At 44.7% G+C, this 72,089-nt stretch overlaps 4 long non-coding RNA genes across 4 annotated transcripts in view; 3 read left to right on the top strand and 1 right to left on the bottom strand.

The window, feature by feature from the left end:
- The window catches only part of LOC135816654 (uncharacterized), a 5,578-nt gene extending 4,587 nt beyond the window's left edge, over positions 1-991 (top strand). Inside the window, exon 2 of the long non-coding RNA XR_010553435.1 lies at positions 35-991. This is a non-coding gene — a long non-coding RNA (uncharacterized LOC135816654). The remainder of the gene's footprint in view (positions 1-34) is intronic.
- Positions 992-26,404: 25,413 nt separating this feature from the next.
- Positions 26,405-27,861, top strand: LOC135816653 (uncharacterized). Its single transcript, XR_010553434.1, has 3 exons — positions 26,405-26,711; positions 26,804-26,974; positions 27,515-27,861. It is a non-coding gene; the product is annotated as an uncharacterized LOC135816653 (long non-coding RNA).
- Positions 27,862-38,686: 10,825 nt separating this feature from the next.
- Positions 38,687-40,760, bottom strand: LOC135816652 (uncharacterized). Its single transcript, XR_010553433.1, has 3 exons — positions 40,404-40,760; positions 40,141-40,311; positions 38,687-39,374 (listed from the first exon to the last, which is right to left on the bottom strand). It is a non-coding gene; the product is annotated as an uncharacterized LOC135816652 (long non-coding RNA).
- A 3,749-nt stretch (positions 40,761-44,509) lies between these two features.
- LOC135817956 (uncharacterized) lies at positions 44,510-46,259 on the top strand. The gene is made up of 2 exons (XR_010553600.1): positions 44,510-45,014; positions 45,931-46,259. It is a non-coding gene; the product is annotated as an uncharacterized LOC135817956 (long non-coding RNA).
- Positions 46,260-72,089: the final 25,830 nt, after the last annotated feature.

The following is a 72,089-nucleotide window of genomic DNA, read 5'->3' as shown; positions in this document are numbered from 1 at the left end:
TCTACCTGCACTTGCTTTTATCTTTTTTGTGCAGGACTCTGAGAAGCTGGAGGGACCCCACAAACCTCAAGCATTGAGGATACAACTTTTAACCAAGAACCAGGCAACATGATGTGCATGTATCACGTTCGCTGTGATTGCATCGTTTCAGGGTACACTGACAACATACTAGTACTAGGAACTAGTCCTTGATTAGCAGCAGTGGTCTGAATTATTGCCTGGCCGCTATTCATATAATCCTTTGGTGCTTACTCATCGCCTTGTTCTGTCTCTAAAATGGCGTATGGGTGTTCTGAGGCTTGTAATATTTGCTCAAGCCGCGCATTGGCATTGGTGCATGTCGGTAAATGCCAGCCACTGCTGCCTAGCTCAACATGTTTTGTATGATGTAGAATGCGCTCTGTGTATCTACAATCGAGTGACCTGCTTGTGTGGGCTAACTGTAACTACACCAACAGTTGCACTAGTATGTGCACTGTGCTGGCACAGTGTATCATACTCAGTCTTGTCACTTCTTCTTCCACGTTTACTGTATTGTTTAATTCACTGTACACATCTTGCCCAGCTCCTCTAAGGCCACACAGAATTAGTTTGTTGTTTTGGGCCACTACACTCAGCTGGTGTAAGGTTGGTCTGCTTCTCTCTTCCTTCTCTTCGACGTGTCCAGCCAATCATTCATGTCAAGCTTTGCATAACTTAGATCACTGTATATACAGTCACCTGGCTGGAAACGTCCATGGCTGCAAAATCCCATCTTTCTTGAGGGACCCCATTTTATAGAGTGGACGACATTCACTTTCCTGATAGACTCACCTCAGATGTTGGTACACTGTATTGTACCCATCCCTGATTTGTACATGCACCACTTTTTTGGCAACTCCGAACAGTGAGAATGTCTGCTGTGGATAGTTCTCATGCTTTTAAACTCATTCGTAAACAAGTACGGTTTTATACCACCAAAATGTAGTTCATTACAAGTCGTCGATTATGATCCTTTGTTGAGACGAAAGCTTCGGGACCTGGGAGTACTTGTGACATACCCATATCATACTCTGTCAGGTTCTGAAGCTGTGTGCTGTGTGCCAGGGGTTATGGCGATCGAGTGCATGTATGTTCGGATAAGGGCGTGGGAAAACACTCATCTAAAGCATACTCATTTCCTCATGCATACTTTCATTTCTCATTCTTTTTGGCACACACTCCAGCTCCTCGAAATTATCATGGGATGCATGTTGATGACAGCCTGCTGCCATGCAGCCTGAGCAGTTCGGACAATCAATCATTCGGATAATCAGCATTCTATATTACTACAGTTGTAGCAGCTGTATTTCATGTACAGTACTACAGTAGAGTCAGGCGCCGAAGAACGTGTTGCCCAAGAATGTCCAGCCTGAAATGCTAAGAACACCACCGCCTTAAGTTTAAAAGAATGGCGGTGTTGGTTTTCCGGTAGCTTTCGGGATACATAATTATGATCCTAACATGATTGTTTCTAAGAACATGCTACAAGAACGCAGCCAGATGGCTGAAAAATAAGAACACCCCAGGCTAACCTCTTGGACACAACGTTCTTGGACGCTCGACTCTACTGTAGTATGGAAGAACGCTCTTCGGCAGGGATGTTACATGTTAGAAATCATGCGTACAAGATGCCTATTTAAGTCCGCTCTTCTTTTATGACAAGCTTTGGCATGCATGCAGCTCTTAATAAATCCCAAAGGTGGAGTGCAATGACATGCATTTGGAACCGTGATCACTAAAATCCTGCGCTTACCGGTAATTCTAAGATTTAGAACTATAAGTGATGTTGCACACCAAAGAACGTCGTTCCGAGGGCCTAGGTCGGGGGCGTTCTTGGAAGAACATCATGCTGGATTGTAGATAAACTATATAACCCGCATGTGTGTGATAACAAAAGCTGCGGTACAGTGCGGAGAAACTAGTATAACATACTAATATCACCAGGTTTTCTAAACTTCTTGTTCTATACTGGAGAATATTCCAGCGAGTGAATCCAGAGCAAGTGCTATGGAAATGGACTAGCGAGAGCTCACAATAGCCATTCAGACCCACGAGTCCTTTCTTGAACCGAACAATAATCATCTATGGCATTCAACATGCAGTTTGGGAAGCCATGCAGTCCTGGGACAAATATCCAAATGCATTCTTGTCTCCAGACCAAACAACGATGGTTATCATACTTGACAATTTCCAACTCTACGACCACCATGCCAGCTCAAGCAAAAAGAAGCAAAGGAAGACGGAGATTTCTACTTGTGCAGCCATTCAGGGAGGAGCACGAAGGCTGTTTTAACATTACATGATTCGACTGTGCACGCACTTTCCAAAAGTGTACTTATCACACACCGCGTGAACTCTTAGGCTGTTTGCAGTGCGATATACTTACATGTGCATGCCCTTGCCGCACATTCACACTCCAGTACAAAACATAATTATGCAAATATGTAATGCACATAATGTAACATTCTACGCTTGAAAGCAGATCAGCATTCGCACTTTTCCATTGCCTTCAGGCTGCAACAGCATATTGCAAGAGGGCACAATGGTCCAACCCAACATCTTCCAGTGAACACCATCGGCCATGGCAGTACAGACCATCTGACATTCACTCACACCACCCACATAGAAGAGAAGCAATGTTGATACTTCATAGTTAACACGTTACAAATACTACTGAGGGTGCATATAGGCAGTACACCAGGTTCAGGATGCATTGATCCATTCTTCTGATTCAACTACCTCAGCTGCTCATTTGATCTATGGCTATGCATGCTGTCGTCAGTGAGCCACATCATTGCGAAAGACTGATGACGGAGAGATCATTGCGCGTGTGTAGTCACAATACTATCAGAGAAATACGTTTGGCAAATATAGGAATACTGTGGACAAAATTGTACACAATAACCTGCCTTGAAGCAAATCTCAGAAAGAAAGCGCTGTGCAGATGCATGTCAGCCGCTTCAGATTCAGTCACTTCGTGAGATCCAATATTCTTCCAACTGTACTGTTCAGCCTTCGGTGATCCACAGAGACAGACAAACAATCTGTTCCGTCCTTCCACATGAGAAACAGAGAGTGAACATGTTCCAGTTCATTCCAGTATGAAGGTGGCGGATACAGGCAATGAAAGTCATCGTTGGGCCAACATGACCAGCCTTCAGACATGAGTTCTCAGAGACCTTCGCTCATGATAATGGTATTCACCCTTGGCTACAATCCTGCAAAACACGTGAAAAGATTGCAGCAAAACAAACTGGATGTTATAAAGAAGCAATTTAGGAAAACTAAGCCTATCGTATTTGTAGTACAGTGAAGCTAAGATACAACACCCAGCAGGCAGGCAAACTTGCTAATATCCGATGGATTAGCATGCCTGATCATGGCACACCAGGTACAAAATGTGCAACCAGCATAACGTTTCCACCAGTATTGATAATCTATCGTAACGTTATTATCAAACTACATAACTGCTAAGAATGTGCAACTACTAACATAAGGTGCGATCGGCTTCGAAATCCAATGATTATGAGCAAGCGCGCATATATTTCTACATGTGCCATGTAGATAGAGTGTTTCATCAGGTTCAGTAGGCATGGATCCACAGTTCATTGTTCTGCTTCAACTACCGTAGCTGTGATGTACAAGTTTTGATCTCTGGCTACGCATGATGGTATTAATGAGCCCAATGGCCCACAAAAACCGAAGTGATGAAACTTTCTGCCTTGGGCAGAGGGATCATCGAGTTGCCCACTCTTGGTTATGTACTCATGCCATTACCAACTATCAGTGCACAAGTACTGCTACGCCCTCACTATGATCCATTGCAACAATATCACCAGGCACATGCATGCTACTGCACCTATTAAACCAAGAGTCGCAAATAGGAAAATCTTTGCTGTGAACCACAGCTAGCTATAAGGTGCTTTGAGTCCAGTTTTGTGGGAAAGTTGCACTGCATGATGCACAATACCACATTGAGCGAAATTCTATTTTTCACATAGCGTGAAGTGTCTCTCGAGAAATGCAATGCACAATGCATAGCACATCGCAGAAAAATCTTGTATTGCACCTGCAGTCTAAAACTGCTTGCCAGCCAGAGCTCTTGAGTCACATGCACCAGCATGCAGGAAGTGATGCCCATCACGTGTCACCCAACCTAGAAGTGAAGCTGGACTCAATTTCCCGTGATACGACCTGTGATGGAGCTGCAACAACCAGCGATGCAAGTTTGCAGTCCAATTATTTGAAACTGGCCCGCTATGTTGCTGAGAACGTCGTACTCAAGGCAACATTTGAGAAATTACCTTTCGAAAAAATGTTCGGTACAAACATGGCCGGATATTGTTTAAACTTTACGGTACTGTGTGAAGAAAACAACTATTTTATTGCATAGACTAAAGGAGCCATCCAGCATTATCCATAATTTTCACGAAATGAAAGAAGGACCCTCCTCCACCCCCCCCCCCCCCCCCCCCCCCGATTGATGTCTGTAATATCAATATTTTTTCGAAACGAAACTCCCCTTGACCCACCCACAAACGAAACTTTTTCTCTTCGTGTAAAAGATCGACAATTATGGACCCGGCATTATCGATAATTTTCACGAAATGAAAAGTTTAGTTATGAGTAACTTGTGACCGTCCCCCACCCCCACCTACTCACCCCTCAACGAAAAATAGCTGGAATGGACTAGTGTTTCAGCTATCAATATTTTTCATTACGAAACCCATCTTGACCCACCCGCCCATGAACGATTTTTTTTCTCGTTTCAAAGATACTCAATCTGTTAAAGATAGATAATTATGGACGGCCCCTAACGTGCCAGGTTAAAAATGAATGAACCGTAGAAGATTGTTTGTGATATCACACGATCAGAACAGGTGACAACCAACACTACATGGCTGTATACTTGATGTGCTGCATTTACTGGGTGCAACGCAGGGAGTTGTAGCATCTAGGTAGACGGCACAGGCGACTGTAAAGCTAAATGACATGGGGTTCGACCCAGGGGTTCCTGTTTCAGCCACCCTTGGGGCACCATTGGGCAGATCTATACACGCTCGTACATGGTATTGCTAACCTGGGCCGCTCTCAGGGTCAGTAGGTCAAGGCCGTGATCGCGGGTTGCGCAGATCACGGAGAACCTCCAAATCCTGAACCAAAATTCTATAAAGTATTGTGTAGTCCTTCTACAGTGTAGGTGCTATGACTCCCTGGTGCGATGTACCTGCTGGTAAATAGACAAATTGCAACCAGGCCATAATTCGGATAGAGCAGACGATCCTGTCCTGGACCCTGTTCCACATTCAAAGTATCTAGACTCATATAGTGAGGGAGGAATATTGTGGTACTGACTCCGATTTTCATGCGCTAAGAAATTATCAAGTACATTGTATATGTAACTGTAAGTGATAATCACTCAAAGTACGAAGCTAACAGTAATATTCACTGGTTAGAGGGAAAGGCACAAACGGGAAAGGTCTGAAGAAAAAATTGACTGTCACCACCAGGATTCGAACCAGGGACCTTCGCTTGAGGCCAGCGATGCTCTAATCACTGAACTAAGGTGTAGCCGTCATCCCAGCCGAGATCGTTCAACATTTTCTTCAGACTTCGTAACGCACACTAACAACATCAGCTAATGGTATATGTACTCTTTTTCGATTGTACATGCAAGCTCTACCTTGTGATGTTGAGCTCTCTTCGTTTGGTGGGGGTACTCCGATCGTCTAATGTGAACCACAGTCCACCTACAATTCTACATTTGCAACGTTGTCCAATGTGCATCGGCACGCATTGTACATAACTGTTACAGCAGAGTTTAGATTATCCGCACCCCTCGGGCGCACGCTTTCTCCAGGGGGTTCGGATGGGGAAAAATTCGGATAACGGAGCAGTCACACATCCATCTAAGACTTGCACATTCCTTCACGTTTCCATCAGTTCTCACATTCTCTTCACAGGAACTAGACACACTCTAGCTCCTCAATATGAAAACTGGCATTTCGAATAAGTGATTGTTCGGAATATCGGCATTCTACTGTACCGTAAAGTCGCGGATAAAAGCCGGGCTTATAAGCACATAAGCCGCTTTCTCCATCAGGTTTTAATGCAAACCATGCTTATTATGCACCACTGATATTTTTGCCAGACTTGTATGCCAGGCTTCTACGTGCGACACGCGTAGATCTACCACTGACTACCGGTATGGCGGCAGTTTTACTATGCACCATACATAGCGCATGCACTCTTGACCCACCCGATCCGCGCTTGCATAGAGCAAGGCTTCTACGCGCGACGGGCTTATATGCATTCGACCCGTTTGATTTTCAGGCTTCTGTCTACGATGTGCTTGTATGCAAACCCGGCTTTTATCCGCGACTTTACGGTATTCATATTCACGCTCTGGAACAGGAGATCCTAGTTCGACTCAGACTGCCCTTTCCATAATACGTTTCCCATGTACTCGCAGTTCTTTTATCGGAACATCTTTTCTTCCCAACCTCAAATCCTGTGCAACACCGGTTGGCTTTCCTCAGTTTCCTGAATGGTGTTACCTCTCAATAGAAGCATGAGTGGCCATTCAATGTACCGGTATAGTAAAACATGTCCATAATTATCGGAGAAAGGATCGGATGTGGCTAAATAATTTGAAACTGTCCACCTCTCCTCACTGCGCTCTTGGCCCACATTTACCACACCATAGCAAGGAAGTTTGTTCTTGGATAGATGCTCTACATCCTCCAGACATCTATCCAAGAACAAACTTCCTCGCTATGGTGTGGTGAATGTGAGCCAAGAGTGCAGTGGTGGACAGTTGCAAATAATTTTACTACAATGTGCTAAGCAGAACAGAGGCACTAGCACCTGGGTGGAAACTATTCTGAATTTTGAATGCCACGGAAGGCTGAAGGATACCCATGAAACCACTGCCAAAGCAAACACAAATTTGAAAAGCAGTGCATGCATGATGGCGGTGGGAAAAAGGAGCCAAGGAAAGTGTGTACATATTTTTGTTGAAAGGATGAGAATTCAAAGAAAGCTGGCTGCTTCCTCTATTTCCATGATCGGCCAGTGCCTGCAGCACGAACAGTACATTGTATTACATGTATGTGCATAGACAGACAAATAAACACTAACCTGAGCATGGGTACCGCTTGTATTCGTGGTCAGGAAAGTGAAAGTACGAACGAAGGAGAAGAAGATTGTTGACCATGGCGAACAACTGCATATCCAGAGGGCACACGGCTTGCCAGAATGGGTCGGCTACATCTTCGCTAATTTTCTATCCTAACAACATTCAGCTTCGAGGTCAAGGACGACGGCATTTTTGGAAAGAAATTTCGAATTTTGGAGAAGAAGCTTGCTTTCGGAAAAATGTTCCTTTCACGCAAGGCAGCATGCCAGGTCAGGCGTGTGAACCAGGTGAACTGTGTCGGCAGATCCACGTTTACGTTCCAGGCCGACAGTTTTTTGACCAAGCCGTGAATCGCCCTCGCTCTGACTCCCCCGGCTACGAAGGAGTAATTTTACAACTCTTCAGGCCAGCTACAGGTCTCTGATGCAGAGCTGCAAGTGACGGATATCGGTCATTTGCAGCCACTACTTAGAGCCTCCTGGTCGTTGCAATCTGATACATAATATACCTCATGCGTCATGTAAACGCGCCATTCATTTTGTGCACATGGCGGGTTGAAATCTGACCCGGGTCGAACTCAACCCGGGTTGAAACCCTTCATGTAAACACAGCCTAACACACACAGAAGTCTCTGCTGTGAGCACGGTGGCTCGGCAATGGCTTTATTATTGTATCTCCTTCCTGATATTTTTTTCTTTTTTTTCTTCTTTTTGAATAATCCATGTTTCCCTCGTGCCAGGCCACGAGTTCCCAATTAACTGTGGGTCGCAGCACGGCTGGAAACATGGATGCAGTGAATGGGATTTCGGTCTTTGACCACTTTGTGGTGGGTCTGATCTACTCACCTCCCACCGCTTAGGAGCTGCATCTGCGCCTTGATCCAAGAGGGTGGTGGCGTTCCTGCGGATGCGGAAAACTGGGCCTTTGGCCGAGTCTCACGCGAACCGTGAAATTTTTTTTTTTTTTTTTTTTTTGAATAATTGTACGCATAGGGCCTGATATCATAAGAAAAATTAGCACAAGACACTGCTGCTACTATAGTCGCACAGCAAAACACACAGAAAACGACAAAATGTTACAATGAATGTAACAACACCCGTCCAAGCTAAAGGACCGACATCCCTGCCCCAGGACGGCATCTCGAACCCCCCACACACTCACCACACGGTCATCATCCAGCTTCAGTTCAATCACTGTATTCTTCCCCTGCAGACTCAACCCCCCTGTCACTAGCCATACAATCTGAAGCTGTATGTAACCATACAATGGCCCACGACGCACACACCACCCCTACGTTTTTTTTTAACTAAAAAAGAAAAGCAGTCGTAACTGCAACAGCCACATGGCCAATAAGAAAAACTTCAATACGATAATATATCGATAAACACACACCCAGAAGTCAGGGGTGGGAGGGTGGGATACAAACTGCACCAACGAAAAGCCACTGCGAAGTGACAGGAATGCGGTCCAGCACAACATTTTTGCGGACGCAAAAAGTTGTGGGTAAATCCCAAAATCGGTGCGATTTTGCATGAGCCCAAATGTTCAGGTTACCCACAAAGACACAAGCTTTCCAACTCTCTTTGGCCGTTGGAAAGCGTACCGTCAGTGCCGCGCGCGCGCGCGGGGCCACTTCAGCTGACCTGAAAGCTAGCTGGGCAGTGTACAATGATCATCGGTGAAGACTTCCTTCTCAACGAACTAATAACCATGTGTTTATCTAGATCAAGTTGATACTGAATCTTGGTTTTCCGATTGCACTTGATCGAGAACGCCATATGGATCCTTCAACTTAATTCTGTAGTCTGTCGCGTATGGCGGCTGTAGTACTAGCAGTGATAGCAGCACCTCTTTCGCCACATGTAGCCGAGCGGACAGTATGAAGGCTGGATTTGCCGATTCGAAGCCACACCTATTGTTTCTGGAATCGCTGGTATTTGCGTTACTGGGCTTTGGGATAGTATTCACAGCATGTCTTCTCCCGACCAAGAAACTTTCGGTCGGAGAGGAAGTAAAAGTGTATATCTATATGGCTCATTTCGAACGAGCTAGCAGCAACAATAGTGATAAACTAAGCAGTGCTGCTGTGAGGGTGTCAACGACCACTCCTAAGCCCAATACCAGTAAGAAACTAAGCATAGAAACACCCACCGCTGGTGACAATACGCAGGAACCCAGCTCAGCAAAGAAGCAGACCCGTGTGGCCATTGTGGTGCCGTTTCGAAATCGCCTTGAACAGCTGCAGCAGTTTGCTCCCCTAATTCACAAGTTTCTGTCCAGGCAGAATATTCAGTTCAAAGTGTTAGTAATTGAACAGCTTGGAAAGGCCAATTTTAACCGTGGAGCGTTGCTGAACATTGGCTTCATTGAAGCAAACTCTGGACGAGATCGGGAGGACAAGTTTGACTGCATGAGCATACATGACATTGACCTTATCCCACAGGAACTGAACAACACGTATGACTGCAAGGAACCGCCGGTGCGGAAGGCGTGGCAGCTGAGCTCCGCCATTGATGTGTACGACTGGGACTTGCCCGAAGCTGCAGACGGTGGTGTGAACCTGCTGCAGTCGGACGTATATCGCCAGGCCAATGGCTTCAACAACCGTTTCTATGGCTGGGGTGGTGAGGACAATGATCTAAAGCTGAGACTTGTAGCTATTGGGACGGATTTTGTGCGCCGCAACCGGACACTTGGTCGCTATGTGGCCATGAAGAAGGGAAATATCAAGTCCAAAGCGAAATCCACCAACCGCTTCGAATTACTATCCTTGTACAGAAAGTTTGTTTCCGAGGGACTGACAACAGTTAAGTACCGAGTGCTGAAGCGTAATGTGCAGCCAACTTATACATTAATTTCTGTTGACATGTGGCTCACTGAGGATCCAGATAGGTACTCTGATAGAAGGAGGAACGTACGTACGTCATAATAATCTTCTTTTCAGGACTACCCGTAGAGACACATTTTCTTTCCCTCTCTTATCATCATTATCTCTCTTGTATATACTATCTTGCTTCTCTTATGGTTTCTTCTTTCTTCTTTCTTCTTCTTTCTTCTTCTTTCTCCGTCTACATGTGCACCGTCTGATGCGAAAGCATCCGTCTATTTTCTTTTTCTTTTTTCCCATGCGTCCCCTTTTTCTGGTGCCCTTGTGGCATGCTGATTCTGAGACCAATGGTCAGTGGAGTTGCTGTGGTGTTGTTGTGCTTGCCATGATTCATTTTATACATACATTTCCAATTACTCTACGATACATTTTCATTTACTCTTCTGAATGCTCTTCATCATTTTGTCCGAACTAGGTCTCCGGACCTGGTGAGAAGGCAGAAATGCCTGTTCGCTTGGTGAAGTAAAATAGAATAAACAACAACAACAACCTTGGAGTGGCTCCAGACTCACCAACACAGCAACCCTGTAGCACCACCCACCTTCCCATTGTTTTCTATTGTACTTTTCATGTTCTCCCGTTTCACTTCCCAGGGGTTAGTGGGGCCGTGTTTTTGAAGTAACACTTTAGTTTGGGGGGGGGGGAGCTCCAGTCTAAGGGCTTCTTTTTTACGATGTCAAGAGTGCATGGTTTGCAATTTTTTTGCGTAGTGCTAAAAGCCAAGAGTGCATAAACACTGTTTATGGACTCTTGGTAATACGATACAATGAAATGACAGAAGTGACGTCAACAAAAGCCGTTAGCAACAACACCAATATGACTAATGGAAAACTTCATCCAAAGTATAAAATAAAATAGAATATGCATACAACATGTCTGGTCAGTCCTGTTAGGTGGGGCGGGCTCCATGCCATGCCTGTCGATCCGCTGCCATTGTGCGGACTGCGTCAACATCTAGCGGCTGGTGGAGGGTAAGTCCATGCCATGATAACAGTTCCGTCAGCAAGACCGTTACCAAAGTCGTCCGAGGTCGACCCCTAAAGCGTTCAGTGCCCTCGTCGTTGGCCAGGCGAAGATACATATCCACTGCCAACTGTGGAGGAGCAGTTGGGGCCAAACGAAAGATATGGCCAGCGAGACTGTAGCGCTGCCTTGTGATCATCTCGCTGATGGGGACAGCTCCGCAGCGCTTATACAGAGTGTCATTGCTAATTCGTTTAGGGTACCGCATGTCGATGATGCTCCTTAGCTGGGTCCTGTGGAACGAATCCATTCGCAGAAGTAATAATGATGTTAATCTTAAAAACAATAGTGCGGTCATTGTTGAGGGCGATTCCATTCTTCCCATGAAGTCGGTTTTTATTAGTTCGACAGACAAGTCAGTTCCCATTGTATTGTAGTTTGTAAGCATCAGCAGCGTTTAGCGGAATTGTTTTCTTCCACGGCCTTGAGAGATATCAATCATGGATCGAAATTCGTGAATTTGTAGTCAATGAGGTAAAATATCCCTCAATGGATGCTTGAAGGACGTCCAAGAGCCAGCGAGCATGTTCTATGGCAGGTGGAAACCCTAGGCTGGTCACCGATGCCCTGAGTATTGAGTCTGTCACACCGTCAAAGTAGCAGAGCTGAAGAAGAGATTAGCCAAAAAGGTGAAGGTCAGAAACTGCAATTTTGACAAAAGGTGTCGTTCACCTATCATGAAAGGTGATTCAAATCTAAGTCCGAAGCTGCTGATGCTTATGGCATACAGGTAAATAATTAGCTGTTCAGTAGACCTACGTATGAAACTCAGCTTGCTACCTCAGAAGTGCTGGTACTGTGGTAGAGATTCACGATGGCAAAGTGCAAATGCAGGAAATGCGGCATGAATGTATGTTGGCTGTTGACGGTGGAGCACCCATTGAGGGTGGTCTGCAGTCTTCTTCCAACACAGAAGTATATGAATCAGGTGAAGGAGTCACTGCACTTGTCTTATAGAGTATGGAAGCCCCGACATTGTCAGTATGTGCCGGTTAATTGCACTGTGGCCCAGATGCACGAAGGCACCCTGTCGTGGGACGGCTGGCGCGCATCATGGATGGTATCTTTGCTTAGTGTGGTTATTTCACGCATGAGGATGCACTGCAAGCTGAAAGAAATGGAGCTGCAAGATAAGGTCAGCGTGCTCATGCTCTACAATGCCGGCAGGCGGTCAAAGATACCCTATCATTTTGAACCGCAGTTGACGACGTACAGAAACCAATACGTTGGGCAACCTGCAAAACCAGTCTGCTTTCTCTGCATGTAACTTGCTTCAGATGTATCTTGATTTCCCATTGCAAGCTTATTGACATATTTAGGTCATATTTGTTTATATTAGACCCTATTTTACTGACTTGTAAAATTTTGTACACACTTTTTCTTGGTGAAAGAATGCATGCAAAGCAACCCCACACTGTGTCTCTCATGTTTGTGGTGTTCAATCAAGAAGTCCATTCGTGGATAAAGGACATACATAGTGACAGAATGAGACCATGTACACTTCAAAACTCGCCAGGGCAACGGAATGATAGCCTTTTTTTACTTTCATGTAAAATCATTACAAATCACCTCGTAATTAATTTTCAAGGATATTTTCCAGACCGTGCGCGCGCGCGCGCGAACAAGCCAACATCTGGAAGGCATTTACGGAATTACCCCGCCACGAGTATACCAAAGGTCAAGTACCCATGATATTATAGCAATAAAAACTGCTTTAATGGCAGTTTTCTAAAAAAAGTTATTGTGTTCTAGCCCATGGACCCCGTCTAAAAAGTAAGAAATTAACGAAATATGATAGCTGAAAATTAAAATTTCACACAAAACCTCACAATAATCACAACACTTGAAATGCTGCTTTCAACACGAAACTTGTACTGCACCAACAATTGGCAACGTGCATGCATAGGAAAGAGGATCACGACGGGAAAAGGTCTTCTACATGTAGCTTTTCATTCTGTGTGTGATTATTGTGAGGTTTTGTGTGAAATTTTAATTTTCAGCTATCATATTTCGTTAATTTCTTACTTTTTAGACGGGGTCCATGGGCTAGAACACAATAACTTTTTTTAGAAAACTGCCATTAAAGCAGTTTTTATTGCTATAATTTCTTTTGTTTTTTCTGTCACCAATCAATGGAATGCCCTATATCAGGGAGTCGTCAAATACTATTTGACGACTCCCTGCCCTATATCAATATGTAAATGTACTAAATGATGGCCTTCACATCATATCAATACCGTATTATACGCATTGATGTGCAAGCCTTTTCTTGCAGAAAGTGGCACTAGCATAATGCATGTTCTTCTGCGGGGAAACATGTGAGTAGTGGTGGTGATACTTTTTTTATACGGAGGTCATTCTGTGCATGTTGCTGTTGCAGAATTTCATGACTCTGTCATAAAATAGTCTTGCCTTTGAGAAATGTAGCCATGCGCCAGGTGCGTGTCGCAGATGTTTTTGTTGATTCTGTGTTTATAATGGTTTATTATCATGGGTTATCGTGATAAGGTCATCCGGCATCATATTGCACTGAAATCGTAATGCTGTTGATGTCGATACAACGTTTGGAAGTAGTTCAATGACTTCAAACTGTTAGTCCACGATTTTCTAAAACACAGCAAAGGAGGAACAATAAACATGTATTAAAATGTAAACAAATACATTGCTGAGTCCGACACCACGTTCCAACAACTACACTGATCCTGAGGATAAAAGGGGCAAGGCTATGGTTGGAGGTACTGAGAGATAAACAAGGCACTCCATGATAATAAAATCTTACACATCTTTTGGTGAGTATGAATGATATCCAGTCGAACCTCTTTAGGACGAACACCAAGGGACTGATGGTATTTATTCTGTGAGTTTGTCTTAACCTATTTTATAACCAGTGAATACAATTATTTCTCCAGTGACTGATTTGTTTCATACGAGACGAGTCAATGAGTCGGTGTGGCTTAGGCCTCGGTCACACTACGGCAAAAATGCTGCGTCAGCGTCAGAATCATGAGCTTTTCCATGGCAACTGACGCAACGCGGGAAGTTTGAGCGTCAGACGCTGCTGCGTCTGACGTGGGGAAATCGGCTGCGTTGCCGCTGATGGGAGTGACGCTTGGCGGAAAAACAGTGGCTTTCAAGTAAAATTAGTTTCAAGACACTTTGCTTGAGTTGAGCAGCTGTTCAAGGTTTGTTTTGTTCCCTCTTTTTGTTCGAGATGAGTCCGTGGACCTACGAGGCCGAGGCTGCTCTGCTCCGAACCTGGCGGAAGAGCGAGGCGTTTTCTGAGAAGAAAATGATGTCGAGAAAGGACCAGTTGTTTGAGTGGGTCATCGGCCAACTGGAGCCTGTTGACTTGTGAGTGTTGTGTTGTCGTCAAGAGCCCCAAAAAGGACAACCAGTATGACGAAGTCAGGAGAAACACAGCTGCGATGCGGACTTTTCTTGCCTGATCAATGACACTACAACTGAAAATGGCTTCAAATTCGGAAAGAAACAACAACGATCGTGCACGCGTGGACCTAGTACCTTTCGTCTTCTTGTAATCAAAAATCAATGAAAAATTCGAAAACTTTGTCCGACAATTTTTTGTATAATAAGCAAAAGGCCGGTTTCCGTGGGAATCCGTGTCGTCATTGAGTTTTCCTGGTGGTTTTGTGACGTAGACAAATGCGTCAAGCCGCGGCAGTCATGAGCTGCAAAAAAAAACAAAACACTGTGTGACCCCACGTCTCCGTCAAGTGCTGCGGCTTGACGCTGCGTCCAGCTTCAAACTGCCGTAGTGTGACCGAGGCCTTAGAATCTTTCGCTGTAGAAGAAATCTATTCGTATGTCTATTGGAGAAATAATTGTATTCACTGGTTATAAAATAGGACCTTTCTTTGGCAACATGACGGCAACTGGAACAGCAACAGAGAAAGTACGATACATGTACTGCACATTCTTGCAGGTACTACAAACAGATTGCAGATCGTAATTCTTGCTTTGGCGGCACGAAACTTTATTTGGGGAAGTGCAATCTCGGCGGTACTCACAAATCAAACAGCCCAGACTCGAGTAAACAAATCCAATCATACAAGTACGAGATTTTCACGAGACGAGACTGCACCAATTGGCTTGTTTCGTATGAAGAAAACAAGTTACTGAACCTCTCCACAATGGAGATTTTCCCTGATATGCGAATTTATTTGGCAAACTCAGTCAATGAGTCCTTGAACCTTTCCCTCCAGACTGGGAACTGCCAACGATAGTATGCCACTGACCAGTGCCTTACTTGTAACGTACTAATGTGCAATGAATAATAATTATTATTATGAGTATTTCGACAACACATCTAACATAAGTCTTACCGTCAAGAAGGTGAACTCGCGTTCTTCGCACACTGTAGACAAGGACAAAATAGATAAAAATGGATCTAAATCCGAATAAAATCAGCACACGTTTCCGTAAATGAAAGGGTGAGCATAAGCAAATGAATCGAAGGAAACCGGTCCACTCAGAGATCACCTGTCATCGAGTATTCCGTAAAAGGAGGCCTCGGCAGCTGAAAAGCTAAATTTACAACAGAGATCCTGTCAGCTTTTCCATTATTTATTGCATTCCGCCCAAATTCAACACAAGCAAATGAATCAAAGGAAACTGGTCAACTCACCTGTCATTGAGTAATATTCCGTGAAAGTAGGTCTCAACAGCGCCGAAACGAAATAAGCCAGGCCAGGAGATGAAATATCCGAAACAGCTCATGAGAGAAGCAGTTCCAAAGAAGGAAGTTCCTCGCGCATGCACATAACCGAACACGGATCCGGATCATCGCGGACTAGACTGCACTGCATGCATGCAACACAATGTCTGCCGTGCACGTGCACAGCACGCGGCTACCACGCTTTGGTAGATCTAATATACCGAGCACCTTACGTAGAGACTTACGTAGCCTAACTGAAATACCGAGCACCTTACGTAGAAACTTACGTAGCATAGCGGTGTCGTTTTTCTTGCCATGTGAACACAATAATAGAAAAGCTGACAGGATCGCTTTTCTAAATACTCACCATGAACTATGAACCGAGCAAAAATTAACGACATAAACAACACCGTGGCGTACACTTACATACAAGATAGGCATGTGCCGCGATCGAAGGAGCTCCTGGTGATGGTCTTCATTCTATTTGAGGATACTCCAGCCAAGGGCTAGCTATGGTGTCGATGAAAGGAAATCGAGTAAAAAAATTAAAATAAAAAACGAAGAAGAAGGTTGCTGTTGCTGTTCGCCAAGAAACATTTCTTCGAGGACGTCGTACTGTACTGTGCTAGTACAGCAGTAACAATAGTACAGTAGTAGTACCGGAAACCCAACAAAATTCTAAAACAACATTGTACAACATTTGTACCAACTACCATGCATACTGTCCGTCTCGGAAACTACAAGCCTTGAGCCTCTTGTCCGGGCAAAATAACACATTTTGTGAAGAATCAACACAATTACATAAAACGAATCATCAGATACAGTATTATACAGAGTCTGTCACTCAGTAGGATCACTGAAGGGTCACTGGATGCGCGCCTCCGCCGCCACTAGCACAGCAGGGGACTCAGGCACGGCAGGAGCAAACATGCTCCTTGAGCCACGCAGGCACATAGCACCACAACGCACCAGGGCAAACCCAAGGCGGCAGCGCAGCAAGGAGATAATCTGCCCGTATGGCTCCTTACTCTTCTCAGCCAGGAGAGAGGCGATCCGCGTGAAAAGAGCACTGGCATGCTTGCCATAGCCACCAGAGGCAGAAAGCACAACGGGCACGAAGGAGGCATGCTCAACTTCACGTACTCGCTCTTCGTACTTCCGGCGCTTTTCCTGTTCATGGCGTCTGTAGCTAGCAGCGAGGGAGGTGGCACGATACGAAGACGCAAAAGGGTTGAACACCCGTACATCAATAAAGATGCGCTCGAATCGGCCACCCCACACACCACCAGCCGCAACGTCCAGCCGAGCTTGCTCCTCCGTGACAGCTGTGCGATGGCGGAAGGCCTCTCCGGTGACGGGCTGGAGGTGGGGTTCCACTCACGTTGTGAGCGACCTGCCTTAGAGCTCTGGCGGTGATGTCCCTCACCTCGTTATGTCGCAGCGTCGGGAAGCCACCAAACGGACACGACAGGGCGTGACTCACATTCAGCGGCTTACTGCACACGCAGAGGCTTGGGAGCCGAGGAGGTGTCCAGCCGTACCGGAGGTACAGGCCATCCCGGAAATCTCCCTTGCTGAGTGTGAAACCATGGCGGCTGAGGGGGTGGCAGGTCAGCCAGCTGGATGCACCCTTTTCTGAGGCCAGGTCGAGAACTGGGGCCAGCTCCCGGTGATCCAAGCCAAGGGCGTCAGCCATAGACTTGAACGCGCTCCGCTTCTCGGCCCGAACCGTCGCCTTGACCGTCCGGAGCTGAGTCAGAGAGTCGCCAAGAGACGACTCCTGCTCCAGCAGGCGAGACACGAGGCTAGCCGTGATCCTTCGGGATGAGGTGTACTGTTCAGCCACTGAACAAGGGTCTGCCATACCCAGTCCCCCAAGCCGGCAAGGCAGAGAGAGTAGGGAGCGAACAGTTGTCCCAGGTGGAGCCTGACCCGTGATGGCCGGGATGAGCCGACCGCTGATTGCGTGTTCCAGCGGTTCAAGCAGGGACGCCGGGATACTGTACGAGTAGCCCAGTCCCGACCTTGAGAGGCCTAGCCCGGCTTATTCCGAGTCTGTGACCGGTCATCGAACAATCATGTACGCCTCACCAAATCCTGTCTAAAAAGCCATTTTTCAGGCTCTTTTCAGGCAAGTTGCCATGGCGATCACTTTGAGAAACGCGCGAAAGTGAAAAGTGCTTGTTGTCTACAAAGCAACACCAGCACCCTATTTCAAGGCAACTTTTTTTTACCTTTTCAGGACACTTTTCTGACTTTTCTTCCGCCTTTCGATTTTTTCCGAATTTGTTTCCTGTCGTACATGTATCTTTCAGTTGTGGTGAGTTGTGAGCTGTCAACAATGCCTAGGGTCATGTTTAGCCAGGAGCTTGAGGGCAAGCTGATCGAGCTTTGGAACGGACATTTGAGGCGACCTCCGGGCGGTACAGTTCGCAGGAGCTACACCGGAGGAGATCGCCATCAAGCTGAATTTGTTTGCTGAACACCTCCGGGACGGCGGGAGGAGGCAATCTATACTGCGTACAGTGGCAGTACCAGGCGTGGGCCATCCCCTGGATTATCAAAATGGGTGCCTTATCATCTATACTGCGTCGATCGTCCATTCCAAAATCGACAACATGAAAACGAAGGCGAAAGGAGTCCTGTACGAGACATACACAAAGAAAACTGCCACCGAAATGCCTGTTAGCGAGGTTGACAAATATTCGACCTATGATCTTGAATCCGCCTAATCAGCGTGGTCAAATTTCAAGATTTGGCACGCGAAAATGGGTGATATTCGAGGATTTGGACCAACAAAGAGCCTCTCCACTACCGCCGTTGCTAGATCAAGCACAGGAAAGCCTCACAGTCGTCAAAGCAGGGAGTACTACTCCCTGCTTCAAAGCAAAGTCCCGTGATCGACACTTGTACAGTCCATTTCAAAACTATAGACGCGTACCGGTACCTAGGAAAAAACCGTTATGCCAGCATCTATACCACATAAAATCTGTGATCACTTTGTGCATAAATATTTCCAAATTGGGCGTCTGTTGTCCAATCGTTTAGAAACTATATGAGAGAATTGTGGAGCGGTCCTGAGCAATATTCCGAAAACTATTCTCAAAAAGTTCCAGCCAAATTTGAAATATTTCAAAAACCCTACGCGTCTATAGTTTTGAAATGGACTGTAGGTGTGAATGCAGCTTCACTTTATAAGCCACGTTTAATATGCCTTGAAGCAAAGCCACTTTCGGCGTAGTGTGGAATCGGCCTTTGGCCCCTCTTTCGCGGCCTGCGGAGCATAATAATTATATACCTCGCCGCTTGGAGCAATGCAATCCGCTTGTAGAGCGCATCAGCGTGTTTACCCCAGGGAGTCTTAAAATACCGTATTTTACAACTCCCTGGTTTACCCAAACCACCAGGCGGGAACAAATGACGCGCTTGATACGCGCTGAGAATAGATGACTTGCACAAAGATTGTCTGGGTTCGAGACGGGGCAAGTGGACCTTCTGACTCTGACTTCCCCACCTTTTGAGTTCGTGACTTTCGAAGTTTCGCTTTTTGCCTGAGGAATTTTTTTGGCTAGAGAGTAGAGTTGTTTTGATTCCGCTTGTATCGTCATGCCGAAGCGCTGCTACGCTCCTGAATGCACTAGCAGACGAGAGATGGAACTGAGGCTCCCATTCCATACGTTCCTTTCCGAGCCGGCCGGCCGGGAGGCAGAAAAATGAGGGAATATTTTTAGTATCATTGATTTGGTGTAGGCTGCAACAAGCACGTCGTGGTCCTGAAGTGTGACTACTTTCCCGCAGTGGAAGCGAAGTCAAGCACAACGAAAGTTTGTGGACGTCTGAGAAAGAACTCGATTCCCTTCGATTCGGCTGCACTAGATCCAGAGCGACTCTCTCCTGAGGACAGACTGCGGAGAGGCCAGGAACCTGCCGAGTCACGAGTGGAAGCCCAAACCACGAAAATGAGGGGTGCAAGGACTGAGTGTGAGAGCCAGATGGCCTTTAGTAGTACTTCAAGTAGTATCTGATTTGAAGGAGAGAACAAGTGTGCTGGAGAAACGCTGCGAAGTCCTCAGGCCTAATGTGTACTAGCTACTGTTGAAGTCTCACTTGTTCCGATATGAACACTTCATCAGCCCTGACTCTGAGCAGCTGTATCTAGACTTGGACTTAGGCCAGAGACATAGCATTGTAAACCTTACTGAAGCCATATGTATCCAATGCCTGGCTCTAGTGAGAAAGCAGTTTGGTGCAGGCTCGCAAACTATGATTGAATCAGGGAGTGGTGTCACATTATACCTCCCCATGATCAGCTGGTAATGACGACGATGCGGCTCCGGCTGGGTCTCAGTCTCAGAAAGGATTTGTTGGAGCATCATCAAACAGTGCATTCGCCTTCATCATACACTGGCTCCGTTGCCTACAGTAATTCACATTTTGACGGGGCGCGCTGGGACGATACGGAAGGAGCGGAGGGAACCATTGGAGTGCTCATGATGCTGGTTAGCGGAGACGGATGTGAGTGTCAGGAACGGGAACGCAACCGCACTACTGTACAGATCAGGAAGCGATGGAAGAGTTGAATCTGTTCAGCCTTCCATGCCGTGTACAGGGACACAAGCGTAAAAATGGCTACATTTCGAATGTGAACTGGCGATGGCATTGTGTGGCGACGAACACAACTGCAACTGTTCAAATTTCAGCATTTCGAACATTATGCTTCTCATAATAACTCGCCGAATGGCTCACATGACGGAGTTGGACATTACCAGGCTAGGATTATCATTTGCTGTATTTATGGATAGTCCTTGAGTTTTCAGATGAAGTGATTTATCTTTTCCTGTCCTGTTGAATCTGTTCAGCCTTCCATGCCGTGTACAGGGACACAAGCGTAAAAATGGCTACATTTCGAATGTGAACTGGCGATGGCATTGTGTGGCGACGAACACAACTGCAACTGTTCAAATTTCAGCATTTCGAACATTATGCTTCTCATAATAACTCGCCGAATGGCTCACATGACGGAGTTGGACATTACCAGGCTAGGATTATCATTTGCTGTATTTATGGATAGTCCTTGAGTTTTCAGATGAAGTGATTTATCTTTTCCTGTCGTTCCTTTAGTATGGCACAATGTCCATGGCTGCTTCCTTGTCTTCATAACAGATTGGTATAATTAGCATGATTCTGCTCTTTTGAGAAGAAATAAAACTTTCCTTTCGGAAAGGAAGCCCAGAAACGTCAACCCCCATGGACTTGATGACTCTCGTCCATCGACGTTAACTGTCGCAATAACTGCTGCATGTATGTTGTGCAGTGCGAACCGTACAAGATTTTACAGCTCACCCACGCCTTCCCAACAGGCTCATATATCCCGTACCGTTAGCGTTACATTGAATATGAACTAGGCTAGCACAGTTATCCTTCGTTCTTTTGATGGCGGCGGGTAGCATGGAACTTGACGTGTTCTTGGGATCCTCGTGCCACACTTGCTGTTCCCGGATGCCATATTATTGGGTGCATCGAGGTTGCTTCTATGCTCACTGTTGTTTAGTAAGACAATTTTTTTATCTATTTCATGGACTTGATGACTCTCGTCCATCGACGTTAACTGTCGCAATAACTGCTGCATGTATGTTGTGCAGTGCGAACCGTACAAGATTTTACAGCTCACCCACGCCTTCCCAACAGGCTCATATATCCCGTACCGTTAGCGTTACATTGAATATGAACTAGGCTAGCACAGTTATCCTTCGTTCTTTTGATGGCGGCGGGTAGCATGGAACTTGACGTGTTCTTGGGATCCTCGTGCCACACTTGCTGTTCCCGGATGCCATATTATTGGGTGCATCGAGGTTGCTTCTATGCTCACTGTTGTTTAGTAAGACAATTTTTTTTATCTATTTCACCGAAGAATAAGGCAAGAGTATTTTGGGTTGATTTGGACGCCTGGCTTCTCTTCACATAATAATACAGTCATGTACTTCCACTCAGGGAGTAGTACAATACCTGCTTCCACTAACCCTACAACAAGTGCACATGCATGACTCATGAGCTACTGAAGACAGTGACGGTACTGATCATGTACATGTACATGCCGTGCACCGTTCATTCATGCTGACAAAAATCTACAGAATCTACAGACGGTGGACACTGGTGTAGGGTGCCCGCAGTGTAGCCTGGGTGGGTGCACTTGCCCCGTCTCACTCGCGGCTCGGATCTTTGTGCAAGTCATCTATTACAACATGTTCGAATTTCCATTTCGACGCGCATGGCGCCCCAAAAGCCAGCAAAAAGGCGCGTGGTTTCACGCGTACAAGCGCCAGTTGTGAACATTGAAATTGCCAGAGGGCCGAGGCGTATTCAACCACAGTGTGCAAGCGGCTTTTTTTCCATTTCCTGTACCGGTGTCTGTGCAATGTGCATACATGTATATAGCGCATAAGGCTTATTTCCAGTACAAATTGTAGTGGTATAGAGGCGATTTGCTGCGTTGTTTTTGACTGAGAACTTGAGAAGGAATTTAGCTCTGCTACTGAAGCAAATTTTTCAATCTACCTAGCCGTTACTGGTTTCTTGTTCTGGACCTTTTCTGTCTATCTCCCAGCATGGTTAACTGGGAAAGTTCCTGCACAGGAAAAATATACCTGGCGGTTTGCGTCCTGGTAGCATCAACGATAATGTTCCTCGCTGCATACTTGCTGCTCGATGTGAAACACGGTTACCCTTTGTCATTTTCTGGGGCGAAGAAGCTCATGCCTTTCTTACCAGTCCATGGGAATCAGTATGCTGTCCAGAACGCATCTTCCTACAGTGTTTGGGGCTCCGATGGGGCCGATTGGCTATGGCCAGTTTCGGTGTCTGAGCCTCTCAAGTGTCGCCATCCAGGGATTGTCAAAATCTGCGGCAAACCCAGGAAGCGGTTCCTGATCCTGTTCTATCAAAACGAACCTGACCCCATGCTGCGTAACCGACCATCGGATGGGTTGTCGCATTTCGGATGCTGTGATGGAGTGGACATGGTTTACACGAGCAACAGGTCACTATTTGCCATGGCTGACGCTGTGGAATTCCCCGCCAAATACCTTCCAACGATGCCGACCAGGGCCAAGAAATATCAGCTTTTCATGGCAACTAGCAATGAAGCACCCTATACGGTAAGCCACCCAGAGAGGATGGCAGACATCAACTTGCTGAGGACGTTTTCCAGTCATACTGATATCCCACATTCGTTCATGCAGCCTGGCGAGTGCTTCTGTCAACGATTCCTGAAGCCCCTGGCGGTGAGGTTTGCACAGCGAAAGTCCGTACCTGTGTCGGCTCTTGTCAGCAATTGTGCATCGTACGGAAAGCGCCAGGCAGTGTTGAAATATCTCATGGCCATTATAGAGCTGCATAGCATGGGGTCGTGTCTACATAATTTCAAAGCAAATGAGAGAGATCTGCCGCAGTATCTGCAGTAGTATCTGTTCAACTTTGCTGCGGAGAACGCCATATGTCTGGATTATATCACAGAGAAGTTTCAACGCGCACTAATTCAAGGAACTGTTCCACTCGTCATCTCCCAATCCGGTCTACCCGACTATGACCGAGTGGCTCCCAACAGAGAATCGTACATTAACCTTGCTGCCTTTCCCAGCTTGCTGGATGCAGTCAGTTACATCAAGAAAGCTACTAAGTCTGAGTCATCGTACTTGCTGCACCACACGTACCGTGGTCAGCCAATGAACAGTGAGAAACTGACGGAGACATTTCGACTGAACGTGTGCTCAAAGCATGAGGATGATCTAGGGAAATGGTGTACGCTGGTCAGACACTGGGAAACCCCACAAGGAAAGGAAGAACTCATGCAGAAATCCTACTACAACTATGCTGCTACAATACAGAGACAATGCGCAAAGCCTGGCTCCATGGCCACGCTTGTTCCTGACAATCATCCGTGACTCTCTTAGTATTGACTCACATTGATTTTCGCTATACCTAAGCAGTCAATTCCTGCATATTTCACTCCTTAGGGCTATATTGACTGCACATTTCAGCATAATTGTATTTCGCTAGCTAGGCTGTTCATTACGAATCATTAGCCCTCCACTGTCTGCGATCTCAACCCTACAGCCTCCCATTATAATGGAACTCCCTTCAATTTAGACTACGTCTTTGGGAAATCCTCAAATATATAATAATAATAACCAGTTAATAATAACAAACTTAGAAGTTGCGACTTCGGCGGTAATAGTCATGAACAATCAACTTCAGTTAATAATAATAATAATAAATAATAAAATATTTGACTGCTTCGGGGTTGCGCAGTTGAACGGTGCCTAGTGCAGCTTTGTCACTGCATGAGAAGGTGGTGGTGCAACGGTTGTGCAATCATAAAACCGGGATTCATGAGGTTATCGTTCTGGAATTTGAAATACGGACTGTTTGTCGTAATAAATCTAATGACTTCGTACTTGGTCAGCATAGGAAATAAAAACCTCGTAAAAGATCTCGGCTTCGTCTCGGTCTTTTACTCGGCTTTTATTCCCGTAGCTATGCAGTAACGTCTGGCGCTAGCCAGGGTCCACACAGCTTTAATTTGGTGTTTGTTTGTTTGTTTGTGTGTTTGTGTCACGCCTGGCGCTATCCCGTGTCTGTCCCGTACCGTCTTGTCGCCTGGCCGAGTCGCCTGCTTTGTTTCGCCCTCACACAAAGTCTCATTTAGGGTTCCCAGTAAAAAGGCAACATTGCCTGTTGGGAAATCCCTAACAAGATAATAAATAATAAATAATAATAATAATAATACCGTACCAGCAAAGACAGCTGGGAACAATACTTTTATTTGTTTGTGCCATCGACATGCCTGGCGCTATCCCACTAGCAGAGGTATATTATGTATCAGATTGCGACGACCAGGAGTAGGCACCGGCGGATAATGCTAGTTAAATGTGGAAATTGTGCTACTAGCACTGCTAGTTATTTGGAGCGATTGAGCTAGTTATGATGCTAGCAGTGCTGATAGTGCTACAAAATGGCTATACTTGCGGTGGGAAATAATGACTTCCCTGTGCAGTCACTCGGAGTATGGCAGTATCGCAGGGCGAACACAGTGAAAGAAAGCTTACTTTTTCATTACATTGGTACAGAGCCCAGAGGGCTGCCAGCGTCCCAGGGAGCACCAGTGTGTCTCTCTGCGCTCTAAAAATAGTGCTACTTTTCACTGTGCACTGTGGTGCCAACAGATTGGACGTAGTGCTACTTTCACACATCGATTGTGCTAGACAAGGTCACATTTGGAGACTTTATGCTAGGGCTTCCCACATGGGTCATTATGCTATTTATTCTGCTAGCATTATCCGCCGGTGCCTACCAGGAGGCTCTAAGGCTGCGTTTACACGACAACGCTGGGGGCGAAAACGCAACGAAATCCTTTCGGATCCACGGTTCATTTACACGGTACGGGGAGCAAAACGTAAAAGTTGTACACCAAAACGGAAGAAAACCAAAACGCTGGCCAAGGACTAGGTGGAAGAATTTGAAAACGGAAATGTTGTGCCGGATAAATTTGGGTGTGTAAACAGTCGAAACGGTGTGCTGGCCTTGTTTTCCGTCACGTTTGTTTCGTTAACGTTTTCGGCCGTTTACACGGATCCGACAATCCAAAAAAATGTTTTTACAATTTTCGTCATGTGACGTGTGTTGTCGTGACTCGTGTGCCTGTTTTCAAACATTACTTGAGTGTGATTGGTGCTTCCACGGCAACACTTGGCACTTGACAAACTTTGGCGGATTCTTTGCTCTCGTATAGACGCTTGAAAACGATACAAACGGAGACCACTTCGGATCGGCTTTGATCGTGTAAACGTACGAAAACGAAAGAAGAAATGCGGGACTGAAAACGGAAAACTGGCCGTGCGTTGTCGTGTAAACGCAGCCTAAGTAGTGGCTGCAAATCAGGGAGTAGTACAATATTATATATACCGTATTGTACTACTCCCTGCTGCAAATGACCGATATCAAGAGTACATAATATAACCCCCCGTTATGTACTCTTGCCGATATCCGTCACTTGCAGCTCTGCATCAGAGACCTGTAGCTGGCCTGAAGAGTTGTAAAATTACTCCTTCGTAGCCGGGCGAGTCAGAGCGAGGGCGATTCACGGCTTGGTCAAAAAACTGTCGGCCTGGAGGTATATTTATCAAGAGTACATAACTACACAGACTACACACTGTGTAGTTATGTACTCTTGCTATTATGTATCAGATTGCAACGACCAGGAGGGCCTAGGGCGCGTTCAGACTACCGATAAAAAGTGACGGAATGGAAAAGTTGCCAAGGTGATTTGATCACGTGACGTTACTGGCACGTTACCGGCGGAAAAGTAATAATTATTAGTTTTACTGCCGCGGCTGCTGCGGCAGTAAAGTTTTCCCGGCAGTAAAAAAGTGCTCAGGCTGCATGCGCGCTGTGAAAAAGGGAAAATCCCTTCTCAGCGCCGCGGTGAGAGGTGGAAACGTACGTACCGGTAACGTTACTTTGTTTAGAAAAGCGATCCTGTCAGCTTTTTCCATAGGGGCTGTTAAGTGATGACGTCACAGTTCCTTCGATACGCATAGCAACGATCCCACTGGGGACAAACAAAAGTAGCGTCGTCTCCACCGAACCAGTTGTCAGTGGCAACATATTGGAATCGAGTACATTTCTTCGTTTCTTCTTTGCTGTTTTCAGTGAGTGTTTTGTTTTCTCTTTGTCCTTGATCTCGACGGTGTTGTCGTGCTCATTACCTTACTGAGACGTCTCTTGTGACTGTAGCCAGTGTCACGGAGGATTTTATTGGCGTGACGAGGTAGATCGCCGAGATCGAGCGTGAAAAACGCTCTGCATTAGTAGCTCCTGTAGAATGTCTTCTGGGATGGCGTATCCATGGTCAACAAAGCCACGGTGCAAGACAGCATAAGCGATCGTGTAAACGATGTGAACTCCAAAAGGTAAGCTCCTGAACAAGTGGAAAGATATGTGTATTTACAAACTCTCTCTTCATCCATCGATTGCCGCTATGCATTGCATTTTGTCTTCACAGATAATCTGGGCAAATAAATTATATTGTGACTGGAGAGTGCAATCGTGCTTGGGACCCATCCCAATGTCATCACATGGCTGTGGTGACTAGTGTATACCTGTACCTGGGAGAGTTTTCCTCAACTGAGACGGAGTGTAGGTGGATGGATTATGAGAAATGCGAAGATGTGGAGTAAGTTGTGTCGAAGAAATGTGTAATAAATAAAATTTACAATTTACACTCAAACATACACTGTACATGTACATGTAACATCATGATAATGATTCCATCTTCATATCTCCGCAACAGGTACGCCATACGCGCCGAATACATTGTGTGTGTGTGCACGCGCGCGCTTGTGTGCGCGCGTACATGCACACACTCTCATGCGTGGCTGAGTTGGCCGGATGAACAGACCACGCATTTGGACGAGGTGTCCGTCATGTCATTGGAATGTTGTACTTTATCACTTTATTCCAAAATAGTATGTCTTGCCCCTGTCAAATGGAGTTTGTGTCTATGCTCAACGGGTATCGGGCCACGGCGCCACACTGCAATCAGCGCTGGAATTAAAATAGCACTTCATGGATCATTAATTTGTAACTAATTTCCTTTGCGTTTACATGTACTTTGTTGAGCCCGTGGTTTCATTTCTGTGTTCTGTTATGATTGGCCTCTGGAAATAACTGGAGTGGATGTCATTTTTGTCATATGTGATGGCTTGTGCAACAGGTTCAAGGCTAGATGCACTTCACATTCGGCGTGCGATCTTGGCGTCTGGGACCTGATAACGTCTTGGTTGGATGGGTAATCAAGGATGATACTACTCGGCACACCAATGTACATGTCAATGTAATTTTTACTTTTTCAGAGCTGCACTATTTACGACGAATGTGTCTGTTAGAGAGGAAATAAATAGTATTCACATTCACAAACAAGTCCCACTTATTGTTTCTGTCCGTAAAAGGAAATTGCAATTTTTTGGTCATATTGTTCGTTCCGGCTGTTTGTCATTGACTGTTCTTCAGGGTTGTGTTGCTGGAGGTCGTGGCCGAGGCAGGCCCAGAATGTCTTGGCTTGATAATGGACTGCACTTGACGTGCAGTCCCTGCTCGCTGCTGCACACGATCGATTTTTATGGCGATCGCTTGTTCATACTTGCTCTGTGACGCCCCGACGGCCATGGGCTTGTGATGATGACTATTTACGTCTTGATGCTTACTTCGGTGCTAGCGTGTTTCCCCCGGATTATTTCTATCATCATGCATGTTCTTGGGCTGAGCGAGCACATGCACGAGTGTGCAGCTATAACCCCGTGTACCTTTGGTTACACTTTGTTCTGCAATACATGTACCTTGTAACAGTATGTGCTTGCACTGCTTTGTGTGGCCTGTGTATTTCAGGACTGTTCTGTGCATTAGACCCAGGTTAGTTTGGTTGCCGGATGATCTCTTGTTGCATCGCTTGCGTTTTGTATTCATCAATTTTTGGGCTTGAGAATTGAGCTGTTCCCAATATCAAAACATCATGCTGGTGCTCTGTGTTTCGAATATCGACTGTCCGAGCAGTCACGATTCATTACCAGAACGGTCAATGCTGTATTCTCTTGACGTGTTTGTCTTTTTGTGTTTTCGCCGGGGGAATTAGCGGTGACGTTGCACATAGAACGGCAGTGTTGCATCACTTGACGACTCTGCCTCTGCATCTGACTTAATGTCCCCAGGATCTGGTGCACACCAGACAGTCACTTCCTGTAAACACGCAAACAGCAAAAGAAGAGATCCCGCAAATCAGGAAAAACCATTGTGGAAAATATCGAGTAGATCATACACCATTCAATAATCTGGAGTAATTATTACAGTGAGACAAACGCTTCAGTGCTCTCTCTCCATCCTTCCAAAATACCCTGTAACAATTCCCTAGAATTATTTTATTTTATATTCTCAGGACATCATTCTGAACATAACTTCTTCCATGGGTCTTCAATCACCACGGAGGGCGAGAATATATCTAAGTCATGCAGTTTACGGGAGGTGCGAGCTGTCATGGATATAGAAGCTGATATTATTGTGCCAGCGTGAGGGCAGAGACAGAAAGAAGACACTGATTTCTTGAACAACTCACCTACATAATTATAATCGAATCCACAGGGAGCGCTCGTACTTTGATCCATCAAGACGCGAAGAATCTTCAAAGCACTCTCAAACACGGAGTTTTACAGTGGGCAGCCAATTTCACAACCATCATGAAGGCCCTCGACGACTACAGGAGATTTGTAGAGGAAAGGACAAGGAGTAAAGAGCGACAACAATCGCTTGAAGAAAAAGCAAACAAAAACTGCTCTCTCTCCAGTCATTTAGATGCTGTTGCCTTTGACAACTGGTTCCATCCAGAGGACGCGACTTTTGTTTGTCCCCAGTGCTCTCCGTTGCTATGCGTATCGAAGGGGCCGTGACGTCACACTTAACAGCCCCATTGTGTTCACATGGCAGAAAAAACGACACCGCTATGCTACGTAAGTTTCTACGTAAGGTGCTCGATACTTCACTTAGGCTACGTAAGTTTCTACGTAAGGTGCTCGGTATTAGATCTACCAACGCGTGGTAGCCGCATGCTGTGCACGTGCACGGCAGACATTGTGTTGCATGCAGTGCAGTCCGTTTTCGGATGTGCATGCGCGAGGAACTTCCTTCTTTGGAACTGCTTCTTGCATGAGCTGTTTCGGATATTTCGTGTCCTGGCTTATTTCGCTTCGGCTCTGCTGAGACCTCTTTTCACGGAATATTACTCAATGACAGGTGAGTTGACCAGTTCCCTTTGATTCTTTTGCTTGTGTTGACTCTTTCATTTACGAAAAGTGTGCTGATTTTAGGTGGAATACAATAAAATTAATAAATGGAAAAGCTGACAGGATCTCTTTTCTATATTATTAACTTTTCTGCTGTCGAGGCCTCCTTTTACGGGATACTCAATGACAGGTGATCTCTGAATTGACCAGCTTCCTTCGATTCATTTGCTTATGCTCACCCTTTCATTTACGGAAACGTGTGCTGATGTTATTCGGATTTAGATCCATTCGTATCTCTTTGCCCTTGCCAACAGTGTGCGAAGAACGCGAGTTCACCTTCTTGACGGTAAGGCTTATGTTGCTGCTGAGGCTTAGATGTGTTGTCGAAATACTCATGTTCATTGTACATTGGTACGTTACAAGTAAGGCACTGGTCATGATTACTTCCGGCATTCCGTGCTCCGATCATAGGGTAGAATCTGAATCAGTGGCATAGCATCGTTGGCAGTTCCCAATCTGGAGGGAAAAGTTCAAGGACGCATTGGCCGAGTACTAGTATGCAAACTAAATTCGCATATCAGGGAAAATCTCCATTATGGAGAGGTTCATGCATTCAGTGACTTGTTTGCTTCATACGAAACAAGCCAATGGGTGCAGTCTCGTCTCGTGAAAATCTCGTACGATCGGATTTGTTTACTCGAGCCTGGGCTGTTTGATTTGTGAGTAGCGCCGAGATTGCACTGCCCCAAATAAAGTTGCGTGCCGGTAGAGCATGAATTACGATCTGCAATCTGTTTGTAGTACCTGCAAGAATGTGCTGTACCGTAAAGTACCGCCAGAGCGCCCCACCATCTCATCCTTTCGTGGTCGTATTGTGGAGGTGGTCTGCTGTCTGTAGGTCATACGACATGAACCTTGTACACATATTGCACGTTTTGCAGTCAATCTGTACCTTCAAGATCAAGAGGACACAAGCTCCACACAAAAACCTGCCAAGTGTGACCTTAGTACACTAAGATTCTCACATCGTACACACTTCGTTGCACTCTGCCATACGATTTTCCTTTCTCTGGCTGTAAAATCAAGGTGGGGCGCTCTCGCGAGACGGGGCGCTCTGGCGGTACTTTACGGTACATGTATCGTATTTTCTCTGTTGTTGTTTCAGTTGCCGTCATGTTGCTAAAGAAAGGTTCAGTGACTCATTTCTTTCATAAAAGACGAGTCAATGGTTTGGTCTGGCTTCGAATCTTTCGCTGTAGAAGAAATCTATTCGTGTCTCTATTGGAGAAATAATTATTGTATTCACTCGTTATAAAATAGGGTTAAGACAAACTCACAGAGCAAATGCCATCGGTCCCTTGATGTTCGTCCTAAAGAGGTTTGACTGAATATCATTCATACTCCCCCAAAGTCGTGTAACATGTTCTTATTATGGAGTGCCTTGTTTATCTCTCAGTACCTCCAACCATATATCCTTGCCCCCTATATCCTCAGGATCAGTGTAGTTGTTGGAACGACGTGTTGGACTCAGCAATGTATTTGTTTACATTTTAATACATGTTTATTGTTCCTACTTTGCTGTGTTGTTTTAGACAATCGTGGACTTGTAACACTTTGAAGTCATTGAACTGCTTCCAAAGGTTTTATAGACATCAACAGGATTACGATTTCACTACAATATGATGCCGGATGACCTTATCACGACAACCCATGATTACAATTATAAACACAGAATCAACAAAAACATCTGCGGCACGCACCTTGTTACAATTCTCAAGTAAATGTGATTTAGGGTGTGGACACCTGGATTTTCTGAAAGACAAGACAATTTTATGACAGAGTCATGAAATTCTGCAACATCCACAGAATGACCTGCGTATAAAAAAAGTATCACCGCCACTACCCATATGATTCCCCTGCAGAAGAACATGAATACATGTATGCAAGACTAGTTCCATTTTCTGCAAGAAAAGGCTTGCACATCAATGCGTATATTTAGAAAAGCGATCCTGTCAGCTTTTCTATTATTGTGTTCACATGGCAAGAAAAACGACACCGCTATGCTACGTAAGTTTCTACGTAAGGTGCTCGGTAATTCACTTAGGCTACGTAAGTCTCTACGTAAGGTGCTCGGTATTAGATCTACCAACGGGTGGTAGCCGCGTGCGGTGCACGTGCACGGCAGACATTGTGTTGCAGTGCAGTACTGCAGTCCGTGTTCGAACGTTCGGATGTGCATGCGCGAGGAACTTCCTTCTGGAACTGCTTCTTGTATGAGCTGTTTCGGATATTTCGTCTCCTGGCCTGGCTTATTTCGTTTCGGCGCTGCTGAGACCTCCTTTCGGGGAATATTACTCAATGACAGGTGAGTTGACCAGTTCCCTTGGATTATTTGCTTGTGTTGACTCTTTCATTTACGAAAAGTGTGCTGAATTTGGGCGGAATGCAATAAAATTAATAATGGAAAAGCTGACAGGATCTCTTTGTTTCCTTCGATTCATTTGCTTATACTCACCCTTTCATTTACGGAAACGTGTGCTGATTTTATTCGGATTTAGATCCATTTTTATCTCTTTGCCCTTGGCTACAGTGTGCGAAGAGCGCGAGTTCACCTTCTTGACGGTAAGGCTTATGTTAGATGTGTTGTCGAAATACTCGTATTCGTTGTACATTGGTACGTTACAAGTAAGGCACTGGTCAGTGACATACTATCGTTGGCAGTTCCCAATCTGGAGGGAAAGGTTCAAGGACCCATTGACCGAGTTTGCAAAATATATTCGCATATCAGGGAAAATCTCCATTGTGGAGAGGATCAGTAACTTGTTTGCTTCCTACGAAACAAGCCAATGGGTGCAGTCTCGTATCGTGAAGATCTTGTACTTGTAAGTTGTATGATTGGATTTGTTTACTGGAGTCTGGGCTGTTTGATTTATTATTTGTGAGTACCGCCGAGATTGCACTGCCCCAAATAAAGTTTCGTGCCGCCAAAGCAAGAATTACGATCTGCAAACTGTTTGAAGTACATGTACCTGCAAGAATGTGCTGTACATGTATCGTACTTTCTCTGTTGCTGTTTCAGTTGCCGTCATGTTTCTAAAGAAAGGTTCAGTAGAGAGGTTCTGCAAAACGAAAATTCGAACGAAGTTTCGCGACAGTCCTTGCGAAAGTGTGTACGATTTTTGCGTTCTGCACATTTTCGTAGTTTGTGCGGGCCAAGTGCACGTACGCCATGACCCGATCTCACGAATTTTCCTACGACACTTCATTTCGCGTTCCCTGCAAGTTTCGCGTCCAAAGTTGCGAAAGTTCGTGCGAAGTTTCGCACTTCATGACGTAGAACGAAAGTTTGTACGCGTTTTCGTTTTGCAGAAACTCTCTAGTGACTCATTTGTTTCATATGAGACGAGTCAATGAGTTGGTGTGGCTTAGAATCATCTTTCGCTGTAGAAGAAATCTATTCGTATGTCTATTGGAGAAATAATTGTATTCACTGGTTATAAATAGGTTAAGACAAACTCACAGAATAAAATACCATCGGTCCCTTGGTGTTCGTCCTAAAGAGGTTCGACTGGATATCATTCATACTCACCAAAAGATGTGTAAGATTTTATTATTATGGAGTGCCTTGTTTATCTCTCAGTACCTCCAACCATAGCCTTGCCCCTTTTATCCTCAAGATCAGTGTAGTTGTTGGAAGGAGGTGTCGGACTCAGCAATGTATTTGTTTACATTTTAATACACTTTTATTGTTCCTCTTTTGCTGTGTTGTTTTAGAAAATCGTGGACTAACAGTTTGAAGTCATTGAACTACTTCCAAAAGTTGTATCGACATCAACAGGATTACGATTTCAGTGCAATATAATGCAGGATGACCTTATCACGAAAACCCATGATTATAAACCATTATAAACACAGAATCAACAAAAACATCTGCGACACGCACCTGGTTACATTTCTCAAATAAATCTGATCGAGGGTGGGGAGATCTGAAATATCTGAAAGGCAAGACAATTTTATGACAGGGTCATGAAATCCTGCTACAGCAACATGCACAGAATGACCTCCGTATAAAAAAAGTATCACCACGGTCCACCACTACGTACTCACATGTTTCCCCGCAGAAGAACATGCATTTTGCCATTTTCTGCAAGAAAAGGCTTGCACATCAATGCGTATTAATACGGTATTGATCTCTTGATATGATGTGAAGGTCATCATTTAGGCTGTGTTTACATGAGAAATTTCAACCCGGGTCGAGTTCAGCCCGGGTTGAAAGTCTGTACGATAGACAAAAGAGGTGAGCGTTTACATGAAGACAGTTGACCCGGGTCAAATACTGATATGCCGCCAAAAGTCCACTTCTACACGAATCTACAGTTCCGTATAGTCACGTGAATCTGTTCGCGCGAAATTTGCATGTGCAGTGCCGTTCAAACCTGGCGCGAGATACGCACGGAAGTACGTTTGTACGATTTTCTTGACCCGGGTTGATTTCAACCCTCCCCTTGGGGGGAGGGTTGAAATCAACCCGGGGCGAAATTTCAACCCGGGTCAAGCGCAATGCGTCATGTAAACGCGCCATTCATTTTGTGCACATGGCGGGTTGAAATCTGACCCGGGTCGAACTCAACCCGGGTTGAAACGCTTCATGTAAACACAGCCTTAGTTTAAATTTACATATTGAGATAGGGCATTCCATTGATTGGTGACAGAAAAAACAAAAGAAATTATAGCAATAAAAACTGCTTTATGGCAGTTTTATAAAAAAAGTTATTGTGTTCTAGTCCATGGACCCCGTCTAAAAAGTAAGAAATTAACGAAATGTGATAGCCGAAAATTAAAATTTCACACAAAACCTCACAATAATCACACACAGGTGTACATATACAATGTATCATTTTATCAGTCATTACGTATGAGATTAAAAAAAAAAAAAAAAACAATAATCACACACAGAATGAAAAGCTACATGTAGAAGACCTTTTCCCCCGTGATCCTCTTTCCTATGCATGCATGACATGCATGTTGCCAATTGTTTGTGCAGTACAAGTTTAGGGTTGAAAGCAGCATTTCAAGTGCTGTGATTGTTGTGAGGTTTTGTGTGAAATTTTAATTTTCGGCTATCACATTTCGTTAATTTCTTACTTTTTAGACGGGGTCCATGGACTAGAACACAATAACTTTTTTTATAAAACTGCCATAAAGCAGTTTTTATTGCTATAATATACTACGGTATTGAATTTTATATGATACACGTACATAGGGGCTCCCGTAAGAAGACCATAGGTCTGTGGGAAACACCCTAGTAAAATAAAATAATAATAATAATAGCATGTAGAGGCGCTACATGTAGGCCATCATTTATTTGGGCATTCCATTGGTGACACAATTATATCCTTTAGCCAAAAAAACAAAAGAAATTATAGCAATAAAAACTGCTTTATGGCAGTTTTCTAAAAAAAGTTATTGTGTTCTAGTCCATGGACCCCGTCTAAAAAGTAAGAAATTAACGAAATGTGATAGCCGAAAATTAAAATTTCACACAAAACCTCACAATAATCACACACAGAATGCGAGACGACCTTTTCCCCTCGTGGTCCTCTTTCATATGCATGTACTTGTACAAGTACAAGTGTCGGAATAAACAAGTGTTGAAAGTGTCGTGATTATTGTGAGGTTTTGTGTGAAATTTTAATTTTCGGCTATCACATTTCGTTAATTTCTTACTTTTTAGATGGGGTCCATGGACTAGAACACAATAACTTTTTTTAGAAAACTGCCATAAAGCAGTTTTTATTGCTATAATCTGTAGTGTGAATGTCCTTCACGGTTTATCGGCATTCACGGTTTGACGGGGTTCACGGTAGTCTGAACGCGCCCTTATAGTGGCTGCAAATGACCGATATCCGTCACTTGCAGCTCTGCATCAGAGACCTGTAGCTGGCCTGAAGAGTTGTAAAATTACTCCTTCGTAGCCCGGGGGAGTCAGAGCGAGGGCGATTCACGGCTTGGTCAAAAAACTGTCGGCCTGGAACGTAAACCAGTCGGGGAGATGTCCTATCTAGGACATCGCACTCTGAATGAGTCTGATTGGTTACCTGTCCCAGAGTTGTCATGGAAGCGTCGGTCGCGCACACGCGATGAAAAGAAGTGTTGCGTGAGCATTTCTGAATGTATGTGGAGGATGCACGATCGTAATGGCGATGGATTTCTTTCCGAATTGGTCAAGTTTGAGGGAATAGGCGGAGAATATCAGACATCGGCGGGGATTGAGGTAGTGTATATTCGATTCGCCATCGAATACCCGACCGAATGGCCGTTTTCGTTTGGGGATTTCATGTGGGGTTTCTCGTAGCCACGCGGCGCTTCTTTGGAAACGATTGGTTCTAATTATTTTGAATGTTTTGCCTATGGAATGTTTCTTCACGCCCGTGCGTTCATTTCGCCCCAAACCTGGCCATGCAGAGGAGGAAGACGAGGTAATCATGCAGTTTAGGGTCCCAAATTATTTCGCACTTTCCCAGTGTTCAGTGTACTGTCACACGCGTTTTCAGTGTACTTTCACATCATGAACTATTATTTTCATGAAAACCGAGGACAGATCAGACTGGGTACTGCTGCAGGTGAACACTGCGGAGCAGGGAGCCGAACGTGTTGTCTTCCGCGCGAACTCTCTGTCTCCACACGAACTCGCAGAGGTACGTCGGGAACAACTCTCGCGAGGTGCCGAAGTTGCGCTTCAGCTGGCGCTTGGCCCGCATCCACATGTTTTCCACGTTGTTGGTGTGGATCGTTCGGTCGTCCGGATCAACAAAGTTGTCGTTGTGGACGACGACATCGTGCTGGTATACGCCACCGTCGATGTTCCTGATCTGCGCGTATGCGGCCCAGCCGTCAGAGATGATGCGTGAACCAGGCAGAATCCACAGGAAACAAAACTTTGACAAAGGAAACAAAACTTTCACACGAGAAAAGAAGAAGCATAGTGAAAGTACACTGAAAACGCGTGTGACAGTACACTGAACACTGGGAAAGTGCGAAATAATTTGGGACCCTAAACTGCATGATTACCGAAGAGGAGGCAGCAAGCGCTAGGCCCGTAAATTACTGCTTGGAAGATATTATTTGGCCAAAGCTTGCTGTTGGCGTTTTTGATTTCTTGGATACGACAGCTCTTGGCTAAAACTGGACCTTGGACGGTCTTTCTTGGATATCAACCCAGGACGTGGTGGTCATGGACGTATCGCCATCGCTTTCAGCCAGATCCTTCTGCTGCCTGAAACCAATGGCGAAAGTAAAAACTTTATCGCAGCAGCAGCTACTGCTCTGGTGAAAGTGCGAACACAAATAATTGCTTCGCCAATCCTCTTGTGCACTTGCAATTTTCAATGCGAGCAAACGATTCGCTTGCCAGTTCCTTTGTCCAGGCGTACTCCACAACGAGGAAAATAAAATTCGTGAAGGCAAGAGGCAAGATACGAATCTCGACTCGCTTGAGGCAAGCCGCCAGGAGAACGACAACTTTTGAGACGAAAGGCCTTCGTTGCGTTTGTTTTGAGTGCGACATGTTCATCTTCCTCGGACGCGACACAAAGTTTTGAGTCACGTGTCACGATTACTATGGGAACAGCATAGTATGTATCAGGGAGTAGTACAATACCGGTATTGTACTACTCCTTGTATGTATGCTGGGGCATGCTGGGTTCCGTGATGTCCTATCTTAGGCCAAGTAAAAAAAAACCCCGGTTTATCGTCCCCGCCCGCCCCATTTTTCGAGGCCGCCCGGAATTTATTTTTATTTTTTAAATCTAGAATTTTGCCAAAAAGCTTGATTTTTTACGTCGGCTAAGGCTTGAAAACACAGCTTCGTCAACATGTTCCCTTTATGACTGACTATTGGTTACTGTCCTGACTGGTTCTTTCCCTTCTGCAGCTTTCTATCATTTATCTGGTGGTCTGTGTGAACCAAACAGTATTGGGGTTTGTGTCTTATGAGTGGAGTGACAATCTGTCGATCCAAAGATTTTGCATGTAATTGTTTATGTACATATAACTAGTTAACTGTCACAGTATAGCATTGTGTATTCCATACACTACCACTACTGTATTCTGTTGCAGATTGTTGCACATGATGTGTCATTGTTTACCAAGAACAGGGGCTGTTAAGTGTGACGTCACGGCCCCTTCGATACGCATAGCAACGAAGAGCACTGGGGACAAACAAAAGTCGCGTCCTCTGGATGGAACCAGATGTCAAGGGTAACAGCATCTAAATGACTGGAGAGAAAGCTTTTCTTTGCTTTTTCTTCAAGCGATTGTTGTCGCTCTTTACTCCTTGTTATTTCCTCTACAAATCTCCTGTAGTCGTCGAGGGCCTTCATAATGGCTGTGTAATTGGCTGCCCACTGTAAAACTCCGTGTTTGAGAGTGCTTTGAAGATTCTTCGCGTCCTGATGGATCAAAGTACGAGCGCTCCCTGTGGATTCGATTATATGTAGGTGAGTTGTTCAAGAAATCAGTGTCTTCTTTCTGTTTCTGCCCTCACGCTGGCACAATATCAGCCTCTATATCCATGACAGCTCACGCCTCCCGTAAACTGCATGGCTTAGATATATTCTCGCCCGTGATTGAAGACCCATGGAAGAAGTTATTATGTTCAGAATGATGTCCTGAGAATATAAAATAAAATAATTCTAGGGAATTGTTACTGGGTACAGTCAGACCTCGCATAACCGTACACATCCGTTTTCGACAAAAATATCCGGTTAGGCGAGGGAACCGGATAATCGAACACACATACTGTATGTATGCATGGCATATGCTGTAAATCGGTGACCAACGATTTTCTTCCGGATGGCGAGGGATCCGGATAAATGAGGACCGGATAAGCGAGATCTGACTGTACTAGTATTTTGGAAGGATGGAGAGAGAGAGAGAGAGAGAGAGAGAGAGAGAGAGAGGGCACTGTTTGAAGTGTTTGTCTCACTGTAATTACTCCAGATTATTGAATGGTGTATGATCTACTCGATATTTTCCACAATGGGTTTTCCTGATTTGCGGGATCTCTTCTTTTGCTGTTTGCGTGTTTACAGGAAGTGACTGTCTGGTGTGTATCCGCACCAGATCCTGGGGAAATGAAGTCAGATGCAGAGGCAGGGTCGTCCAGTGATGCAACACTGCCGTTCTATGTGCAACGTCACCGCTAATTCCCCCGGCGAAAACACAAAAAGACAAACACGTGAAGAGACTACAGTATTGACCGTTCTGGTAATGAATCGTGACTGCTCGGACAGTCGATAATCGAAACACAGAGCACCAGCATTATGTTTACATATTGGGAACCACACGCCAGCTCAATTCTCAAGCCCAAAAATTGATGAATACAAAACACAGAGCGACGCAACAAGAGATCATCCGGCAACCAAACCAACCTGGGTCTAATGCACTGAATAGTCCTGAAATACGCAGGCCACACAAAGCAGTGCAAGCACATACTGTTACAAGGTACATGTATTGCAGAACAAAGTGTAACCAAAGATACACAGGGTTATAGCTGCACACTCGTGCATGTGCTCGCTCAGCCCAAGAACACGCATGATGATAGAAATAATCCGGGGGAAACACGCTAGTACCGAAGTAAGCATCAAGACGTAAATAGTATAGCTCTGAAAAATTAAAAATTACATTGACATGTACATTGATGTGCCGAGTAGTATCATCCTTGATTACCCATCCAACCAAGACGTTATCAGGTCCCAGACGCCGAGATCACATGCCGAATGTGAAGTGCATCTAGCCTTGAACCTGTTGCACAAGGCACACACATAAAAATGACATCCACTCCGATTATTTCCAGAAGCCAATCATAACAGAACACAGAAATGAAACCACGGGCTCAACAAAGTAAACGCAAAGGAAATTAGTTAAAATAATTAGTGGTGTGCACGGGTAGTCGGGTACCCGTGCTACCCGTGAGGACCTCGGGTAGACGGGTACCGAATCGTACCCGAAAACCCGAAGTCGCAGATGACATCATGTAGAAAGAGTAGAGAGAGGTCTACAGTGCACGTGTACAAATAATTCACGCATGTCTACCCAGTGTGTAAGGGGAGGGGCCGGTGTGCATTGTGGTCTTACCATGGAAACATTACCCGATCGGGTACCCGTGCTACCCGACTCAGCCCTAAAAATAATCCATGAAGTGCTATTTTAATTCCAGCGCTGAATGCAGTTTGGCGTCATGGCCCGATACCCGCTGAGCATAGACACAAACTCCATTTGACAGGGGCAAGACATACTATTTTGGAATAAGAAAGTACAGCATTCCAATGACATGACGGACACCTCGTGCAAATGCGTGGTCTGTTCATCCGGCCAACTCGGCCACGCATGAGAGTGTGTGCATGTACGCGCGCACGTGCACACACACCATGTATTCGGTGCGTATGGCGTACCTGTTGCGGAGATATGAAGATGGAATCATTATCATGATGTTACATGTACATGTACAGTGTATGTTTGAGTGTAAAATAAATTTTATTTTATTACACATTTCTTCGACACAACTTACTCCACATCTTCGCATTTCTCATAATCCATCCACCTACACTCCGTCTCAGTTGAGGAAAACTCTCCCAGGTATACACTAGTCATCACAGCCATGTGATGGCATTGCCATTGGGATGGGTCCCAAGCACGATTGCACTCTCCAGTTACAATATAATTTATTTGTCCAGATTATCTGTGAAGACAAAATGCAATGCATAGCGGCAATCGATGGATGAAGAGAGAGTTTGTAAATACACATATCTTTCCACTTGTCCAGGAGCTTACCTTTTGGAGTTCACATCGTTTACACGATCTCTTATGCTGTCTTGCACCTTGGCTTTGTTGACCATGGATACGCCATCCTAGAAGACATTCTACAGGAGCTACTAATGCAGAGCATTTTTCACACTCGATCTCGGCGATCTACCTCGTCACGCCAATAAAATCCTCCGTGACACTGGCTACAGTCACAAGAGACGTCTCAGTAAGGTAATGAGCACGACAACACCGTCGAGATCAAGGACAAAGAGAAAACAAAACACTCACTGAAAACAGCAAAGAAGAAACGAAGAAATGTACACGATTCCTATATGTTGCCACTGACAACTGGTTCGATGGAGACGACGCTACTTTTGTTTGTCCCCAGTGGGATCGTTGCTATGCGTATCGAAGGAACTGTGACGTCATCACTTAACAGCCCCATATATTATACCAAGAGTAGATAAGGCCAAGTAAAAAAAAAAGCTAGATGATCGTCCCCGTCCGCCCCAGTTTTTGTCAGCGCCCCAAGAAATATTTTATTTTTTAAATCGTGAGTTTTACTATATGGACCACATACTACTAGTATATCACAACGTCAGTATCGATCTGCTGAAGAAAGAAAAAGAAAAAAAGAAAAAAAAAGAAAAAAAGAGAAAAAAAACCTTGATGTTGTTGTGTACACCAGGGAGTCGTCAAATACGGTATTTGACGACTCCCTGGTGTACACTGTGTGCATGAGAGGGTAAAAAGTAAAAAAATAAAAATAAAATCCTCCCGCCCTCCCCGATTTTTCCAAAAAAAAGGACGATGTAGAAGAGAAAAGGACATATGGATACGAGTTAAGAGTAACTCTCCATCACTGTAACATGATACTTTATACAGTCAGAAAGTGCGATCATCTAGTAATTTTTTTTACTCGGCCTAAACATTTTTATCTACTCTTGATTATACTAGTCTGTAGCATGCATCAAAAAATAAAAAATAAAAATAAAATCCGCCCTCCCCGATTTTTGTGAAAAAAAGGACGATAAACTGGGATTTTATTTTACTTGGCCTTAAAGGGGAACTCCACGAAAAAATGAAACTTTGATAGCCTGTAGAGTTTCGGGCGCTGAGTCGAATGGTCTTGGTCCGAAGTCTCTACGACGAAGCGTTCTTGAGATATTTCACTTTGAAATTGCAAAAACGGGGGCCGCGCCCTGACGTCATGCGGCCATTTGGTTACATCATCACGGGCTGCCTACGTCATTGTGGCAAAGTCGTTTCTCTTCGCCAGTCTACAACAGTACAAGCACTAATTTAGAAAAGCGATCCTGTCAGCTTTTCTATTATTGTGTTCACATGGCAGAAAAAACGACACCGCTATGCTACGTAAGTTTCTACGTAAGGTGCTCGGTACTTCACTTAGGCTACGTAAGTTTCTACGTAAGGTGCTCGGTATTAGATCTACCAACGGGTGGTAGCCGCGTGCTGTGCACGTGCACGGCAGACATTGTGTTGCATGCAGTGCATGCAGTCCGTTTTCGGATGTGCATGCGCGAGGAACTTCCTTCTTTGGAACTGCTTCTTGCATGAGCTGTTTCGGATATTTCGTGTCCTGGCTTATTTCGCTTCGGCTCTGCTGAGACCTCTTTTCACGGAATATTACTCAATGACAGGTGAGTTGACCAGTTCCCTTTGATTCATTTGCTTGTGTTGACTCTTTCATTTACGAAAAGTGTGCTGATTTTAGGTGGAATACAATAAATAATGGAAAAGCTGACAGGATATCTTTTCTAAATTTAGCTTTTCTGCTGTCGAGGCCTCCTTTTACGGAATACTCAATGACAGGTGATCTCTGAGTTGACCAGTTTCCTTCGATTCATTTGCTTATGCTCACCCTTTCATTTACGGAAACGCGTGCTGATTTTATTCGGATTTAGATCCATTCGTATCTCTTTGCCCTTGCCAACAGTGTGCGAAGAACGCGAGTTCACCTTCTTGACGGTAAGGCTCACATTGTATGTTGCTGCTGAGGCTTAGATAAAGATATTATTATTATTATTATTATGTGTTGTCGAAATACTCAAGTTCATTGTACATTGGTACGTTACAAGTAAGGCACTGGCCATGATTGCTTCCGGCATTCCGTGCCCCGATCATAGGGTAGAATCTGAATTTTGCAGTGGCATAGCATCGTTGGCAGTTCCCAATCTGTAGGGGAAGGTTCAAGGACGCATTGGCCGAGTACTAGTATGCAAAATAAATTCGCATATCAGGGAAAATCTCCATTATGGAGAGGTTCATGCATTCAGTGACTTGTTTGCTTCATACGAAACAAGCCAATGGGTGCAGTCTCGTCTCGTGAAAATCTCGTACCATTGGATTTGTTTACTCGAGCCTGGGCTGTTTGATTTGTGAGTAGCGCCGAGATTGCACTGCCCCAAATAAAGTTGCGTGCCGGTAGAGCAAGAATTACGATCTGCAATCTGTTTGTTGTACCTGCAAGAATGTGCTGTACATGTATCGTATTTTCTCTGTTGTTGTTTCAGTTGCCGTCATGTTGCTAAAGAAAGGTTCAGTGACTCATTTGTTTCATAAAAGACGAGTCAATGGTTTGGTCTGGCTTAGAATCTTTCGCTGTAGAAGAAATCTATTCGTGTCTCTATTGGAGAAATAATTGTATTCACTCGTTATAAAATAGGGTTAAGACAAACTCACAGAGCAAATGCCATCGGTCCCTTGATGTTCGTCCTAAAGAGGTTTGACTGGATATCATTCATACTCCCCCAAAGTCGTGTAACATGTTATTATTATGGAGTGCCTTGTTTATCTCTCAGTACCTCCAACCATATATCCTTGCCCCTTATATCCTCAGGATCAGTGTAGTTGTTGGAACGAGGTGTCTGGCTCAGCAATGTATTTGTTTACATTTTAATACATGTTTATTGTTCCTACTTTGCTGTGTTGTTTTAGACAATCGTGGACTTGTAACACTTTGAAGTCATTGAACTGCTTCCAAAAGTTTTATCGACATCAACAGGATTACGATTTCACTACAATATGATGCCGGATGACCTTATCACGACAACCCATGACTACAATTATAAACACAGAATCAACAAAAACATCTGCGGCGCGCACCTGGTTACAATTCTCATGTAAATGTGATTTAGGGTGTGGACATCTGAATTTTCTGAAAGACAAGACAATTTTATGACAGTCATGAAATTCTGCAACATCCACGGAATGACCTGCGTATAAAAAAGGTATCACCGCCACTGCACTACCCATTATTGATTCCCATGCAGAAGAACCTGAATACAGTGTACATGTACGCAAGACTAGTTCCATTTTCTGCAAGAAAAGGCTTGCACATCAATGCGTATAAATACGGTATTGAATTTGATAATGATACACGTACATGTACATAGGGGCTCCCGTAAGAAGACCATAGGTCTGTGCGAAACACCCTAGTAAAATAAAATAATAATAACATGCAGAGGCGCTACATTTTGGCCATCATTAATTTTAGGGCATTCCATTGGTGACACAATTATAGGTTCTGATCGGTGGAATATGCTGCCTTCCACTGTTCGCGCTTATCGCCCATTTGTTCGTTCATGCTTAACCTTTCTAGGGGCTCCGTAAGAAGACCATAGGTCTGTGGGAAACACCCTAGTAAAATAAATAAAATAATAATATCCTTTAGCCAAAAAAACAAAAGAAATTATAGCAATAAAAACTGCTTTATGGCAGTTTTCTAAAAAAACGTTATTGTGTTCTAGTCCATGGACCCCGTCTAAAAAGTAAGAAATTAACGAAATGTGATAGCCGAAAATTAAAATTTCACACAAAACCTCACAATAATCACACACAGGATGCGAGACGACCTTTTCCCCTCGTGGACCGTGGTCCTCTTTCATATGCAAGCATGTTGGCGCAGTACATGTACGTGTACAAGTACAAGTGTCGGAATAAACAAGTGTTGAAAGCCGTACTATTAGATCTTCAACTTCAAGTGTCGTGATTATTGTGAGGTTTTGTGTGAAATTTTAATTTTCGGCTATCACATTTCGTTAATTTCTTACTTTTTAGACGGGGTCCATGGACTAGAACACAATAACGTTTTTTTAGAAAACTGCCATAAAGCAGTTTTTATTGCTATAATTTTAGTTGGTATTTCAAGGGAAGATGGGCGATTCCGAACAATCCTCTGTCCCCAGCAATGAAGGCAGCGATGCTGAGGCCAGTGAGGACGACCAACAGCCCACCGCCGCGTATGGTTGGGGCAGGGAGCCCAGATACTCTGCTGAGGAGCTGCCATCGCGTGTAACAAATGTGGAGGAAGAAGATGCGTCAGCAGCTGCGTCCGACAGAAGACGAGTAGCTTGGCCACCAGAATCTCGATTCGTTTGGGACTCCGACTGGTGCGAGCGTGGACAAAAGTGTATAGCCATGCCCAGCCCGCGGGAATGATTTTGCTGGTAGGATGCTGCCGTCGCTGTCGACAAGACGGCCCAAGGTTTCTTGCGCAGCGGACCTCGCAGATTACGAGATCGTATCCTTGCATTAGGCTGTGCTCATCACTGCTCTTCGAGGTTATCTCGACATGCAGAAGCCGCCAATGCCAGTGACAGAAGAGTCTGACATTAGGTAAGCCTCAATTAGTTTGCCTTGACTTGTCTTGTGAGGATCGCGTATCAGCATGATACACTTATTCTTATTTTTTGGGGGAAATTTATTGTTGTCAGGCGCACTACAGTAGGCGTCGCACCAGAAAGACATTGTACTGGTAGTTATCACAAGTTTCATGCATGACACAAACAAATTTCTCTTTGCTCCGAGTATGTCTTGACTTATCTTGTGAGGATCGATGCGCGTAATGTTTTGTGTGTAACTAATTATTGTTGTCAGGCATAGCACGAACAACGTTGTTCTGTACTATAGACCGTGCTATCACAAGTTTTCATGCATGACTCACAATAATTTTGTCTTTGTCATTTTCCCTTGGATTGGTACAAGATCTACAAAGTATGGTAGGTAGTGTTCTGTTGGTGAAGAGAGCACTGCACACAGTTTATGAGCACCATGGGTGCATTTGATCACACCCGAACCCATTCTTTATCGTTTCAAGCGATAGACTTTGTCAATAAACTCGTTTTCTAGTATACCATGGCATGCAACGTACAAGCGTGGGGTCAAGAAAGCGTACACCAAAATAATGCACAAATTCTGGCAGGAGAGTAAGAAATCTGTACTTTCTGACCAAGACATCTCTGTACTAGTAGGTAATCGAACGCGTCCTAATCAGTATTCATCCCAATGGCATTGGAATTCAATTTGAAATCAGCAATTATGGTAAATTCTACAAGACCCTCCATCTTTGTACCAGTGGACACTAAATTAGTATGGCGCGCACTGAAAGAGCAGGTAGGTACCGGTAGGTGCAATACAGCGCATATGTAGAGTAAATGAGTATTTGACTATAATAATTATTACGGTACAGCAATGTGGTATGTGTACAAGCACTCATCATACACATTCCATATGACATTCTGTGTTTGTGTAGATCTCTACGCTATGCGGCACACAGGCAGTACACACTATGTACACGGCAAATTGGGCAAGCACGTTCGTTGTCGTCTTCCAGCCTGCGTTGTGAATACCATCAGGCAAAGATATCCAAATCCTGCACCACCTCAGCCTTCTCAGGAGGCTTCCACCTGGAATTTGGCAGAGAAACACGCTTCTCCAAGGCAGGAACATGGAGGTTGCCATTTGCAACCGCTACCACCTCACACATGAGCTTGTCAACATACTCATAGCTCTTTCTGTCGTATAATTTTCTATTTGGCCACAGTCTTCTTTATGCTTTGAGAACTGGACTTTATACCTTCCTATCGCGGTCTTTTTGGTTGTGCTGTGGCGACGGTTGACATTGACGTCGTCAAGAGCTGCGAGATGTGCGTGTCCAATCATCTCCAGAAATGAGAAACGAATGCGTTTGAGAATGTAGTTTGGCATGACACTGTGATATACCTGCATGGCAAAAAGAATGTGGAGAAAACACACTTGCTTAGACAATATACTGCTGTATGAGAAAATGGAAACTTCACCGTACAGGACGACTCTTGTTCTCAATTGCATTGTTCGTTTCATTCCCTGTGTTGCCCATAAGAGACGGGAGCAAAAATGTTGCAGCAGATGTTTGTTGTCTTCTGGCGTGGAGTGGCGGCGTCATTAGATGTACACAGGTCATAGTCATTTCACTAAGTATACCACTACTACAGCATTATGTACTATCCTTAGGCTAGCGTGCGTGCGAGTGAGTTTGAGTATGTGGGTGCGTATGTGTGTGTGTTGTTGTGTTTGTGTGTGTGCACGCACACGCACGCGCGCGCATGTGGGTGATGGTGTGAGTGCATGTGTATAATATGTGTAGTTCCCACTGTATTCCTTGCACAATAGGTCTTCACTTACTTTTCTTTCGCATACAACCAGAACCCATTCCTTGTTCGAAATTAGATTTTTTTTGGCCTGGTGATCCCGCAAGCGTGGAACTCGGAGTGTAATATATTTTTGTTTCACTTTACTTGCACTATTCCAAGGCTGTCCAGACTTCTAACAACTGCTCTGAGTGATATGGTATTCATGCAACCATGCCTAGAAGTAGGGTAGCTGTTATAAATAGAGACATATCCACGCAATCAACTTACACTGGTTCAGTTTGGCAGGATTGGTGAGACAGTTCGTCGTGCATGCTGCCTGCACATCGCAAGCAAACAGTTCTGTAACCTTCGTACTTGCTGGGGGTCTGTCTGTTTGCGTCCCAGTTGATGACAGATGTGCACAGTTTGAGTACTGGTATGCGCAAAGTTACTGGGGTAATATCGTTCATCAGCTAGCTGCAGTCGGAGTTGATGGGGTGATGTACTCTTCTGATCCTGATGGGACGTATCTCGCCCTGCTTTCTCAGTTGCAGCTTGTTGAGTTCGCTTTGCTGGAGGCTCACGGCTCGGAGGGCACTGGTACACTGATGAGGGCTTTCCTGGACGGCGTACTCGTCAAAACTCAGCTCTCAAGTCCCTCTGGATCATAAATGCAGCGAGCAAACATAGCTCGTGCTGCGAAAATAGGCTTGAAATTTTCACGACGCATTGCAACATCTCGGCGCTTTGCCAGGTCTCCATCCTTTGGGAATTTGAGAAAACTAACCCCAGGAGGATGATGTGATACTGGCACAATCAACAACACAACAATTTGGCATTGCAGCGGCTCAGGCGACTTGGCAAACTACTTTCTGAAGTGACTTTCGTCCTGAAGAAAGTGAGATTCAAAATCCAAGTATTTTCGCACATTGCCACAATGACGTCACACATACATTGGTATGGGGCGTGGCTAAAATTGAAATATCTCAAGAACGCTTTCTCGTAGAGACTTCGGACCAAGACCATTCGACTCAGCGCCCGAAACTCTACAGGCTATCAAATTTTCATTTTTTCGTGGAGTTCCCCTTTAAAGGGGAAGTTAAGGCAAAAATCAAAATTTCACCAGTTGTAGTCTTCGGGGTGCGGAGTCGAATGGTCTTGGTCCGAGAAAGCTGAGACGCTCCCTTCCTACTTGAATCCCAATCGAACTCGCGCACTTCCACCGAAACTGGGTGACTGCGCCCTACGAGATGGGGATTTGTATGCAAAATGTCACTAAAAGCGCCATTTCGTTCTTATAAAAGCACGGATGACCGCGATTGGCCCATATGTTGTAGTCCTTTGGACGCTGAGTCGACTGGTTTCGGTCCGAAAAGGCTGCGATGCAGCGTTCGCCCCTAATTCCCAATCGAACATGGTTGAACAAGCGGTCACGTGCTCCTGCGTACACCAGTCACCTGGTCACCGTGCCTGCAGGGTACAACCAAGAGTAGATAAACAAGAGTGTGCAACTCCGGATCTCTCCTGCACAATCTGCAGATACCCCGCGCCCACGGCGGAATTTTTTGTTTACGTCACCTTTTTTCAGAGAAACGCGGCTTTGCCGCAGAGCAGTGTGAGAGCACGTGCTGGGCACCGACCTTGTAGTGTAAAGCCCAGCCAAGTGCACGAGGGAAAACTCTCCAAAAGGCTCGCAGCGCGTGCGTCGTCGAAAAGATTACGTCAACAAAAAATTCCGCCGTGGGCCAATCCATCCGGAGTTGCACACTCTTGTTTATCTACTCTTGGTACAACTTACAGCCTGTTTTGACCTTTTTTGGGTGCAGTCCTGTCACTCGAGTTGAACCTTGGTGTGAAAGTTGTCGCCTGCTGGCGTGGTGACCAGGTGATTTTGGCACCCAGGAGCACGTGACCGCTTGTTCAACCATGTTCGATTGGGAATAAAGGAGGAACGCTGCATCGCAGCCTTTTCGGACCAAAACCAGTCGACTCAGCGTCCAAAAGACTACAACATATGGGCCAATCGCGGTCATCCGTGCTTTTATAAGAACGAAATGGCGCTTTTAGTGACATTTTGCATACAAATCCCCATCTCGTAGGGCGCAGTCACCCAGTTTCGGTGGAAGTGCGCGAGTTCGATTGGGATTCAGGTAGGAAGGGAGCGTCTCAGCTTTCTCGGACCAAGACCATTCGACTCAGCACCCCGAAGACTACAACTGGTGAAATTTTGATTTTTGCCTTAACTTCCCCTTTAAGTAGGACATCACCAGGACTGGTAAACGTGGGAGGATCTGCCGACACAGTTCACCTGGTTCACACGCCTGACCTGGCATGCTGCCTTGCGTGAAAGGAACATTTTTCCGAAAGCAAGCTTCTTCTCCAAAATTCGAAATTTCTTTCCAAAAAATGCCGTCGTCCTTGACCTCGAAGCTGAATGTTGTTAGGATAGAAAATTAGCGAAGATGTAGCCAACCCATTCTGGCAAGCCGTGTGCCCTCTGGATATGCAGTTGTTCGCCATGGTCAACAATCTTCTTCTCCTTCCACGGTTCGTACTTTCACTTTCCTGACCACGAATACGAGCGGTACCCATGCTCAGGTTAGTGTTTATTTGTCTGTCTATGCACATACATGTAATACAATGTACTGTTCGTGCTGCAGGCACTGGCTGATCAAGGAAATAGAGGAAGCAGCCAGCTTTCTTTGAATTCTCGTGCTTTCAACAAAAATATGTACACACTTTCCTTGGCTCCTCTTTCCCACCGCCACCATGCATGCACAATCGAGCTTGCTTTAATGCCCTGCAGTGCAGAATGCTCCCACCACCGCAACTACCACCGCCGCCACCACTACCAGCAGCAGCAGCACCACCACCGCCACCACCACCTCCACCACCACCACCACACCACCACTGTGACCACCACCACACCGCCACCACTACCATCACCGTGACCACCACTATAGAAGCATTGCCGTGCACGGCACGTCTGCAAGAGAAAATAATGGTATGCCAGTGCTGTCCTGCAGTGCAGAATGCTCCCACCACCGCAACTACCACCGCCGCCACCACTACCAGCAGCAGCACCACCACCACCACCACCGCCACCACCACCGCCACCACCACCTCCACCACCACCACCACACCACCACCACCACCACACCACCACTGTGACCACCACCACCACCACACCGCCACCACTGCCATCACCGTGACCACCACTATAGAAGCATTGCCGTGCACGGCACGTCTGCAAGAGAAAATAATAGTATGCCAGTGCTGTAATGCCCTGCAGTGCAGTATGCTCCCGCCACCACCACCACCACTAACGTTATGGAAGCATTGTCACGCACTGTACATCGATCCACAAGAGAAAATAATGCCAGTGACTTACTAGCACCTCCATGCTGCATGCGGACCTGGACACAGCACTGTTCCCTCTGCAGGAAAGGGGCGGGGGGGGGGGGGGTGTATTTCAGTGTCCCTGCCTGAAGTAATAATGACTACATGACATGATATCCAGCTAACTTTGCCAGTAACGAACGACCCTTGATCGGGCATGAGAAAAGTGTTGGTATTTGGGAGTTGTCGTCATTCACGGGGTTGAAAATATACGGCTATATTGTTACTAGGTCTGAAGATAGTGTCACTATCCGTGCGTTGTTATACCCGTGGTTGACTGCAGATACGTTTGGATTATTCTATGAGTATATGAAGGGTATACGTTAAATATTTTCCTGAGGACATAGCACGAGGAAATTATGGGGAATGCAGTACATGTATAGAATGGTGCAATCCATTTCTCCCAGGGCACTTTCCCAAGACTCCTTCCAATATTCACTCTTGGCGCGACCCTTGTGAACTGAGCGGGGTGTATCGTTGAATATACCCCTCTCAGAACGTCTACTGATTGGCTGAAATCGCCCAATTCATACCGTTCCATGGATGTCAGGGAGTCGTAGCACCCAAGGAAACAACACGAGATCATGATACCCAAAATGATGTACTGTAAAAGCGGAAATTTTCAGTGGTGTTTTATTTTCGGTAACTTTGGTGCCGACAATTTTTACCGAAAAAATGCACCGAACTTTTTCGGTACTACTTAGTGGTACTAGCACCCTTACCTGGAAAGCGGGTATTACCGAAAATTTCCCTCCACCGAATCGCTGATTTTGGAGAATTCCGAAAATATTACACCACCGAAAATTTCTGCTTTTACAGTACACAGATTGGATCCATAGAGATTCTACATGATCTGTGGTTTATGCAACTCGTGATTGCGGACTTGACTCACTGGCCCCAAGCATGGGTCAGTCAAGCGATGCTATATGCGAGCATGTATGTATCGCACTTGCCCCTAAGGCAGTTAGGGCAACTGTCACTGGCAGCCCAGGGTTGAACCCACATTATTAATTTTTGAAATTTTCTAGGGTGACACGAAAAGCTTCATGCACTGGGTGGTCACTCTCTATTCATGTATACCACTCTGCTAATAGTGCATAGTGCTCTCTTTTGAGCTGCCCAGCTGGCCCTCGTTATGATTTAGGCTGAAAGTCTACCGTGCCGTCTCCCTTATGCTATGACTCCATAATACATATGTACAGAAGAAAAAATCCCGGGACTCCGTTGATGAAATTCTGTTTTGTCAAATGGGCATTTTTGATTTTCGTGAATGGCGTGTAGTGCCATAGTACAGTTCCTTTTGCTACATAACGTTTGCACAAGTCACCTTTCAGCAATTGAACTAGGAAGATCTATGTCTCTGATCTTGTCATTTGGCCCGGCTGGTGCTGTGCACTAACAACCATTGTCAGGCACCCTCGAAAGACCAACAGCGATGAGTTCATGACCCAAGCATTATTTGGGCCGTTAAGTTGACTAAATGGGAGTGTAGCAAGCTTTGATCGGCGTGCTTGTGAAATGTTGTCCGAGCTGAATAGAGTCTATCTCCTGCGGTTTAGTACAACAGTTTCACACCTAATACTGTAGATTCGACGTCTCCAAGAAAAACCTCCATGGAGACTGGAAACTATAGCAGATCATAAATGATGCAGCAGCTCAGCTGATTCCTCAGCTCGTGTCTAGGTTCATGTACTTTGGTAAATGTGTTGTGGCAGACTCCATGTGCAAAGCTGCATACTCTTGGGGTTATTGATTCTTGCTGATAATTCCATTAACGTTATTGCATAGATATGAACATCATAATAATTGAATGTTGGCAAGACCCAACAAGGTGTCCCTAATGACTTACATCAGATCTTCACAAAATGCACATACTGTAAGACATGATTTTATAATATACAATCATGTCTTACAGTATATATTATATAACGAGGAAGCAAATCTAACGTTTTAACGGATGACATTTCTTCGTTATAATAGATCCGTTGAGGCCGTACTGCTTCATATATGCTGTGTGTGGATATGGCAGAATACTGCAAGATTGTTAACATATCTTCTCGTTAACCTATAAATTTTGGACAATCGTTAAATTTGCGACTCGTTATAACAGCATGTCTTACAGTACATCTTGAAAAGCCATATTTTGGTTTCACATACACGTCTCATTTCTATCACAGAGATCAGTAGCCATGGGCCATTGGTGGCAATACTGGCAGGAGTCACCCGAGGCTTAGCCAATAATTTCCGTTCTATACCCAATATGCATACCCGAACTGGGCACAAATCTATCCCATTCCTTGGTGCTGACCCCTTTGATGCGCCCCCGAATCCCTTAGCATTATTAGTACCTCCAATTCATTTCATCATCAGCTCACCGCATGCTCAGTACTGTGTTGTAAAGTATGCAAATTTTCGACGCTTTTAAATTGCAGCCTCCCCAGGGCAAAAACACATCTCGGCCACATTGAAATTTCAGCCTGTACTGCTGATGCCTGTATACACTGTCACATTGAACCTTGCGAAACAAATTTTAGGCTACAAATGCCCAGTACATAAAAGGGGAGAAGGCACTGAACGAAGTGTCAACCTACGAATACAACCTACGAATACAACCTCAGTGCAACAACATGCTCTTTCTCTTTCTGCTTGTGTAAGCAGAAAGAGCACGTTGTTGCACTGAGGTTGTATTCGTAGGTTGACAGTTCGTTCAGTGCCTTCTCACCTTTGGTTACGTAATCTTGTTACCTTTAGCGTTTCCTCTAGTAAATAAATGACAACCGCTCTATTCAGTTGCTATTCACTCCTGGCGCATGCGCTGGACGCAAAATTCTTTTATTAGTGATGTCGAAAAAGTATGCGGTTGTCAGTTGACAAACCTCCTTTTATTTACAATTCAGTTGCGTGATGTCCACCACTTTCCGAATTAAAAATGCACAGGCCGATATTAGCCGAAAATAAAATATGCGCCGAATATGCAGTACCTTGCGCACTCTGTTAGAAGACATTAGGGCTACTGGGAATGAATGCTCAAGTAAAATGATGAAGTACAGTAATACAATACTATAGGGAGTTCATTTGGCATGAATGCACCAAGCCAACTCTCCTATACAAACAGTATAGTGTTGCTGCCAAAAATATGATTAGCTAAAGTTGCCTTTTTGCATTATTATGGTTGAACTTTTTTCCTGTAGCTTCGTTCCCATGCTGTGGATTTAATCACGAAATTTGTTAGCAAGACGAAGAGGTTTTATGTGAGCTTACTATTATTCTACCTGCACTTGCTTTTATCTTTTTTGTGCAGGACTCTGAGAAGCTGGAGGGACATCACAAACCTCAAGCATTGAGGATACAACTTTTAACCAAGAACCAGGCAACATGATGTGCATGTATCACGTTCGCTGTGATTGCATCGTTTCAGGGTACACTGACAACATACTAGTACTAGGAACTAGTCCTTGATTAGCAGCAGTGGTCTGAATTATTGCCTGGCCGCTATTCATATAATCCTTTGGTGCTTACTCATCGCCTTGTTCTGTCTCTAAAATGGCGTATGGGTGTTCTGAGGCTTGTAATATTTGCTCAAGCCGCGCATTGGCATTGGTGCATGTCGGTAAATGCCAGCCACTGCTGCCTAGCTCAACATGTTTTGTATGATGTAGAATGCGCTCTGTGTATCTACAATCGAGCGACCTGCTTGTGTGGGCTAACTGTAACTACACCAACAGTTGCACTAGTATGTGCACTGTGCTGGCACAGTGTATCATACTCAGTCTTGTCACTTCTTCTCCCACGTTTACTGTATTGTTTAATTCACTGTACACATCTTGCCCAGCTCCTCTAAGGCCACACAGAATTAGTTTGTTGTTTTGGGCCACTACACTCAGCTGGTGTAAGGTTGGTCTGCTTCTCTCTTCCTTCTCTTCGACGTGTCCAGCCAATCATTCATGTCAAGCTTTGCATAACTTAGATCACTGTATATACAGTCACCTGGCTGGAAACGTCCATGGCTGCAAAATCCCATCTTTCTTGAGGGACCCCATTTTATAGAGTGGACGACATTCACTTTCCTGATAGACTCACCTCAGATGTTGGTACACTGTATTGTACCCATCCCTGATTTGTACATGCACCACTTTTTTGGCAACTCCGAACAGTGAGAATGTCTGCTGTGGATAGTTCTCATGCTTTAAACTCATTCGTAAACAAGTACGGTTTTATACCACCAAAATGTAGTTCATTACAAGTCGTCGATTATGATCCTTTGTTGAGACGAAAGCTTCGGGACCTGGGAGTACTTGTGGCATACCCATATCATACTCTGTCAGGTTCTGAAGCTGTGTGCTGTGTGCCAGGGGTTATGGCGATCGAGGGCATGTATGTTCGGATAAGGGCGTGGGAAAACACTCATCTAAAACATACTCATTTCCTCGTGCATACTTTCATTTCTCATTCTTTTTGGCACACACTCCAGCTCCTCGAAATTATCATGGGATGCATGTTGATGACAGCCTGCTGCCATGCAGCCTGAGCAGTTCGGACAATCAATCATTCGGATAATCAGCATTCTATATTACTACAGTTGTAGCAGCTGTATTTCATGTACAGTACTACAGTAGAGTCAGGCGCCGAAGAACGTGTTGCCCAAGAATGTCCAGCCTGAAATGCTAAGAACACCACCGCCTTAAGTTTAAAAGAATGGCGGTGTTGGTTTTCCGGTAGCTTTCGGGATACATAATTATGATCCTAACATGATTGTTTCTAAGAACATGCTACAAGAGCGCAGCCGGATGGCTGAAAAATAAGAACACCCCAGGCTAACCTCTTGGACACAACGTTCTTGGACGCTCGACTCTACTGTAGTATGGAAGAACACTCTTCGGCAGGGATGTTACATGTTAGAAATCATGCGTACAAGATGCCTATTTAAGTCTGCTCTTCTTCTATGACAAGCTTTGGCATGCATGCAGCTCTAAATCCCAAAGGTGGAGTGCAATGACATGTTTAATAAGTCCCAAAGGTGGAGTGCAATGACATGCATTTGGAACCGTGATCACTAAAATCCTGCGCTTACCGGTAATTCTAAGATTTAGAACTATAAGTGATGTTGCACACCAAAGAACGTCGTTCCGAGGGCCTAGGTCGGGGGCGTTCTTGGAAGAACATCATGCTGGATTGTAGATAAACTATATAACCCGCATGTGTGTGATAACAAAAGCTGCGGGACAGTGCGGAGAAACTAGTATAACATACTAATATCACCAGTAGGTTTTCTAAACTTCTTGTTCTATACTGGAGAATATTCCAGCGAGTGAATCCAGAGCAAGTGCTATGGAAATGGACTAGCGAGAGCTCACAATAGCCAGACAGACCCACGAGTCCTTTCTTGAACCGAACAATAATCATCTATGGCATTCAACATGCAGTTTGGGAAGCCATGCAGTCCTGGGACAAATATCCAAATGCATTCTTGTCTCCAGACCAAACAACGATTGTTATCATACTTGACAATTTCCAACTCTACGACCACCATGCCAGCTCAAGCAAAAAGAAGCAAAGGAAGACGGAGATTTCTACTTGTGCAGCCATTCAGGGAGGAGCACGAAGGCTGTTTTAACATTACATGATTCGACTGTGCACGCACTTTCCAAAAGTGTACTTATCACACACCACGTGAACTCTTAGGCTGTTTGCAGTGCGATATACTTACATGTGCATGCCCTTGCCGCACATTCACACTCCAGTACAAAACATAATTATGCAAATATGTAATGCACAAAATGTAACATTCTACGCTTGAAAGCAGATCAGCATTCGAACTTTTTCATTGCCTTCAGGCTGCAACAGCATATTGCAAGAGGGCACAATGGTCCAACCCAACATCTTCCAGTGAACACCATCGGCCATGGCAGTACAGACCATCTGACATTCACTCACACCACCCACATAGAAGAGAAGCAATGTTGATACTTCATAGTTAACACGTTACAAATACTACTGAGGGTGCATATAGGCAGTACACCAGGTTCAGGATGCATTGGTCCATTCTTCTGATTCAACTACCTCAGCTGCTCATTTGATCTATGGCTATGCATGCTGTCGTCAGTGAGCCACATCATTGCGAAAGACTGATGACGGAGAGATCATTGCGCGTGTGTAGTCACAATACTATCAGAGAAATACGTTTGGCAAATATAGGAATACTGTGGACAAAATTGTACACAATAACCTGCCTTGAAGCAAATCTCAGAATGAAAGCGCTGTGCAGATGTATGTCAGCCGCTTCAGATTCAGTCACTTCGTGAGATCCAATATTCTTCCAACTGTACTGTTCAGCCTTCGGTGATCCACAGAGACAGACAAACAATCTGTTCCGTCCTTCCACATGAGAAACAGAGAGTGAACATGTTCCAGTTCATTCCAGTATGAAGGTGGCGGATACAGGCAATGAAAGTCATCGTTGGGCCAACATGACCAGCCTTCAGACATGAGTTCTCAGAGACTTTCGCTCATGATAATGGTATTCACCCTTGGCTACAATCCTGCAAAACACGTGAAAGGATTGCAGCAAAACAAACTGGATGTTATAAAGAAGCAATTTAGGAAAACTAAGCCTATCGTATTTGTAGTACAGTGAAGCTAAGGTACAACACCCAGCAGGCAGGCAAACTTGCTAATATCCGATGAATTAGCATGCCTGGTCATGGCACACCGGGTACAAAATATGCAACCAGCATAACGTTTCCACCAGTATTGATAATCTATCGTAACGTTATTATCAAACTACATAACTGCTAAGAATGTACAACTACTAACATAAGGTACGATCGGCTTCGAAATCCAATGATTATGAGCAAGCGCGCATATATTTCTACATGTGCCATGTAGATAGAGTGTTTCATCAGGTTCAGTAGGCATGGATCCACAGTTCATTGTTCTGCTTCAACTACCGTAGCTGTGATGTACAAGTTTTGATCTCTGGCTACGCATGATGGTATTAATGAGCCCAATGGCCCACAAAAACCGAAGTGATGAAACTTTCTGCCGTGGGCAGAGGGATCATCGAGTTGCCCACTCTTGGTTATGTACTCATGCCATTACCAACTATTAGTGCACAAGTACTGCTACGCCCTCACTATGATCCATTGCAACAATATCACCAGGCACATGCATGCTACTGCATCCATTAAACCAAGAGTCGCAAATAGGAAAATCTTTGCTGTGAACCACAGCTAGCTATAAGGTGCTTTGAGTCCAGTTTTGTGGGAAAGTTGCACTGCATGATGCACAATACCACATTGAGCGAAATTCTTTTTTTCACATAGCGTGAAATGTCTCTCGAGAAATGCAATGCACAGTGCATAGCACATCGCAGAAAAATCTTGTATTGCACCTGCAGTCTAAAACTGCTTGCCAGCCAGAGCTCTTGAGTCACATGCACCAGCATGCAGGAAGTGATGCCCATCACGTGTCACCCAACCTAGAAGTGAAGCTGGACTCAATTTCCCGTGATACGACCTGTGATGGAGCTGCAACAACCAGCGATGCAAGTTTGCAGTCCAATTATTTGAAACTGGCCCGCTATGTTGCTGAGAACGTACTCAAGGCAACATTTGAGAAATTACCTTTCGAAAAAATGTTCGGTACAAACATGGCCGGATATTGTTTAAACTTTACGGTACTGTGTGAAGAAAACAACTATTTTATTGCATAGACTATTGTAAGGAGCTATCCAGCATTATCCATAATTTTCACGAAATGAAAGAAGGACCCTCCTCCACCCCCCCCCCCCGATTGATGTCTGTAATATCAATATTTTTTCGAAACGAAACTCCCCTTGACCCACCCACAAACGAAACTTTTTCTCTTCGTGTAAAAGATCGACAATTATGGACCCGGCATTATCGATAATTTTCACGAAATGAAAAGTTTAGTTATGAGTAACTTGTGACCGTCCCCCACCCCCACCTACTCACCCCTCTACGAAAAATAGCTGGAATGGACTAGTGTTTCAGCTATCAATATTTTTCATTATGAAACCCTTCTTGACCCACCCGCCCATGAACGATTTTTTTTCTCGTTTCAAAGATACTCAATCTGTTAAAGATAGATAATTATGGACGGCCCCTAACGTGCCAGGTTAAAAATGAATGGACCATAGAAGATTGTTTGTGATATCACACGATCAGAACAGGTGACAACCAACACTACATGGCTGTATACTTGATGTGCTGCATTTACTGGGCGCAACGCAGGGAGTTGTAGCATCTAGGTAGACGGCACAGGCGACTGTAAAGCTAAATGACATGGGGTTCGACCCAGGGGTTCCTGTTTCAGCTACCCTTGGGGCACCATTGGGCAGATCTATACACGCTCGTACATGGTATTGCTAACCTGGGCCGTTCTCAGGGTCAGTAGGTCAAGGCCGTGATCGCGGGTTGCACAGATCACGGAGAACCTCCAAATCCTGAACCAAAATTCTATAAAGTATTGTGTAGTCTCCCTACAGTGTAGGTGCTATGACTCCCTGGTGCGATGTACCTGCTGGTAAATAGACAAATTGCAACCAGGCCATAATTCGGATAGAGCGGACGATCCTGTCCTGGACCCTGTTCCACATTCAAAGTATCTAGACTCATATAGTGAGGGAGGAATATTGTGGTACTGACTCCGATTTTCATGCGCTAAGAAATTATCAAGTACATTGTATATGTAACTGTAAGTGATAATCACTCAAAGTACGAAGCTAACAGTAATATTCACTGGTTAGAGGGAAAGGCACAAACGGGAAAGGTCTGAAGAAAAAATTGACTGTCACCACCAGGATTCGAACCAGGGACCTTCGCTTGAGGCCAGCGATGCTCTAATCACTGAGCTAAGGTGTAGCTGTCATCCCAGCCCAGATCGTTCAACATTTTCTTCAGACTTCGTAACGCACACTAACAACATCAGCTAATGGTATATGTACTCTTTTTCGATTGTACATGCAAGCTCTACCTTGTGATGTTGAGCTCTCTTCGTTTGGTGGGGGAACTCCGATCGTCTAATGTGAACCACAGTCCACCTACAATTCTACATTTGCAACGTTGTCCAATGTGCATCGGCACGCATTGTACATAACTGTTTCAGCAGAGTGTAGATTATCCGCACCCCTCGGGTGACGCTTTCTCCAGGGGGTTCGGATGGGGAAAAATTCGGATAACGGAGCAGTCACACATCCATCTAAGACTTGCACATTCCTTCACGTTTCCATCAGTTCTCACATTCTCTTCACAGGAACTAGACACACTCTAGCTCCTCAATATGAAAACTGGCATTTCGAATAAGTGATTGTTCGGAATATCGGCATTCTACTGTACCGTAAAGTCGCGGATAAAAGCCGGGCTTATAAGCACATAAGCCGCTTTCTCCATCAGGTTTTAATGCAAACCATGCTTATTATGCACCACTGATATTTTTGCCAGACTTGTATGCCAGGCTTCTACGTGCGATACCAAGAGTACATTATAGCAATAAAAACTGCTTTATGGCAGTTTTCTAAAAAAAGTTATTGTGTTCTAGTCCATGGACCCCGTCTAAAAAGTAAGAAATTAACGAAATGTGATAGCTGAAAATTAAAATTTCACACAAAACCTCACAATAATCACAACACTTGAAATGCTGCTTTCAACCAGGGAGTAGTACAATACTACTCCCTGCTTTCAACACTAAACTTGTACTGCACCAACAATTGGCAACATGCATGCATAGGAAAGAGGATCGCGAGGGGAAGAGGTCTTCTGCATGTAGCTTTTCATTCTGTGTGTGATTATTGTGAGGTTTTGTGTGAAATTTTAATTTTCAGCTATCACATTTCGTTAATTTCTTACTTTTTAGACGGGGTCCATGGACTAGAACACAATAACTTTTTTTAGAAAACTGCCATAAAGCAGTTTTTATTGCTATAATTTCTTTTGTTTTTTCTGTCACCAATCAATGGAATGCCCTATATCAATATGTAAATGATGGCCTTCACATCATATCAATACCATATTATACGCATTGATGTGCAAGCCTTTTCTTGCAGAAAATGGCACTAGCATAATGCATGTTCTTCTGCGGGTAAACATGTGAGCATGCAGTGGTGGTTATACTTTTTTTATACGGAGGTCATTCTGTGCATGTTGCTGTTGCAGAATTTCATGACTCTGTCATAAAATTGTCTTGCCTTTCAGATATTTCAGATTTCTCCACCCTCAATCAGATTTATTTGAGAAATGTAGCCATGCGGCAGGTGCGTGTCGCAAATGTTTTTGTTGATTCTGTGTTTATAATGGTTTATAGTCATGGGTTATCGTGATAAGGTCATCCAGCATCATGTTGAAACTGAAATCGTAATCCTGTTGATGTCGATACAACTTTTGGAAGTAGTTCAATGACTTCAAACTGTTAGTCCACGATTGTCTAAAACAACACAGCAAAGGAGGAACAATAAACATGTATTAAAATGTAAACGAATACATTGCTGAGTCCAAAACCTCGTTCCAACAACTACACTGATCCTGAGGAGAAAAGGTACAAGGCTATGGTTGGAGGTACTGAGAGATAAACAAGGCACTCCACAATAATAAAATCTTACACATCTTTTGGTGAGTATGAATGATATCCAGTCGAACCTCTTTAGGACGAACACCAAGGGACCGATGGTATTTATTCTGTGAGCTTAACCTATTTTATAACCGGAGAATACAATTATATCTCCAATAGACATACGAATAGATTTCTTCTACGGCGAAAGATTCTAAGCCACACCAACTCATTGCCTCGTCTCGTATGAAACAATTGAGTCACTAGGGAGATTCTGCAAAACGAAAATGCGTACAAACTTTCGCTCTACATCATGAAGTGCGAAACTTCGCACCTTTGGACGCGAAACTTGCAGGGAACGCGAAATGAACTGTCGTAGGAAATTTCGTGAGGTCGGGTCATGGCGTAAGTGCACTTGGCCCGCGCAAACTACGAAAATGTGCAGAACGCAAAGTTCGTGCAAAAATTCGCACACACTTTCGCAAGGACTGTCGCGAAACTTCGTTCGAATTTTCGTTTTGCAGAACCTCTCTACTGAACCTTTCTTTAGCAACATGACGGCAACTCAAACAGCAACAGAGAAAGTACGATACATGTACTCCACATTCTTACAGGTACTACAAACAGATTGCAGATCGTAATTCTTGCTTTGGCGGCACGAAACTTTATTTGAGGCAGTGCAATCTCGGCGGTACTCACAAATCAAACAGCCCAGACTTGAGTAAACAAATCCAATCATACAAGTACGAGATTTTCACGAGACGAGACTGCACCCATTGGCTTGTTTCGTATGAAACAAACAAGTTACTGAACCTCTCCACAATAGAGATTTCCCCTGATATGCGAATTTATTTTGCAAACTCGGTCAATTGGTACTTGAACCTTTCCCTCCAGATTGGGAACTGCCAACGATAGTATGCCACTGACCAGTGCCTTACTTGTAACGTACCAATGTACAATGAATATGAGTATTTCGACAACACATCTAACATAAGCCTTACCGTCAAGAAGTTGAACTCGCGTTCTTCGCACACTGCAGACAAGGGCAAAGAGATAAAAATGGATCTAAATCCGAATAAAATCAGCACACGTTTCCGTAAATGAAAGGTGAACATAAGCAAATGAATTGAAGGAAACCGGTCAACTTAGAGATCACCTGTCATCGAGTATTCCGTAAAAGGAGGCCTCGCAGCTCGGCAGCAGAAAAGCAAAATTTAGAAAAGAGATCCTGTCAACTTTTCCATTATTTATTGCATTCCGCCCCAAAATCAGCACACTTTTCCTAAATGAAAGAGTCAACACAAGCAAATGAATCAAAGGCAACTGGTCAACTCACCTGTCATTGAGTAATATTCCGCGAAAGGAGGTCTCAGCAGCGCCGAAACGAAATAAGCCAGGCCATGAGACGAAATATCCGAAACAGCTCATGCATGCAAGAAGCAGTTCCAAAGAAGGAAGTTCCTCGCGCATGCACATCCGAACACGGATCCGCGGACTGCATGCACTGAACACAATGTCTGCCGTGCACGTGCACAGCACACGGCTACCACGCGTTGGTAGATCTAATACCGAGCACCTTACGTAGAGACTTACGTAGCCTAAGTGAAATACCGAGCACCTTACGTAGAAACTTACGTAGCATAGCGGTGTCGTTTTTTCTGCCATGTGAACACAATAATAGAAAAGCTGACAGGATCGCTTTTCTAAATAACCCCCCAGAGTGTGCAACGCCTGATCCAGCTCTGCATAGGGTCTTGGTCGAGCGGAATCGGATCTTTGCTTCAAAATACCGTACACATCTGAGGGGAACCCGGGGAGTCGCGGGTACTCTTGGATCAAAAACAATGGTGCCCTGCCTCGAGACCGGCCTTGCGCTGGTGTGAAGTTTACGCATGACATCAGAAGATCTGATTCCGCTCGACCAAGACCCTACACAGAGCTGGATCGGCGTTGCACACTCTGGGGGGTTATTTAGAAAAGCGATCCTGTCAGCTTTTCTATTATTGTGTTCACATGGCAGAAAAAACGACACCGCTATGCTACGTAAGTTTCTACGTAAGGTGCTCGGTATTTCACTTAGGCTACGTAAGTCTCTACGTAAGGTGCTCGGTATTAGATCTACCAACGCGTGGTAGCCGTGTGCTGTGCACGTGCACGGCAGACATTGTGTTCAGTGCATGCAGTCCGCGGATCCGTGTTCGGATGTGCATGCGCGAGGAACTTCCTTCTTTGGAACTGCTTCTTGCATGCATGAGCTGTTTCGGATATTTCGTCTCATGGCCTGGCTTATTTCGTTTCGGCGCTGCTGAGACCTCCTTTCGCGGAATATTACTCAATGACAGGTGAGTTGACCAGTTGCCTTTGATTCATTTGCTTGTGTTGACTCTTTCATTCAGGAAAAGTGTGCTGATTTTGGGGCGGAATGCAATAAATAATGGAAAAGTTGACAGGATCTCTTTTCTAAATTTTGCTTTTCTGCTGCCGAGCTGCGAGGCCTCCTTTTACGGAATACTCGATGACAGGTGATCTCTAAGTTGACCGGTTTCCTTCAATTCATTTGCTTATGTTCACCTTTCATTTACGGAAACGTGTGCTGATTTTATTCGGATTTAGATCCATTTTTATCTCTTTGCCCTTGTCTGCAGTGTGCGAAGAACGCGAGTTCAACTTCTTGACGGTAAGGCTTATGTTAGATGTGTTGTCGAAATACTCATATTCATTGTACATTGGTACGTTACAAGTAAGGCACTGGTCAGTGGCATACTATCGTTGGCAGTTCCCAATCTGGAGGGAAAGGTTCAAGTACCAATTGACCGAGTTTGCAAAATAAATTCGCATATCAGGGGAAATCTCTATTGTGGAGAGGTTCAGTAACTTGTTTGTTTCATACGAAACAAGCCAATGGGTGCAGTCTCGTCTCGTGAAAATCTCGTACTTGTATGATTGGATTTGTTTACTCAAGTCTGGGCTGTTTGATTTGTGAGTACCGCCGAGATTGCACTGCCTCAAATAAAGTTTCGTGCCGCCAAAGCAAGAATTACGATCTGCAATCTGTTTGTAGTACCTGTAAGAATGTGGAGTACATGTATCGTACTTTCTCTGTTGCTGTTTGAGTTGCCGTCATGTTGCTAAAGAAAGGTTCAGTAGAGAGGTTCTGCAAAACGAAAATTCGAACGAAGTTTCGCGACAGTCCTTGCGAAAGTGTGTGCGAATTTTTGCACGAACTTTGCGTTCTGCACATTTTCGTAGTTTGCGCGGGCCAAGTGCACTTACGCCATGACCCGACCTCACGAAATTTCCTACGACAGTTCATTTCGCGTTCCCTGCAAGTTTCGCGTCCAAAGGTGCGAAGTTTCGCACTTCATGATGTAGAGCGAAAGTTTGTACGCATTTTCGTTTTGCAGAATCTCCCTAGTGACTCAATTGTTTCATACGAGACGAGGCAATGAGTTGGTGTGGCTTAGAATCTTTCGCCGTAGAAGAAATCTATTCGTATGTCTATTGGTAAACAGTTTCCTCTGAGACAAAAATGCGATAATACTCATAAAAAGGACACACTTCAGGCTCATTACAAACATCTTGAAAGTTTTCGTCTTCACAAGTATACTTTCAAGCCTTCTCATCAGGTGAAATACAGGCAAGGGAAAAGGAACAGGAACAGTGGATTAAATACAGTAAGAAGGTGGTAAAACAGCGCAAAAAGAAAGACACAACACGCACGATCCACTCGACCACGGAGGGGACGTCCAGCAAAGAATCATCCTGGTACAAGATGGTCCAACGCAGCGGCATCAACACCAAGGAACGTCACCTCACAATTAACTAGACCACCAGAAAAACAACCGGACAAGACACCTACGTGCGTGGCAGTGACAGGAACCGCATCAACCAGAAGAATAACAAGATCGGCAACGGCGGCGATGGCAGCGACTAAAGCACAGACAGAGGCAACGGCTAGGGTCCACTCGACTAGCCATGTGAAATCGGATGTGTCCACCGCACATGCTGATTGTTCTGATGTTAGTTCTGATAAGTATGAGTCGTCCATTGCTAGTCATTTGTTTGAGCATCCTGATTGTCGTGCTGTGTATTCGGATGATTGTTTTTCGATTGTGTCACGTGTACGCAGTGCTAGATTGCTGAATGTTTTGGAAGCTGTATACATCCACACAAGGAAACCCAACCTTTGCAAGCAGAAACAAATCAAATTCACACTTAGGCTGTTAGGTAGGTCGTCAAAACCTCGTTAGTTACATGTATGTCCAGTGGTTGTCTCTTGTTGTCGCACTACATGTCGCGCTTATTGAGTTTTCTCGCATTTGCACCTTTGTGTCATTATTGCAATTTTCGCTGTTTACTTTAGCTATCTTCTTTCTTTCTTTCTTTCTTTTTGCGCTGTTTTACCACCTTCTTACTGTATTTAATCCACTGTTCCTGTTCCTTTTCCCTTGCCTGTATTTCACCTGATGAGAAGGCTTGAAAGTATACTTGTGAAGACGAAAACTTTCAAGATGTTTGTAATGAGCCTGAAGTGTGTCCTTTTTATGAGTATTATGTCTATTGGAGATATAATTGTATTCTCCGGTTATAAAATAGGTTAAGCTCACAGAATAAATACCATCGGTCCCTTGGTGTTCGTCCTAAAGAGGTTCGACTGGATATCATTCATACTCACCAAAAGATGTGTAAGATTTTATTATTGTGGAGTGCCTTGTTTATCTCTCAGTACCTCCAACCATAGCCTTGTACCTTTTCTCCTCAGGATCAGTGTAGTTGTTGGAACGAGGTTTTGGACTCAGCAATGTATTCGTTTACATTTTAATACATGTTTATTGTTCCTCCTTTGCTGTGTTGTTTTAGACAATCGTGGACTAACAGTTTGAAGTCATTGAACTACTTCCAAAAGTTGTATCGACATCAACAGGATTACGATTTCAGTTTCAACATGATGCTGGATGACCTTATCACGATAACCCATGACTATAAACCATTATAAACACAGAATCAACAAAAACATTTGCGACACGCACCTGCCGCATGGCTACATTTCTCAAATAAATCTGATTGAGGGTGGAGAAATCTGAAATATCTGAAAGGCAAGACAATTTTATGACAGAGTCATGAAATTCTGCAACAGCAACATGCACAGAATGACCTCCGTATAAAAAAAGTATAACCACCACTGCATGCTCACATGTTTACCCGCAGAAGAACATGCATTATGCTAGTGCCATTTTCTGCAAGAAAAGGCTTGCACATCAATGCGTATAATATGGTATTGATATGATGTGAAGGCCATCATTTACATATTGATATAGGGCATTCCATTGATTGGTGACAGAAAAAACAAAAGAAATTATAGCAATAAAAACTGCTTTATGGCAGTTTTCTAAAAAAAGTTATTGTGTTCTAGTCCATGGACCCCGTCTAAAAAGTAAGAAATTAACGAAATGTGATAGCTGAAAATTAAAATTTCACACAAAACCTCACAATAATCACACACAGAATGAAAAGCTACATGCAGAAGACCTCTTCCCCTCGCGATCCTCTTTCCTATGCATGCATGTTGCCAATTGTTGGTGCAGTACAAGTTTAGTGTTGAAAGCAGGGAGTAGTATTGTACTACTCCCTGGTTGAAAGCAGCATTTCAAGTGTTGTGATTATTGTGAGGTTTTGTGTGAAATTTTAATTTTCAGCTATCACATTTCGTTAATTTCTTACTTTTTAGACGGGGTCCATGGACTAGAACACAATAACTTTTTTTAGAAAACTGCCATAAAGCAGTTTTTATTGCTATAATGTACTCTTGGCGATACGCGTAGATCTACCACTGACTACCGGTATGGCGGCAGTTTTACTATGCACCGTACATAGCGCATGCACTCTTGACCCACCCGATCCGCGCTTGCATAGAGCAAGGCTTCTACGCGCGACGGGCTTATATGCATTCGACCCGTTTGATTTTCAGGCTTCTATCTGCGATGTGCTTGTATGCAAACCCGGCTTTTATCCGCGACTTTACGGTATTCATATTCACGCTCTGGAACAGGAGATCCTAGTTCGACTCAGACTGCCCTTTCCATAATACGTTTCCCATGTACTCGCACTTCTTTTATCGGAACATCTTTTCTTCCCAACCTCAAATCCTGTGCAACACCGGTTGGCTTTCCTCAGTTTCCTGAATGGTGTTACCTCTCAATAGAAGCATGAGTGGCCATTCAATATACCGGTATAGTAAAACATGTCCATAATTATCGGAGAAAGGATCGGATGCGGCTAAATAATTTGAAACTGTCCACCTCTCCTCACTGCGCTCTTGGCCCACATTTACCACACCATAGCGAGGAAGTTTGTTCTTGGATAGATGCTCTACATCCTCCAGACATCTATCCAAGAACAAACTTCCTCGCTATGGTGTGGTGAATGTGAGCCAAGAGTGCAGTGGTGGACAGTTGCAAATAATTTTACTACAATGTGCTAAGCAGAACAGAGGCACTAGCACCTGGGTGGAAACTATTCTGAATTTTGAATGCCACGGAAGGCTGAAGGATACCCATGAAACCACTACCAAAGCAAACACAAATTTGAAAAGCAGTGCATGCATGGTGGCGGTGGGAAAAAGGAGCCAAGGAAAGTGTGTACATATTTTTGTTGAAAGGATGAGAATTCAAAGAAAGCTGGCTGCTTCCTCTATTTCCATGATCGGCCAGTGCCTGCAGCACGAACAGTACATTGTATTACATGTATGTGCATAGACAGACAAATAAACACTAACCTGAGCATGGGTACCGCTCGTATCCGCGGTCAGGAAAGTGAAAGTACGAACGAAGGAGAAGAAGATTGTTGACCATGGCGAACAACTACATATCCAGAGGGCACACGACTTGAATGGGTCGGCTACATCTTCGCTAAATAGAGGAAGCAGCCAGCTTTCTTTGAATTCTCATCCTTTCAACAAAAATATGTAAAATTATTTGCAACTGCCCACCACTGCACTCTTGGCTCACATTCACCACACCATAGCGAGGAAGTTTGTTCTTGGATAGATGTCTGGAGGGTGTAGAGCATCTATCCAAGAACGAACTTCCTCGCTATGGTGTGGTAAATGTGGGCCAAGAGCGCAGTGAGGAGAGGTGGACAGTTTCAAATTATTTAGCCACATCCGATCCTTTCTCCGATAATTATGGACATGTTTTACTATACCGGTATATTGAATGGCCACTCATGCTTCTATTGAGAGGTAACACCACTCAGGAAACTGAGGAAAGCCAACCGGTGTTGCACAGGATTTGAGGTTGGGAAGAAAAGATGTTCCGATAAAAGAAGTGCGAGTACATGGGAAACGTATTATGGAAAGGGCAGTCTGAGTCGAACTACATATAGGATCTCCTGTCCAGACTGTACCGAAAGCGTGAATATGAATACCGTAAAGTCGCGGATAAAAGCCGGGTTTGCACACAAGCACATCGCAGATAGAAGCCTGAAAATCAAACGGGTCAAATGATGCATATAAGGCTGTGTTTACATGAGAAATTTCAACCCGGGTCGAGTTCAGCCCGGGTTGAAAGTCTGTACGATAGACAAAAGAGGTGAGCGTTTACATGAAGACAGTTGACCCGGGTCAAATACTGATATGCCGCCAAAAGTCCACTTCTAGAGTCCTGTATGGTCACGTGAATCCGTTCGCGCGAAATTTGCATCTGCAGTGCTGTTCAAACCTGGCGCGAGATACGCACAGAAGTACGTTTGTACGATTTTCTTGACCCGGGTTGATTTCAACCCTCCCCTTGGGGGGAGGGTTGAAATCAACCCGGGGCGAAATTTCAACCCGGGTCAAGCGCAGTGCGTCATGTAAACGCGCCATTCACTTTGTGCACATGGGGGGTTGAAATCTGACCCGGGTCGAACTCAACCCGGGTTGAAACGCTTCATGTAAACACAGCCCAAGCCTGTCGCACGTAGAAGCCTGGCTTCTATGCAAGCGCAGGTCGGGTGGGTCAAGAGTGCATGCGCTATGTACGGTGCATAGTAAAACTGCCGCCATACCGGTAGTCAGTGCTAGTGGTAGATCTACGCGTGCCGCGCGTAGAAGCCTGGCATACAAGTCTGGCAAAAATATCAGTACGAGTAGTGCACATAAGCATGGTTTGCATACAAGCCTGGTTTGCATTAAAGCCTGATGCAGAAAGCGGCTTATGTGCTTATAAGCCCGGCTTTTATCCGCGACTTTACGGTACAGTGGAATGCCGATAATCCGAACAATCACTTATTCGAAATGCCAGTTTCCATTGAATTGAAGGGACGAAAATGAGCTTCTGCTCATTTCCCCAACCCCAAGCACCATTCAAGCGGTGCACAAGATAGTTTGCAACAGGTTGGAGCAACAATGTATCACCGTGGAGTCATATTGAGGAGCTAGAGTGTGTCTAGTTCCTGTGAAGAGAATGTGAGAAATGATGGAAACGTGAAGGAATGTGCAAGTCTTAGATGGATGTGTGACTGCTCCCTGATCCGAATTTTTCCCCATCCGAACCCCCTGGAGAAAGTGTGCGCCCGAGGGGTGCGGATAATCTACATTCTGCTGTAACAGTTATGTACAATGGGTGCCGATGCATATTGGACAACGTTGCAAATGTAGAATTGTAGGTGGACTGTGGTTCACATTAGACGATCGGAGTACCCCCACCAAACGAAGAGAGCTCAACATCACAAGGTAGAGCTTGCATGTACAATCGAAAAAGAGTACATATACCATTAGCTGATACTGTTAGTGTGCGTTATGAAGTCTGAAGAAAATGTTGAACGATCTCGGCTGGGATGACGGCTACACCTTAGCTCAGTGATTAGAGCATCGCTGGCCTCAAGCGAAGGTCCCTGGTTCGAGTCCTGGTGGTGACAGTCAATTTTTCTTCAGACCTTTCTCGTTTGTGCCTTTCCCTCTAACCAGTGAATATTACTGTTAGCTTCGTACTTTGAGTGATTATCACTTACAGTTACATATACTTGATAATTTCTTAGCGCATGAAAATCGGAGTCAGTACCACAATATTCCTCCCTCACTATAATGAGTCTAGATACTTTGAATGTGGAACAGGGTCCAGGACAGGATCGTCTGCTCTATCCAAATTATGGCCTGGTTGCAATTTGTCTATTTACCAGCAGGTACATACCAGGGAGTCATAGCACCTACACTGCAGAGAGACTACACAATACTTTATAGAATTCTGGGTCAGGATTTGGAGGTTCTCCGTGATCTGTGCAACCCGTGATCACGGCCTTGACCTACTGACCCTGAGAACGGCCCAGATCAGCAATGCCATGTACGAGCGTGTATAGATCTGCCCAATGGTGCCCCAGGGGTGGCTGAAACAGGAACCCCTGGGTCGAACCCCATGTCATTTAGCTTTACAGTCGCCTGTGCCGTCTACCTAGATGCTACAACTCCCTGCGTTGCACCCAGTAAATGCAGCACATCAAGTATACAGCCATGTAGTGTTGGTTGTCACCTGTTCTGATCGTGTGATATCACAAACAATCTTCTACGGTCCATTCATTCGAACCTGGCACGTTAGGGGCCGTCCATAATTATCTATCTTTAACACGAAACGAGAAAAAAATCGTTCATGGGCAGGTGGGTCAAGAAGGGTTTCGTAATGAAAAATATTGATAGCTGAAACACTAGTCCATTCCAGCTATTTTTCGTTGAGGGGTGAGTAGGTGGGGGTGGGGGGACGGTCACAAGCTACTCATCACTAAACTTTTCATTTCGTGAAATTTATCGATAATGCCGGGTCCATAATTGTCGATCTTTTACACGAAGAGAAAAAGTTTCGTTTGTGGGTGGGTCAAGGGGAGTTTCATTTCGAAAAAATATTGATATTACAGACATCAAAAAAATCGGGGGGGGGGGTTGGTGGGTGGAGGCGGTTGGTGGGTGGAGGCGGTTGGTGGGTGGAGGCGGGTCCTTCTTTCATTTCGTGAAAATTATCGATAATGCTGGATAGCTCCTTTAGTCTATGCAATGAAATACTTGTAGTTGTCTTCTTCACACGTACACAGTACCGTAAAGTTTAAACAATTTCCGACCAGGTTTGTACCGAACATTTTTTCGAAAGGAAATTTCTCAAATGCTGCCTTGAGTACGTTCTCAGCAACATAGCGGGCCAGTTTCAAATAATTGGACTGCAAACTTGCATCGCTGGCTGTTGCAGCTCCATCACAGGTCGTATCACGGGAAATTGAGTCCAGATCCACTTCAAGGTTGGGTGACACGTGATGGGCATCACTTCCTGCATGCTGGTGCATGTGACGCAAGAGCTCTGGCTGGCCAGCAGTTTTAGACTGCAGGTGCAATACAAGATTTTTCTGCGATGTGCTATGCATTGTGCATTGCATTTCTCGAGAGACACTTCACGCTATGTGAAAAAAAGAATTTCGCTCAATGTGGTATTGTGCATCGTGCAGTGCAACTTTCCCACAAAACTGGACTCAAAGCACCTTATAGCTGTGGTTTACAGCAACGATTTTCCTATTTGCGACTCTTGGTTTAATGGGTGCAGTAGCATGCATGTGCCTGGTGATATTGTTGCAATGGATCATAGTGAGGGCGTAGCAGTACTTGTGCACTGATAGTTGGTGATGGCATGAGTACATAACCAAGAGTGGGCAACTCGATGATCCCTCTGCCCACGGCAGAAAGTTTCATCACTTCAGTTTTTGTGGGCCATTAATACCATCATGCCAGGGAATTTTCTAGAACCGCCCCAACCGGTTTTCGACCGGTTGAAATTGTTGGCGACCGGTTGAAAAGTTACAAATCAGTTCCAACCGCCCGTACTTTTCTGTGGGTGAATGGAGCTGCTTATATCTTTGCTACACTCCAGCACCAAGAAATCTGTTAAATTGCTGTCGAGTGCCATATTTGGGTTGTAGTTTGAAAAATGAATAGCTGCAAATTCTCTGAAAATTGTGTCCCGATCTGACCGGCCGTTCAAGAGTTATGGCCGAAAATGTGCCCTTGCAAGGAAAGATTTTTTTGTTGCACGCTGTCATTTGTTGGCAGCACTGTATTTGAATGTGAGCAGACCGTGCGCAACTTGTCGTATCATGGAAACACGTGAAAGTGTGCAGAATTTTGCTCCAAGTCCAAAAAATCAGGTTTTTGAGCCACGTATTGGGCTGCACGGCGGCGGGCAAAGCCCGCCGCCGTGCAGCAGGACTTTTGCCAGCACCCTCGTGACGTTGCAGATATGTGGCTTGATTATTGTAGTTGACGTTGATTTAGTGACTTTGGCAAGTTTGAGTCGTGTCAAGAAGTCAGGTAGGATTCAGTACTAGG

The sequence above is a fragment of the Sycon ciliatum genome, chromosome 5 (genome assembly GCF_964019385.1).
Source record: "Sycon ciliatum chromosome 5, ocSycCili1.1, whole genome shotgun sequence".
In the NCBI taxonomy this organism is placed as follows: Eukaryota; Metazoa; Porifera; class Calcarea; order Leucosolenida; family Sycettidae; genus Sycon; species Sycon ciliatum.
The sequence above is the reverse complement of the archived record's forward strand: the minus strand, read 5'-3'. Positions and strand labels throughout refer to the sequence as shown.